The sequence below is a fragment of the Toxorhynchites rutilus genome, chromosome 3 (assembly GCF_029784135.1).
Source record: "Toxorhynchites rutilus septentrionalis strain SRP chromosome 3, ASM2978413v1, whole genome shotgun sequence".
Classification (NCBI taxonomy): Eukaryota; Metazoa; Arthropoda; class Insecta; order Diptera; family Culicidae; genus Toxorhynchites; species Toxorhynchites rutilus.
In genome coordinates this window covers 222,922,731-222,994,819 of record NC_073746.1, presented here as the reverse complement: position 1 = coordinate 222,994,819, position 72,089 = coordinate 222,922,731, and positions in this window count along the sequence as shown.

Here is a 72,089-nt window from a genome sequence, read left to right as displayed (position 1 = left end):
GTCTTCGAATGGTGCGTGAAAAGTCTTTTAGATATTAATGTGAAAAAATGTAATATTATGTCGTTGAAACTGTAGAGAGATGCGTCAAATTGAGAGATTTAGGTATAAGTCTTGATTCGAAACTCACTTTTGGCGAACATTACTATACAATGATCAATAATGCAAATAGTATGCTCGGTTTCATAAAAAGATTTAGTTACAATTTCAGTGATCCATACACAATAAAAACATTGTATATAAGTTTTGTAAGATCTATTTTAGAATATTTCAGTGTTGTATGGGCACCCTATCAAGAACTGCACTCCAATCGAAAAGAATCAGTACAAAAACAATATTTATTATTTGCCCTGAGAAAGCTAGGCTGGACAACATATCCCCTTTCCCCATATGAAGCCCGTTGTATGTTAATAAATATTCAAACACTTGAGAAACTCAGAGAATTTGCCGCAATTCCATGTTTAATTGACTTAGTTTCACACAGGATTAGTTCTGAAAACTTACTTGAAAACTTACTTCAAACATTTTCGAACAAAAATCAATTTCGCTAGCGCAAACATCAAATAGACTAACAGCACATGTCACTATGAATTTAATTTTCCGAATTTTCTCTTTTTCCTTCAGAGTTTTCCGAAAATTTTCAATTGCCATGTTTGGTTGGAATATTTTTGGTTTAAATATGTGTAATATTTTTATGGGACCCCCTCTCCATTCAAGAGGAGGGAGGGGTGTCATACCATTATAGAAACATTTCTCATACCCAAAAACCCTCACATCTCAAATTGTGCATGATTAGTTTTCGATTTATGCAGAAGTTTGTGCTTCGTTTGTATGGCAGCCCTCCCCTTAGAGAGCGGGAGGAGTGTCTAACGACCGTAGAAACATTTATTGCACTCTAAAACCTCCACATGCCAAATTTAGTTTCATTTGGTCTATTAATTATCGAGTAATGCAGAAATTTGTGTTTCATTCGTATGGCAGCCTCCCCTTAGAGAGAGAGAGAGAGAGAGAGAGAGAGAGAGGTGAGGAGTCTAACCACCATAGAAACATGTTTTGCACTCTAAAACCTCCATATACCTAATTTGGTTTCATTTGCATGATTAATCCTCGAGTAATGCAGAAATTTGAGTTTCATTTATATGACAGCCCCCCCTTAGAGAGGAGGGTGGGGAGTCTAACCAGCATAGAAACATTTATTGCACCCTAAAACCTACATATGCCTAATTTGGTTTCATTTGCATGATTAATTCTTGAGTAATGCAGAAATTTGTGTTTCATTTGTTTGTATGTTTCATACATTTATTGCACCCTAAAACCTACATATGCCTAATTTGGTTTCATTTGCATGATTAATTCTCGAGTAATGCAGAAATTTGTGTTTCATTTGTATGGCAGACCCCCCACCCCCCTAAGAAGGGGGGGGGTGTAGTGTCTTACTACCATAGGAACATTTATTACACCCTAAAACTTCCACATGCCAAATTTCGTTCCATTTCGTTCCTTAAAGAGGGGGGTGGAGTGTCTAACCACCATAGAAACATTTATTACACCCTAAAACATTCACCTGCCAAATTTCGTTCCATTAGCTTGATTAACTCCCGAGTTATGCACAAATTTGTGTTTCGTTTGTATGGTAGCCCCCCTTAGAGAGGGGGGTGGAGTGTCTAACCACCATAGAAACATTTATTACATCCTAAAACTTCCACATGCCAAATTTTATTCCATTTGCTTGATTAATTCTCGAGTAATGCAGTAATTTGTGTTTCATTTGTATGGCAGCCCCCCCTTAAAGAGGGGGGTGGAGTGTTGAACCACCGTAATAACATTTATTGCACCTTAAAACCTTCACATGCCAAATTTGGATTCGTTTGCATGTTTTACTCTCGAGTAATGAAGAAATTTGTATTTCATTTGTATGGTACCAATTTTCATGTCGATCGGTTCAGTAGTTTCCGAGTCCATAAGAATCAGACAGACAGACAGACAGAAATCCATTTTTATATATATAGAAGAAGAAGATGATAGATGAATGGTCCACTTAATAGAATGATGAGAACCTACAATAAGTACAGTAATGTAATTGATGTGACAATGACGAAGAAATTATTGAAAAAGTCATTGACTGAAAGATCGTATTCGTGAATTACAGTTTTGTCATATATGTTTGCTGCGTTGCATTTCGTAATTCATTACAAATACATGATACCTCTAATAATTGATTTTCATAAATATAGTTATTAATTATTCATTAAGTATATTGTAATTGTAATGTAATGTATGTAATTGTAGCCTACTGTAGTTTGACGAAATAAAGAAAAATAAAGAAATAAACGTGATGGTGCCGAAATCTACGAAATCCTTGTCGTGGGTGACTGCGATCAACTAACCTTATCTTGGTCATACTCTACCGACGGAAACAACTCCGCGTATCCCACATTGGTGCGAACAGGACCCAGCCAGAACTCTTCTGTTATTGGACGGTGTCTCACAGTGCAATCTGAACCAATGCAAAATGATTCGAAACTATAATCAGCGTTAGTTAGACCTGATATATGTCACCAATGTTCAGTAAGCTCTGCCGTCGAACTAATTATGCCGTTGGATGATCATCATCCAGCCCTTATATTTAAACACGAAATCATTGCGCCCCTTAGAAGTCGTTGTCGACCCCGAGTTGTTGGACTATAAGCGGATCAACTTTAATTTGATATTTCGATCATCTGAATCGGCGTAGTGACTCAAAAGATGTGAAATTTTGAAAAAAGGGTAAAATTTATATTTTTCGGAACATCCTAAAAAGAAGAGTTTCTGTGTTTTCTGACAGAAGATTCAATTTAATTTTATAGTGTGGTGTAATACACACTCTGTCCAACTTCTATAAGACCACCGTGATTCTATTTCGTTACAACACAAACAGTTAAAATTTCAACAAGATACATTCATTAAAAGCTTAGAATAAAGAATATTTAACATCAATTTCGTTCAAAAGAGTAGATTGTTTATTCATTCTGCTTAAATATGATAATTTCAGCTGAGCAGTTTCTATAAGACCACTTCAAAATTCATAAGTATTTTCATGAAAAATTCAAAACAATCGGTTGATTCACATGTCAATAATTGGGAACCTTGCAATTTCTGCTAATAACCAGGAAAATTAATGTTGGAATACAATTTATCAAATTCTGCTGAACGGATTTCTCGATATATTTCGATATGTTTCCGAAATTGCGACCTTGAGCTCTTCAATCGTGGTGTACTGTTTTCCCTCAATGTAGATTCTGCGTACAATGATCCCCCTAAGATTTTCAACAAGATTCAAGGCTGGAGAGCGAGTCAGCCAGTCCAAAAAATTAAGTTTTAGGTCCTCAATCCATTGCTTAGTTTCCTTGTTGGTATTAATAGTAGCATTGTTTTGCTGGAAGGTGAATAAAACACGGTAGGAGAGGATTCCAGAACATGTATGTAATCCTTGAATGATGTGGAAGCTTCCCGGTTGCACAGAATCTCGCCCAAACCATGCACAAGTCCCCACCAAAATTCCTGGCTGGAAAATACTGTTCCTTCTTCCAGTAACCAGTTGAAACCATAAGGACCATCCAAATTGAACTTTTTATCGTCAGTGAAGATACCCTATACATTTTTTCGTTGTGGTATACAGCAAAATGTATTATTCTGGAAACATTCTTCGTCCCAACATACCATGTCCCACGGTAGGCTAATGTGAGCTTTCAAGCCCTCTTTATGTGAGGATTTTTTACCAAAACTTGACGAATTGTCACCCGAGTAACATTTAAATTCAAATATTCCTTTATTTGCATAAGCGATTTCGAGATATTCGAAGCGTTTATAGCTATTTCCCGCTTATCCCGGTCAAAGAGCTTCGATTTACGTGGAGCTCTCTCTTTCTTATCGTATCTTTGAGGATTCGCCAAAAATTGAGCACTACTTGATGAGATCGTCCAATCCGTCCAAAATTTCTCTGATGCTAACATTTTCTTGGTGAAATGCATCGATTTGTCTTTCTTCTCTCTCCGTGAGCACTTTTCCCTTCGGCATTTTCCAGATTTATTGATCAAAACATTTGAAACAACGGAAAATGTAACTGGTCTTATAAAAACTTGACACTTGAAAAATACCAAAAAATAAATCGGTTACGCTCAGCGCTTGCACAGACACATATGAAAATCATGCAGTGTACCTACACACTAGAATATAATTGAAGCATTGTTTGTTTACAATGACACAAAGCAGCAAGATCATCACCTGGATGTTGGACAGAATGTACTCATGTACAGTGCGAGAAATTCCTATAAGCGCACATGTATATTTTGGCTGTAAGATTAACTAGATATATATTTCCAAAATATTTTTATGGAATTTAAATGACCTTCGAACATCAAGTTTATCTTGCCAAGAAAAGTCCCAATCCTGTTCTCAACAGTTATTCAGAATGAGAAAAACGTGTTTTTAAGGTAGAAATTCTTATAAGCGCACATCAGACTTTATTCTCAAAAAACGATTTATACATGAAAATGACAGCGTTCAATATTTGGTTTGTTTACCAATTTTCAGAATAGTTTCATAGACACGGTTTGGCATTGACTCAATCAAATTATCCAACATTTCATGTGGAATTTTATTCCACTCGTCCCTTACACATCTCTCCAACTCACGAACTGTTGCAAAATGCCGTCCATCACTGTAGACTCGCCTTGCCAGAATTCCCCAGAGATTCTCGATGGGATTGAGATCCGGGCTACGAGCACGCCAGTCCATAACCTGAATGTTTTTTTTCGGAAAACCATGACAATGATTTCTTGCTTACGTGAATGGCAGCATTATCCTGCTGGAAGATGAAGTTGTCGTCCATAATGTCTTCTGTAAATGGCACCAAAACACTGTCCAGTAGCTCTACATAGTTGTCGGAGTTCATCCTTGTCGAAATAGTGGCGATAGGAGTCTTACCTTTTCTTGAAAACGCAGCCCACACCATGAGACTTCCACCACCAAAATTACTGCTCAACTTCACTTTTTTCGTAGATCATGCCAATAATACGCGCAGCAGTCGGGACCATCAAGATTGAACTTTTTCTCGTCGGAAAAGATCACTTCATCCCCTTTGCCTTCCAATCCATGTGCTGTTTAGCGAAATCCAATCTTGCTTTAATGTGCCTCGGGGTGAGGTTTGGTTTCTTTGCCTTCTTCGTGTAAACCAGATGTCCAGATCCTCGCAAAATTTGGGAAACACGTCGTTTGAATATGGGAAGGTTCAGTTCTTGCTTTATTTCCGAGGCATTAAATTTTCCAGTCTCCCCAAGCTGAATGATGCGGTTCCGGTCGCGGTTTGAAATTTTGCAGTTACCTTTATTCTTCCTTCTGGTGCCATATTTTGGGCCCTTCTTGAAAAAATTCCGGACCACTGTTTCTCCTCTATCGATCCTCTTCGCTATCTCCCGGTTGCTTAAACCAGTATCCTTCAATTCGGTGATTAATCTCCGCTCAGTTTCGTTCAAGAACTTTCCTTTCGTCATCGTGCTTCAAATTCAATTGCGCTACTTCACTGCTTAGCTGATTGTGGTTAACTCGTTCTCACGTTACAACCTTACCAGGATGTGTTGAAAAATGGCCAAGATGTTTACATATTGGGGGGAAAATATTTAAAATGCCAGTTGCGCTTATGAGAATTGCGCACCATAATTTTAAAAATGTTTTAGTAAAAAAATATGTTTGCACCAATGATGACTTAAACAACAAAGTTACATTTAGTCATTAGGAAATCACTACGTAAAGAAGGAATTGACCATCTTTGTGTAGTTACAGAATAACTACAACAATCATCAACAATGGATATCGATCCAGGGTCGGATGAAGATCGATTCATCCAAACATCTGCTCTGCTCTGCAAGAAACATCGGGCTGTTGTTCTATTAATAACACAACAATGATCATATCAACTGTCGCCGCTGTCCGGTGGTCTAACTGAACAATGGAAGAACAGAAGGAATACTCTTAAACCTAAATGGCTACTGTGTTATATACTATATGAAATGGTATAGCAGGAATTATCTTACGCCTAGAATGGCAACTGTGTAATGTGCCATTTATAGATGCGACAAAACATGTAACATGTACACGATTAAAAATACGGTTACAGCTGAAATGCTGATGAGCCTGAATAAATAATTAAATGGGATAAAAAAGGTTTTATCTGTCCCAGTACGCGTACGCGTATTCTGAAGCTTGCTACTCAAAATACACTCAAGGCGTGTTATTTGGCTTAAGATACCTCAACTATGTATTAATAATTGACGCGAGTTCATACCTACATTGAGACGACAAAAGTTCCTCTGGGAAACGGTATCGCTCCCGTCGTATTCTCCAGACGTGGCCCCGTCAGATTATCACCATATTACTTCAATAGGGTATGCACTTGCGGAACAGCTTTTCGCCGAATAAAAAGATGCCGAAAATAGATCGAAAATACGCGAATGATTTTCGTAGAAACAAAACAAAAGTTTTATTGGAAAGAAATCCACAGTTTACCTGGGAGATGTACTCCTATGGCCCGAGTGGTTAGCGTCACACATTATCATGCCGGGGGATCGGGTTCGATTCCCGTCAAAAAAATTTCCCCCGACTCGCTGTGGTCGCCCGTACTCTAGAGCTTGCTGCTCAGAATGTATTCAAGGCATGTTATTTGGCATAGAAATCTCAACTCAGTACTAATAAAAATGACGCAAGTGATATTACGTTGAGACGGCGAAGTTCCTCTAGAAATGTTAGTGCCATTTCAGAAGAAGAAGATTGGCGAAATGTGTGAGATGAATCGGGGATTTTACGAATAAAAATGTTTTGAGGTTCTTCTGAAAATCATGTGTTTTATTCATCGAAAAAATCGGACAATTTCAATAAATCCTCATGATATTTCCTAGATGATGTTATATTTACATAAAGTATAAACAAAAAAACATCAAAATTCAGTACAATGTTTAGTGTTCCTTCCAATTTGAGTTGAAAGACACTCGAACTATTTTATTCTGTAATCTTATTTGAAGGGAATATATTTTCGGAAAATACGCAATATGACAATTAATTTGGTGCAATATTGTACCAAATAATTCGAGGAGGACATATCAGATACAATCAATGCTGATGACATCGCCTATACACTTTTTTAACATTACGTCCGCCATTCAATTGACGCTCCGTAGAACCATGAAGAATATTGCAAAGTTTCTACCAAAAGAAGAGAAGGGTAAATTTGGAAAATTGCCGATATCATATGAATTTCTCTTAGTTCGTAGAGAGTAAATGTCTTGGATGCAAAATAATCTCGTGTTCCTTTTCCAGCATCAGAGAAAACAAGGGTAGTAACTAAAACATATATACATACCATACAAATTTAACCAAAATGTATTCGTTCTTAAAATGAAGAGCAGAGCAATTTGTTCACTTTCAGAAATACATGGAACGGATATATTGAACGAGATGGCCGTCTGAACTCGAGGGGAGCGAATAATTTTGAAACAAATGAGGCACTGTCAGTCGCAGTTTCCGGGTGCGAACCAGCTCCAACTTAGCTACGCTTAAATATATTCCTCGAACAGTGCTGCCTAAATTATAGCATATGCATATAGCCGTGGTGAAATCCCGCTGAATCCCTGCTCCGATGAGATAACTCCACTCTGTTTTTCGACAACTTTTTGGAACATAGTTCGTCTCTGCCCATTGCCTAATTTAAGTTCTGGCAAAATTGATCCAGAGCTTCATCATACAGCGATGAACGGGAATGAAACTTTAAGATGGTTACATATTATATGTGCAGCTCTCGAACTTCGGGCCTGCCTAAAGTACATGGATTGGCCTCCATGCGATGAACCGTTGCATATTTCACTGCTTCATTATGGTGCGATGTGGCCTTATCGCTACTCAGTTAAATCAGGAGCAGCGTCCATGCATAGCATAATTTCCGAGAGAATGGGAAAGTTCGTTTTTGGTGACACTGTGAATATGTGCACCTAACACCAAGGCTGTCAAAAGTTTTGCTAAAGTTTAATTCAAAAAATCTGACATGGGTCATGGCGATGTTTATTCATGAGTCATTATGCAGAGGCGTTCACAGCAATATATTTCACTGCTGACACGTGTTAACAATTTGTTAGCAATACAGTAACAATAATGCCATTTTGTTTGGGGGAACCGCATTATTTCCGAAATAATAAATTTTGCTCGAATCATGCGTAGGAGTGTACTATTCATTTTTAATTTATTGCCTCACCCTTCGAATCATTTTTCATAAGTAGAGTGCTAGAGTTAACTGTATAAATCGCAAATGCATAAAGCAGACACTGAATGCCGCAATGCAATTTACAAGTTTCGGTGAACCTAACTTCGATCGATGTTTGCTTTAAAAAAAAGTACAGCTTATCTGTAGAGGTTAAAACTTTGTTTTTCTTCAAGCAAAAATTAATTATGGGAAGTTGAGAAAACTTAGGCAGTGTTGGCATTGAAAAAGCATTCATCTTCTTCCAACGTCTGTTAGGTTATATGGATTATTTATTGAGTTATGCAGAGTACTAAATCTAATATTCATGAAAAATATTCGACGGTCCTAAATTCACAAATGTATCTAAGTAAAACTAAAACTGAACATATTTTTTAATACGTAGCAAAACAGATAAAGATCAGTGTACACATAATAGGCGGAAGCTATGACTCCGGGATGAAACAAAAATTCAGTAAATTATCCCACTACCAAATCCGTTGTCGAAAAAATAACGATGGCTGTGGGAAAATCTATAAAAAAAAATAATAAATAATTACTATGACCGCACTCATGACTTCCCGACTTTTGGTTTCTGTATAGAGACAGCCCAAAACAGCTAGCGGTATAAATCAATGCAGCCATTCGCTAATGACAGAAAACAACCACCATTATTTCGGAAATCCTCTCGTAAGCAGGAAAAAAAACATGGCTCCTCGTATCTATATTAAAATTGAACAAAATTATGAAAAAACTACATTGCATTTGCACCAACTGAGCCATCCACATATTATCTTTAGGTGTGTTCTCGAAAATCTGGCTTCTGTATAGATACAGAAGCCAGATATATATTTTTGCTCGTTTGCTAAAAGAGTGGTTAAACCCTGCTACCTGCTATTTAACAAATGGTCAAATAATATTAAACAGTTATTGTTGTTTGTTTTTTTTTCATTATTTAGTATCAACATTGCAGAGGTGCGAAAGAGTGGCTAGGTAAAAGATGAAAGCGACAGCAAGCATTCTTATCCATTGAACGCGAACAACGTTTGGTGCGAACTTTCGTGTTTGAATAAGCTAACCGCGACATAAGTGTCGCACTTTCTTAAATTTGAAACAGGAGCCAAAACGTGACAGTTGACAGTGCAGAACGAAAACTGTTAGTAACGGATTTGTTGCTCTGATGGAGCCGTTTGTAAGCACAATCTAAGATCTTCTGGGAATCTGCACAGAAAGTATGAAAAATTACTTTATTGTCCACGAATCAGATCATATTTACAGTCATGCTTTCGATCCGGACGGCTTTTTAATCCGGTCACTTTATCATTATATTCAATACTAGCTGACCCGGCAAACTTCGTCTCGCCCAAAATTTATAGGTATGGGAGCCCCCCTTTAGAGAGTGAGAGGAGTATCGAACTACCATAGAAACGTTTGTCGATCCCTAAAACCTCTATATGCTACGTTTGATTCCATTTGTTTGATTAGTCATCGAGTTGCTTAGCATTCTAAACATACCCCCCCCCTCCCCTTTAGAGAGGGGAAAGTAGTGTCAAACCACCATAAAAATATTTATTCCTTCTAAAACTTCCGTATACCAAATTTGATTCAATTTGCTTGTTTAGTTCTCGAGTTAAGCAGAAATTTGTGTTTCATTTCTATGGCTGCCCCCCCTTAGTCATTATTATCAATATTTTTTGTTCCCAAATTAGTTGAAATTAAGTAAGCGCTTAAGTGTCCGGATTTTAATGCATTACGATATAGCATTGTCGTATAGAGGACATATTTTTACATCGAGTATGAACTTTTTTAGGAAAAAAAACATTCACTATATGAGGGGCTCAAAATAAAAGGGTTGTAAGTGACATAATCGATATCTCTACATCGACTTTTTCTCTTGATCATAACTTAGCTGCGAACACATTCCCAGCTATATTTGACAATGTGGAAGATAGGTCAGAACCTCATTTATCGGATTCTATAGCAAACTCAAATTGGAACGTTTTTGCAGTTGAACACATTCCCAGCTGTATTTGGCAATTAACTAAAGAAAAAGTTGATGAAAATAAATCGATCAAGTCACTTACACCCCTTTCCTTCTGAGTTCCTCATATATAATCAAATTATGTATGTAACAGAGTCAAAAAAATGTTTTTATGGTTTTTGAATACGTAAGAATTTTATTTTTGGTTTCCTCCTTAAATTCAGAAGACATGTTTCATACATAGAAAAAAGATATATATACAGAGGGTCAGGTAGCTGAGACAGATTCAATCAGGAGGTGATAGCGAATCATGTTTCACCAATTCCTCGAAAAAAGGAATATTACACTGCACCTCAAAGGTACACTTTCGGACGCAATCTGTGAATATATTTATGATTTCTGAGGTGTCGTAACCAAAGATGTTTTCCCCGAATGTTCAAACTTTTTTACATCAAATATCAAAATTTCAGAAACACATGTTCAGTACTGTTTCATTGAACAAAGACTTATACGTCTCCATAATAGCAGCACCAATATGTTGAATCAATGGAGACGCATAGTTAATTTCAAACGATACAACTCTTAAAATTTGAAAATACAGCCATCAGCAATTCCAAATGAAATCGTCCTGAAAATGCAGATTTTAAAAACTTGTATTTTGATTCCAATGAAAGTGTGTATTCCGTTTGGGTTCGAAGAAATATGAGTTTTCCACAGCAATTGGAAATTTTTTGACTCAAGCGTAACTTTTGAAAAGGGCGTTTCGATCTGAGTGAAAGAAATCTTTGATAATTTATATCTCAAAAACTATGAACCGAAATAGTGTCTTGGAAAGAGTTATAGAGTATTAATGGTTGAATATGAAAAAAATATATACTGAGAAAAACAATTAGTACTCTTTTTTTATTTACAAAATAAAAATTTAATTTGCAATATCCAAAATACATATTTTTGTTATTATTTTTTTATTTTTTCATACAAAATAGAAGTCATGCAGAAAATTTTAAAAATGGGCCCAAGATGGTAAAATTATTTTTGACGAACTTTGTGGAGCATAGAATTTTTAGGAATTTTCGAAACTTCGAATTTTTGTATGTTAATAATCATTTTTAGCCACAAATTATGAATCCTGATGTGATTTAAAACAAAAAAGGTTATTATCAATCTTCTTCTAAATGTAGCCATTCTCGAAATATAATATAAAAATAAATATAAAAAAATATTTCTAATTTATTGTCTTTTTTATAGTAAATAATCCCTTTTAATATGTTTGTCGTGTTATACTGTCATGTTCATGAAATTTTATGAAGTTGCTTATAATTTTCAACAACTTTTCCAAATACATCATCATGGTTCATTTTTTGGCTCAAGCGTAACTTTTGAAAAGAGAGTATCGCTTTGAGTAAGAGAAATCTTTGATAATTTATATCTCAAAAAATATGAGTCGTGCCGAAATAGTGTGTTGGAAAGAGTTATAGAGTATTGTTTGCTTAATTTGAAAAAAAAATACTGAGAATAAAAATTAGTACTCTTTTTTTATTTACAAAATAAAATTTTTATTTGCGATATCAAAAAATATGTATTTTTTCATATTTTGAAGAAACCGAAAGTGATGTCTGTTACCGTATTGATTGAAAAGCACATAGAATTGGCCTATTGGAAAATGTTGATAACGGGGTTTGCTCCGATGGAACCGTAAGCACAATCTTCTGAAAATCTGAACAGAAAGTATGAGATATTACATTACTTTGCACGAATAAAATCAGATTAATAACATGTCGTATAAAGGACATATGTTTGCATCGAATTTCTCCAGTCTTACCATTATTCGTTAAATGATCAAATATTACAAATTTTGACAATCTATAATCGAAAAGAATCTATAAAAATATCACACTGCGCCTCAAAATCTCCAATTAAGACGTTGCAAAATTGAGTGTACAGCTCAAGTTTTTCCTGAAAAGGAAAATTGTTCAGAAATGTTAAAAGATAACAAAATCAATCCCCAAGTTTTGGTAAGGCCCCTCTTTGGCGTCCAGCACTTCCTGTGAGCATCGAGATTTCTGGTCTATGTAGACGGAAGTACCTCCCAAATCTCCGTAATCGTCGTTTTGAGTTCCACTTCGTTCCCTGGATTTTGATGGATGGATGCTTCTTAATTTCCCACCATATATACTCAATAGAGTTCAAGTTCGGTGATGTCGGAGGTGTTTTGAGTTGATTGGGACATAATAGAGCAGGCATTCCAGCACCGCGAAGTCAGTTTTCTTCGGGTCATTATTCTGTTGAAAGTAGTAATCACGAGGGAGACCGAATTTCTGAACGGGAGACTATAGGTTACGTTTCAGGAAGATCAATTAAGCCATCTTATCAATCGCCGAATCGATAAACACCATGGTTCCAGTACCAGAAGCCGCCAATGTACCATGCATCATCTGACTACCGCCGCCGTGTTTTACTGTGATAACCAAATGCTGAATCTGAAGCACCGATCCTGGTTTCCTCCACGCCATCTGTCTTCCATTCGATTTAAAGATATCAGTATTCGGCTCATCCGTATAAAAGACCTTGTTCCAGAGCCTCTTAGGTCTATTCACATATGCCATAGCAAGCTGTGCTCCCGTGGCCGAGTGGTTAGCGTCATAACTAACATGCCGGGTGTTCGGGTTCGATTCCCGTTCTGGTTGGGGGAATTTTTCGTCAAAGAAATTTCCTCCGACTTGCACTGTGATCACGCGTATTCTAGAGCTTGCCACTCAGAATGCATTGCAAGGCGTTTCATTTGGCATAGAAATCTCAACTAAGTACTAATAAAAATGACGCAAGTAATACTACGTTGAGACGGCGAAGTTCCTCTAGGAACGTTAGTGCCATTAAAGAAGAAGAAGAAGAAGAAGAAGATAGCAAGCTGTAGTCGTTTTTTCATATTTTTCTTTTGAGATGTAATACTTTTCACGGCCAACACGACCTCTCAGATTGATCCTGTATGCTACTCTCCGGACAGTGTCTTTGCAGACAGGTCTTCCAATGATGCCGGCTACTTCGGTAGTCAATTTAGGAATGTTTGTTTTCGAGTTCTTTCGCAATGTTCGAACAATTATCCGTTCTTCATCAGAAGATAGGATCCGTTTGCGTTCTCTACTGGGAGATTTTCCATGTTTCCTTCGTATTTCAACTTGTTTATGATTTTCTCTACTGTAGAGTGGGTTCTTCCGAGTATAGATGCTATTTGCTGCAATGTCTTTCCACGACAATTCATAATTATTATCATTGCACGTGTGGCAATACCTATTTCTTTCCTCTAACATCAATAAAAAAAAATCAAACATCAATAAAAAAACAAAAACCAACACTGCCCAAGCAATGGTTAAGTGTGGACACCAATCACTGATGAAAAAAGGTACGCTAATTCGCAAAGAAACTGTGAGTGTGTGTGAGTAATAAATATGCATCAAAGGAATCAATTTTTTTCCCAAAACTTTTATTAATCAGACTCAATTACTTATTATATAACGTTTACACAGTCAAATTTCACCTAAAAATATCGCTTATTTTCTATATAATTAAAACTAACAATTTAATAGTAACTAAATCTAACACTAGATTAATTGGACAGGATTAGGATTTAGGACTAGGATGGAGCGAGTGGGGTAGTTTGGTTTGATGAGGAGGGAAGGAATCAAACAGAGATATCATTTCTTCTAATAAATTGGTAAAGAGAAAGCATAAGGTTGAGGTCATGACTAGCTAAGATGTCTCTAACCGGTAAGTCAGATTGCCTTCCTAGTGCCCTGAGTGAATCCGATAGGTGAGCTCTGGCAGAATGAAAGTTTCTACAGGACCAGACCACATGCTCGATGTCATGATAACCATCACCACAAACACAAATATTACTATCAACGATCCCAATGCGATACAGATGTGCATCTAACAAGTAATGATTAGACATGAGGCGGGACATCACGCGAAAGAAGTCCCGACCTACATTCAATCCCTTGAACCATGCTATTGTCGAAACCTGGGGAATTATTGGATGTAACCAGGGACCCATATTATCTTCACTCCAATTGTGTTGCCAATTGGCGAGTACATAACTACGGGGAGTACTAAAAAATTCATGATAGGTTATTTGTCGCTCAAAAATTGTGCCTTCCAAGGCCCCGAGCTTAGCTAACGAGTCCGCTTCCTCGTTACCTGTTATGGAGCAATGGGCTGGGACCCCAAAGGAATCGATGTATTCGAAATATTTTATACCAAATAAATGGAAAGTATCGTCAAGTAGCATTTGTAAACTCAATTTTGCAATAGACTGTATTTTCATTCATAATTTTTATTTTCAAAGCGCGTTATTGCTCTTGAGAATTTATTGGTATTTTCGCTTTATCTTGAATGTTCAAGCTTTAGTACATAACATATCAAAAAATCAGAAATATAATTTTTTTTTTGTTTTTGAGTTATGATTTTCCGAAATTTGCTTTTAGTCTTCGTTCAAAATTTCTACGCGACTAGACTTAGATGCGCCTACGTTGATTTATACCGACTGTAACATGGTTACACTATCAGTCGTTTAAATTTCTAATCCTAGACTCGATGAGCTGATGCATTCCAAGTGTTATCCTTACACAAATATGACCATTTGCGATGAATTTTCTCTTTCAAACGTTATATATTGAACCTATTTCTTCTACGAAGTGTGACAAGTCCAATGAACTCTGAAATTCTGTCCAGAGTACCATCTGGGCGGAAACAACTCTTTTTTTGATTTCTTCGATGTATTCATCATCTTTTGGAAGAGGTGGATGGATGTCCTTGGCATGGCAAAAAATTCATCTCTTCTCAGCCGTCTTTGAATGTCATTCATACATTCGTGTTTTCAACATAGTTGAGTCATCTGATGCATCTTTTGCCCGAAATCACAATAGGAAAAGTAGAATTCGTATTATACGGATGTAAATGGTTCAGTCATATTTATCGGGTATTATATTCCGGATCACAAATTGTAGGAAAAATACGTTGGTGAAATAAATATCTTGCGTTGGAATCAACCTTTTTCCGGCTTCTTACACATCCAATTCGGTGGATCATATGAAACACTACACATAGGCGGAAGAACAAGAACGTGATTATAAATTCCATTCCATCCTCTGCTGGGAAGCTTTCATCGTTTTGTTTTTTTTTCTTACTTGTTGATCCCACATACAAGGCGTCTCAGATGAACACTTCGTACCAAGCACATCTCATTCTGGGAATAAATTTGCTGCAAACGGATGCAAACATCCTTGAAACGTACCGAAAGCAGTCAGGATTGAAATTACCTTATCGAGCGTCATTGAATATTTATTGTTGGAAAGTGTGCTGAAATATTGATTTATGGGACAACAAAGGAGGGAAAAATAACTTTCACCCAGAGAGCCATGTCAGCTTTACGCGAATATTTCTACATGACGTTAATGCTCTCCGAGTGCCGCTTAGGATGCTTCAAAACGTCTTAAAGCTGGAAATGCTCTCAAGTGATTCCTGTTTTTCCATACCCTTGAATGGAACGCTCGTTCCATGGATGGTGTTTTTGAGGGAATATATTCCATTTCTGAGCTGTCGTATGATATTTTCTACCACGTTATATAATAATGGCAAATATTTTTCCATCGCGTATTTCATTCTAAATCAAACACTAATAAGATTTACTCGGAACAAACACTGCGGTCAAAGACCCTCTGAACCTTTGCGTGTTTTCCGTTGTTTCCTAGGCAGAATGAACGCAAAATCACTTCATTTTAATATTCATGAGAATTTATGTATCTTAGAAAAATGCCTGAAAAATGAAAAATACAAGTCGAGGCTGGGCAGCGCTACGATGTGACAAAATGAATAAGCGCGGGGATCAATTGTGAGTGGGAATGATAACGAAGTAGCCATACAGAGGAAAAATGTTCCACATCACAAACCCTTGAGGGCTAGCTCCTGGTGTGGAAACGAGCAAGTGAAATACAAGCGTATCAACACTATTTGTTGACGATGGATGAAGGCACGCACGCTGAGAAGAGCAGCATTACATTAGAAATGCCCATGGGTCCCATCGTCTCCGTAGACTCACATCTCCTAGTGATGAATATGGAAAATATACGATATGTGTTCACGTTCGGCCTTCTCCTTAAGGGTTGATATTTTTCACGGTAAGATTTTGCCTTTGCTTTGTTCCATCTTAGTGTTGTTATATTGACTATTTTTTTTTTCACCAAAATTGTTGACGAAGGAGAAATAAAATATTTTTTATTCACAAATTTTCAAACTTAAGAACAAACACTGAGAGTTTCATCAGATTTGCCGAAAATGCGTTCTATGATAGTTATTCTTAACTCCTATTGGTTGACGGCGACTTAAAAAAATAGAGCTAACTGAATTACCTCTCAACGTATTTGTTTTAACAAAAAGAACTGATTTTAATTGATTTTTACTGAATGTATACCGATTCCCTTCTTGATAAGAATAATATTGCTGAGCACACTTCTTCCATATGGCTTTTTTCTTCATGTTTATATGGTACTAGCTGACCCGACAAACTTTGTCCCGACCAAAATTTGTTTTTTGCTATCAATACCTTTAAACATTCACGTTTTCTTACTAAGCGAACTTATCATGAATCCAATCGCTGAACTGTTCATTGATTGATCTTCTAATCGACCCCGTTGGATTTACCTTTTATAAAAAAATGCCTAGCTCATCAATATAATATCAGATTATTTTCAGACATAATTCTCGTTCAAGATTTTTCAACCACTTGTTTCTCCGTTACATGGAATAAATGTTTGATACAGAAAATATGATAGAATAAAGACAGACCCCTCCCCTCTTCTCCCACTCTCTAAGGGTGTCTGCCATAGAAACGTTTCATGCCCCCTAATATCTTCACATGCCAAATTTGGCTCCATTTGCTTAGTTTAGTTTTCGAGTCATGCAGAAATTTGTTCTTCATTTGTATGACAGCGCACCCTAAGAGAGGGGGAAGGAGTTTCGAGCCACCATAGAAACATTTATTGCGCCCTAAAACCTCCATACATCTAATTTGGTTTTGTTTGCTTGATTAATGCTCTGGTAGTGCACCCATGGCCGAGTGGTTAGCGTCTCACATTATCATGCCGGTTGTTCGGGTTCGATTCCCGTTCTGACCGGGGGATTTTTCGTCAGAGGAATTTCCTTCGACTTGGATTGTGGTTACGCGTATTCTGGAGCTTGCCTCTCGGAATGCATTCAAGGCGTGTTATTTGGCTTAACAAATCTCAAGCATTAATAAATAACGCTAGTCAATGCATACGTTGAGACGGCAAAAGTTCCACAGGGAACGTTAACGCCATTCAAGAAGAAAAAGTCTAACCACCATAGAATCATTTTTTGCACCCTAAAACCTGCACATGTCAAATTTCGTTTCATTTACTTGATTTGTTCTCGAGTAATGCAGGAATTTGTATGTTCATTTGTATGCATTTGTATGTTCATTTGTTAGATACTCCTCCCCCCTAAGAGGAGGGAGAAGAATCTAACCATTGTAAAACATTTATGGCACCCTAAATCCTTAAGATGCCAAATTTGGTTTCGTTTGCTTGATTAATTCTCGAGTAATACAGAAATTCGTGTTTCATTTGTATGGCAGCCCCCCCTTAGAGAGGGAGTAGAGTGTCCAACCACCATAAAATTATTTATTGCACCTTTGAACCTCCATATGCCTAATTTGGTTTCATTTGCTTGATTTATTCTCGAGTAATGCAAAAACTTGTGTTTCATTTGTATGGCAGCCCCCCCTAAGAGAGGGGGGAAGGGTATCTAACCACCATAGAATCATTTATTGCACCCTAAAACTTCCACACGGCAATTTTCGTTTCATTTGCTTAATTTATTCTCGATAAATTTAGAAATTTGTGGTTCATTTGTATGGCAGCCCCCCGTTAGAGAGAGGGGAGGGGTCTCAAACTGTCACGAAATATATATATATATATATATATATATATATATATATATATATATATATATATATATATATATATATATATATATATATATATATGTATATATAAGATACGATCGTGGTATCGAGATGGATAAAAAAAACTTTATTCTCTCATTTAATACTTTGGAATTCAATTAGGGACTGATTCAGGCAATCCAGAGTAACCTATTTTATTGGGACGAACTACAGCGTCAGCATCCGTGTGTGGTGGCTCGCGGGTTTCGGATTGCACCTCTCGCGCGTGCGGTTCATCTTCAATTATGCTGCATGCGCGTCTCGTTGGTTTCGGGTTGCGTTTCCTGATTATGCTGCTATGCTGCGGGGGCGGGATCCCGTCGTAACGCCTCCCCCCTAGGTGTCGAGCGTCCTCGTTTGACTCTTCATACTCTTCAACAACGCAACCATTGCTGATGGTCTGGTGGTTGTTGCGGGGTGGATGGTGATTCGTCCTTTTCCGTGGGCTTTGGGTTAGGATCTGCTGCGGCTTCATGCATCTGGCAGGGAATAGTGGTATTGGGTTTTGTCTTCCTATTCTTCAAGTATCTGTGAATAAAGAATAGGAGAATTGCAAGGACGAGTAAGGAGGTCAACAGTGATCCTCCAACGGTTTGTGTTTTGGACAAATGGACTTTGATTTTGTTCAGCTCTTCGAGGTTGTCTATGGTGATGGTGTGAAGTGTTTCTGCATCGGGGATATGTTCTTTGGCTTCTATAATTTTCCCAAAGATTGGTGTCATGAATTGTAACTGTTCGATAACTTTGTTTACGTTGTGGAATGTACTGTTTCCTATTTTAACTGTACAGTTTTCAGTTTCTATGATGGTTGGTGTTGTTATTTCTCTCGAGTCGCCACATGAGTCCGAAATGTGAATTCTTACTGTGGTATCCACTATTATGGTCCCTGGAATTATTTCTCTGATTTCGGGGTTTTCCTTTTGTTTTGAAAAAATGCATTTTGCTTTGAAGTTATTTAGAATATTGGAGATGCATTCGTCGGTGATTGCCTTTGTTCTTTCGCATATCGTGCATTTGCCGGATTGTTGGAAGAGCTTTTCCTTATATTTTGCTACGTATTTTATGTTCGTGCTGATCTTCGTGCTGTTTCCGCCGACTGGTTCTAACTGCAGTAGTTCGTAGTCCCTATTTTCTACTATCGGGATTTTTTACAATGACAATAAAATGATTTCTTTTTATTGAGACAATACTATTGATGTGAACAAATATTTCGTCTTCATACGTCAATCTTATGTTTTGCTTAGTTAGAAAATTCCAAATATAAAGTTTTTCTGCTGGGCTAAGTATATTTTTATTTATCAAGTTTAGTTTAGATAGTGTTATTTGTTCTTCCAAATCTTCTAGTATTCTTATAATAATATCTATGTTAAAAATAAGGTTGATATATCCTAGCTCATTTTGAGATTCTCTTACTGATTCCTCGATATCTATTAATGTTTTTGATACATTGCTCAAATGGATTTCTAGGAGATTGTTAATTCGTATTTGTTTTGATTCATTAGTTATAAATTTATTCAAGGTTGTTTCGAGTTTATCAAAATTTTGATTGATCAACAAAAGATCTTCGTGATCGGGATTTCCAGCTATGAATTTGATTGTAGAACCTAAAGCGTCTATGAGTCCTCTTCTAATTCTCCTAGGAGATAAGCTGTTGGTTTTGGCGTGCGCAATTTTTAACTTGTAATCAAGGGTATTTTTCAGATGGGTTGTTGTATTTAATGTGTTTGCTAGCTTTTCTATGTATAAGATATTATTTTTAATGTCGTTCATATTAATTTTATGTATTATTCTTTCGTATCCGAGTTTTATTTTAACTTGATTGATTTTAAAGACTATTAAGCCATTGTTATTTGATACATCCTGATACGTCGTTGCGGATGTAAGGGCGAACAGTCTGCAAGGAAATGTAAAGTTGTTTATCAAATTAGTATTATTATTCCTTTAGGATTTCAAGCGATTTTTGTGAATTTTTATGTTGTTTTTATCGGTAAAAGTTAAATCGTTGTCTGTTAGTACGGTTGCTATTTTTTAAGGATCTCGAACTTTGTTAAGCCGTTGCGTTATTTTAATATATTTATTATCGTTTGTATGAAGTTGGGGTGGTTTTTTATTGTTTTCGTGCTGTTTTTCGTACGCTGCTTTCCTTTTGTCAAGTTCTAATTTCACTGCGGATTGAAGTTTGTTCGCGTTTTCAGTGATTTCTTCGATGTCGACCGTGTTTCTTTGGTTGAAAACGAGCTCGCGGGGTTTTCTCTTAGTGACCGAATGATATGTGTTATTATAAATATCTGTTATGATATTCATTTGGTCATTAAGCGAAATGTTGGTGTGTTTATGTTTCAAGGTTCTGTATAATTCGATCAAAGTCGAATGAAAACGTTCTACGATTCCATTCGAGTTTGAATTACTCGCAAAGTGCATTTCGATGCCAAGATCGTTCGAAAATCCGACAAAGTCGATTGATTTAAAGGTTGGTTCTTGATCGCACACTATGGTTTGTGGTCTGCCGAATATTCTGAGGTGTTCTGTGATTGCTTTTTTCATGTCTACTATTGTTCGGGATTCTAAAGCGATTATGTTAGCGAATTTTGAGAATGAGTCGACGATCGTAAGCCATTTTGATCCTTTCATGAAAAATACATCGATATGAATTCGTTCAAAAGGTTTTTCTCCAAATGTGCTTTTGTGGATAAGCTGGGGTGGCCTCCTGTCATATTTACTTTTCTTGCAAATGTCACAGGATGCTACGTGAATTTTTAATTTACGATCGAGTTCCGGGAAAAAGTATCTTTGTAAAATTTGAATTTTATTTTCTTTCATTCCGCGATGCGCAAAGGAGTGTGTCTGTTTTATGATTTCATCTTGGGCGTTTTCCAGTCGTACATCTTCCAGTAGCGTTTCTGAAATAAAAACCTTGAAAATTTTATTAGTCGAGAAATATTTTCTGTATGTTTCTTGAATAAGTTGGATCAGAGAAATAGGTGCTTTGATGCCGCTCACACCTTTAGGATTCAATAGCATTTTAAATACTTTGGTGATTTCCTCCTCATTGTAGAATGGTCTCACTATCGTGTGTCTATGGTATCTTGGGAATATTTCTTCGTATACGTCGGTGTTTATGTTTGCGATTTAGAAAATAATTTGTGTTCTAAACATGTTCAGTGGTTTTTCTGTGGTCCATATGTAATAATCGTCACTCGTATCCGCTGAATGTATTGTGCTTAGATTTGTATCGTTTCCTTCCGAATATTGATGCTGGTTATTGATGTCTTGGATAGAACTGTGGGTGATCTCTTCCGGTTTTATTCTCGATAGAGCATCTGCTACGGTATTTGTCCTTCCTGGTTTGTATAAAAGTTCGTAATCGTATTCTTCGAGTTTGAGTTTACCTCTAAGAATTCTTTTGTTTGTATTTGTTAGAGAATAAGTTAAAGGTTGGTGATCTGTTATTAGCTTGAATTTTCTACCATATAAATATGGTCGGAAATGATTTACCGCCCAGTACATAGCAAGAAACTCTTTTTCGGTCGTTCAATAATTTTCCTCTGTCTTGTTCAGTGTCCTAGATGCAAACGCAATCGGTCTATCTTTACCAACGGGCCCCTGCGAGAGTACCGCTCCGATAGCGTAGTCGCTTGCATCTGTTGTTAAAATGAACTCTTACGAGAAATCAGGGTACTGCAAAATCGGGTCCCTTGTTAGGATTTCTCTACATTTCTCGAAACATGTTATTGTTTCCCTAGAAAATTCGAACTCAGTGTCTTTCCTTAGTAATTTTGTAAGGGGTTTTACCAATTTGGCAAAGTCCCTAATGAATCATCTGTAATACCCAATTGTGCCTAAAAACTGTTTCAATTCAGTTTCGTTCTTCGGGATTGGCCAGTTTCTGATTACTTCGATTTTATCGGAGTTAGGTTTAACTCCTTCTCTCGTAACTGTGTGGCCAAGAAATTGTGTTTCTTTCCTAAAGAAAAAACATTTTTCAAATTGTATTTTTAGATTTGCCTCTTTTAGTTTTCCAAATATGTTCCGAATGTCTTTGATATGTTCTTCGAAGGAACTTGAAAATACGATAATGTCGTCCATGTATACTAGACAACATTTTCCGATGAACTCGCGAAGTACAGCATCCATCACCCTTTGAAATGTTGCGGGTGCGTTCTTTAAGCCGAATGGCATTCTAGTAAACTCGTACTTTCCGCCATTGACTGAGAATGCTGTTTTTTCTCTATCGCTTTCGTCTAATTGGATTTGATGGAATCCAGAGACCAAGTCGATAGTAGAAAAATAAGTCGCTTTCTCAAGTTTATCCAGTATCTCTGTGATATCTGGTATTGGGTAACGATCGGAAATCGTTTTTTCATTTAATTTTCGATAGTCAATGACTAATCGAAATTTTTTTCTTCGCGTGGCGTCGACCTTCTTCGGCACTATCCAAATCGGGGACGTATAGGGTGAGATTGATTCCTGAATTATACCATCTTTCAGCAGTGTTTGAATCTGCTTTTGCACTTCTTCCTCATAAATTTGAGGATATCGGTACGACTTGGTATGCACCGGGATATCATCGACTGTTCTTATTTTGTGTTTAATTTGGTGCGTGAACGATAGCGCTTGATTTTCCGAATAAATTATTTCCGAATTTTTCCTCAAAATTTTATCGAGTTCGATTTTTTCTCTATCGTTTAAAGAGTCATCTGTGATTTTGAACTGGGATTTTTCGAAATTCTTACTTGGGAGTTTCGAAATAACGAATTCTTCAATGTTAATGTTTAATTCCGAAAGGTTAATTTCAATTCGAGATTTTCTGTAATTACGAATGGCTACAAAGGCTTCCCTGTTGGAGCTGTGGTACACCCCAGGGAGTATTGAAAATTCACCCAAACTCTTTTCGTCCGATATAATGAAATCGCCATCCTTTTCCGTCGCAATTTTTATGAACTGAAACTCTTGTTCATTCAGATGTATGTTATTGCTAGTCGGGAACTTCTTCTTCAGGTTAAATGCTTTCCTTCCGATTCTCAACTGATTTTTGCCAATGTCGAGCTGAGCCCTTAGATCTCTCAAAGTCTCGTACCCAACTAGGCCGTCAAAGTATTCGTGAAACTTGAAAACATAAAATTTCACTTTTTTCTTGATACCGAATGGATCGAAAGATACTGATTTAGAAATTTCATGGGTTCCATTCATGTTTGTTACTCGAATTCCGCTTTCCGGTTTGGCGTTTTCGATGTTGACATGGTCTTGTGAAATATAATTTTTGTTGGCCACCAAAAATTTCATTTCACCATTAGTCGTATTTATTGTGAAATAAGGTATGAAGTTGTTATTTACGTTAGTACGTTTGGCGCGTGTTCCTGATGAAAATTTAGTTCGTCATCGAAGAAATCATCATCACCTGAGTCTAGTTGTGAAACGTTCGCCTCTTCGGTTTTGATCTGTTCCGTTTTGGGCTCTGGCTCTTGCCCTTCGTGGTTATTCATTTGCATCTTTGAGGTATGTGTCCTCATTGATACGTCTTCGTTGTTATAATTATTATTTCTAAATTTCCCCGAGTTCTGCTTATGGTTTCCTGATGGAGGGTATACATTGTTGTTCCTTTGAGGAGGATGGATTAGCATTACTGTTACTACTGGTGTTGCTTCTTTTCTCTAGTTTTTGTCTAAATACCGCGTTTGTGTATTGCAGCGTGATCGATAACGCTTCATCATCCATGCCTCTCACGCTAAAGGTCACGAGTTCAATTCTCACTCCCGACATTCTTCCAAAAATGGAAGTAAAAGTGACGAACCAGCCTAATGAGTTGAAAATCACTATAATACAGATAAAATTAAAAAAAAACGCTTCATCAAGCGTATCTGGCTTGTGACTTCTCACATTCATTGAAAGATTTTCCCCCAGGCCATCTACAAACCGTGTTAGCGTCATGAGGCTTACTAATTTATTTAGGGCTGTAATTGACCCTTTATATTCGTCCATTAGCGCGAGACTCGTTTTAATGCTGGAGTCTTTTATTTTGTTATAGTAATCTGTAACATTTTTGTTGCCCTGTTTGGCATAAAATAGAGATTGAATTTGTGTTGGGAGATCTCGTCGATCTCCGTGTGCATTTAAGAGGACTTCTTTGATTTCCTCCCATGTATTCGGGTTGCCGGCCGCAATAAGCGTGTCTTTCGCCCGTTCTGTAATTTTGCTTTTTATGGCCCTAATGTATTGAAAATACACCATTGAGCCTTTCTGATTTTTAAATAGCTCTAACGTATTCTCGACATCGTCGATCCACGCTTGAGTTTCACTTCTTCTAGTTCCTTTGAATTCGTGTAAATTACGAATGGGGTCAGGAGTCCTATATTGGAGAAAAGGATCCTCTGCTTTTTGTTTCAGTTTTGCAATAGTTTCAATTAATTTGTTTTGATTTTCTGTTAAGTGTTGAATGTGTTGTATTAATTCGTCCGCAATTGTACTTTGCTGTGCAACTATTGGCACAGACTCATCAAAATCCGGAATCAAAGGCTCCGGTGAAGCCGAATTTCTATCCATATTTGTGCTTTGTGGTTTCACTTTCACTTTTTATTCGCTAGTTTATTCTGCGTTTCTTGTGGGTTTATCGTTTGTGTTTTTTTTTTATGTTAGTATTTGTTTATTCACTTGTGATATTCCAGGTATTCGCTTACCTCGGGTAGGGGCTAGCACCTCTGAATTAGTATCGTTTATATGTCGTTGCAATCCATTCGCTCAATGTGTCTGATTGCTTTTGTGTTAAAAGTAAAAACTGGGTTACTTACAGGAAAATGTGTATTCTCATCTCCCGGAGTCCTCAAATTGTTCCTTTCGTGCGGGTTCTATGGGAGGGTTCTGTGTGTGGATCCGATTTCGCTCCTCAAACACACAAACTGCTTGGTATTGGTCCTGCAGCGGTTTCCCGGTGGATGAGTTGTTGCACTGTTGGAACGTAGCTAGTTCGGTTTTCGCGATCACTATTATCACTTAATTACTACACACTTCCACTTGACTGCGCCAGATAGGATCGTGGTATCGAGATGGATAAAAAAAAACTTTATTCTCTCATTTAATACACGTCTTCTTATGTGTTAATACTTTGGAATTCAATTAGGGACTGATTCAGGCAATCCAGAGTAACCTATTTTATTGGGACGAACTACAGCGTCAGCATCCGTGTGTGGTGGCTCGCGGGTTTCGGATTGCACCTCTCGCGCGTGCGGTTCATCTTCAATTATGCTGCATGCGCGTCTCGTTGGTTTCGGGTTGCGTTTCCTGATTATGCTGCTGCGGGGGCGGGATCCCGTCGTTACGTATATATATATATATATATATATATATATATATATATATATATATATATATATATATATATATATATATATATATATATATATATATATATATATATATATATATATATATATATATATATATATATATATAACTAGTTGACCTAGCGAACTTTGTCCCGCCCTATTTTTTTTTTCATATTAAAATACTCACGTTTTCTTACTAAGCGAACGTTCGTGGGTCGAATCGCAGAACTCTCCATTGATTGATTAGCCTTTGACCTTTTACAATTTTCTTTTACTATAAATTTTCTAGTACTTCTGCCAAAATTCGTCATTATAATTTAAATTTATTTTCAGATACAATTGACATTCAAGATTCTTCAATCAGTTGCAAATAATATGTTTCTCCGTTGTTGGAATACATGTTCGATACAGAGAATATTATAAAATAAAGACGGCCCAAATTGGATAATTCCTTCCTCGAGTTTTGCGCTAACCAATACATTTGGCCTTCCATTTTTATTTATATAAATAGAAGATATAGGAACCGCTATTTCGCCTGGAAATACATTTCCACTTTCACAAAAAAGATCAATTCCATTAGCGCAAACATCAAATGGACTAACAACGCTTATCATTATGTAACTGTAGAATATATGAGAATTCAATTTTCCGACCATCCCTCAGAGTTTTCCCGAAAATTTTCCGATTTTTCTCTACGCTATATTGATCTACGATAAGAGACTAATACAGCAAAATGAATACGGCACAAATCGAACCTCGGGTTTTCCGCTTACCAACACATTCAGCCTTCCATTTTTATTCATATAGATTTTGTGAAGGGCTTGGTAAAAAGATGTACAATTTGATTAAATTGGTTATCGTAAGTAAAAATTGGCATGCGGCACCGATTTCAAATAATTTAAATTCGAAGAATAGACTTCACTTTGAATAGGCTCTGTTCTGTAATGTGAACAATTTATATATATCAACCATAAGTGAAGCACAATTAAACAAAACGAAAAATACAATTAGCTAATGTGCGAGCATTTTAATCGCCCAAAAACAAATCCCAAATGAGGTTATTTGCGTGGTCAATTACGTGAACACACGATACTCAAATTCCATTCCGTGTTTTAAAAATAATGCTCCGCACAACCAAACTACTATTTACCTATTTGCCCACATACATTTGCTAACAATTAATTCACCAAATCCTCAGCTATTAAATATTGAAATTGTAATTAAGTTGGTTTCCAATTGAAAACGACTAGTATTGATTCTGGTGCGAATCATTACGTTGCTGGTAACAATCCGCGTAATCGGAACGGCTTCTATAATTTGTAGCCAAAATCGGCGCGTTTCGGAAAGTACCAAAAAATCAATATTTTACTTATAAAATTAACATAACAGAGAGGACCCGTATCACAATATCGATAATCAGTTTGCATACCTAATGAGCCAAATCAACACAGGAAAGGCGGGTTTTTCGGGGGAGCATTGTTTATGCTTGAATAAATTAAATGAATGGCATCATCATGCGAGCGGTGGATAAGCGCTTTTATCGTTTACAACTGAACAAAATGGAACTCCAACGAACGCAACGGTGAGACTGCTTACACCGGCTGAAGGCTGGTTTTATGTATCATCGATAACCCACATATTTCCTGGAGCGATTCCACGAAGTGACATGCAATGGAAATTGAATGTTCCAGCGGAATTTTCGTCGCCTCCACTCTAGGGGCCTTTAATTTTGGTTTTCGTGTATCATTTGCGGTGAAACTATTTAATATCATTAATTGACCTGCCGGTGGCGTTCAATCAATCATTCCGCAGTTTATTCTGATAAATTGATGAATTGATTTTACTTATTTTTACGAGAATTTGTTTTAAAATTACGATTTAAACACGTTGAGTCCCGTCTCGCCCAAAGAAACTTATTGTATAAATAGAAAATAGTCAGAAATTCGACTAGAAAGGTCACATCTTGTAACACATCCGAAAAAAACGTATATATTTTTATTTTCTTATTTTGTAACTGTCGATCCCAGTCAGTCTGCGCTTTCCTACCAAAAAGCTCAACGTCGGCCCCTAGAGACCGACGCGGGACTCAACGTGTTAACTGAATAACGATACAATCTGCAAATGGAGTCACAAATACAACTTTTGCTATTAACTTCGGAAAACAACAACAGCTTTGATATTTTCAACGAAGCAATAGTTCCAGAATAATTGTGCTCAAATAATACTATTTGAGCTCTTTGCACACTAGACAAAAAATAAAGGAGCAAAGTGCGACAATTTCGTCAAAAAGAGCGCGGGAAACATGTTCACCCAATGGTCAGTTTGACCTTGAATGGATTTTGAATGGTCAACGTTGAAACGATGAACAACATTATCTAGAATAACAACATTATTAATCCTCCTATATTCACACATACGGTCTGAAAGACCGAGAATCAATGAAGTGGCTGTATCAAATGACTATTAAAACTGAATGAAGTTAAGTTAAAGAAAAAAATATTTTCTGGAGTTTTTTAATCAATTTAATCTTTATCTTTAAATAAATACCAATAACGCCTAAATACTCAAATCAAATTTGACGTAGGACTCCGTCTTTCAGTAAGGGTGCCAAATCAGAACACAGGTAACGAAATAAAGTTATGTAATTTCGCTTGGAACGAACTCCGATGATTCACCTACCAATCGAGTAGGAAATTCTCTAAGATTCGTTAGAAAGGCTTTCCGGTACGGTTATATTGGAAGTGTCACATTACTTTTCTAAGCATTTTCATGCCGACCCCTGTATTTGATTAAAACGAAGTTTCGATTAATAATGTCACCGTGCCTGGGACGTTTAGAGGTGAGACATTCATTTGTTCATTAAAGCATTTCAAACGTTTTATCTGATACTGTATTTGCTTGAAACGATTGTTATATATGCCCACATAACGGCGTAGAATGTGAAAGAATTGGATTATTTTTTCTCAACCACTTGCATTTCAGTTGTCTCGGAGGAATCATGTTTCTTTTTACGATACAAAATGGGTTAAATATTTTACACACGGGAGATTTTCGTGTCAGCGCGGAAATGGCACTTTTGGAATATAGACATACACTGGATTTATTTAGATACAAAGTATCTTTTGAGGGAGTACGCTTTAGAATCTCAGTGGGAAGCATTACTGTTGCATGTGCTGAGGATCGATCCCACTTCAAGCGGAATATAGGAGCAAAAGTGTTCAAAAAAAAGTGTGTGATATCTAAATGGGAAGGCAGTGTAGCAGCGTGACTCAATCTCAAAGTGCAGACAACCGATTCGGTTCATGTCTTCTGTTGCCGTTATGTGAAAGATACATAGCATAATACAATTGGTGAATTATTTCTATTGGGCATGTTTTTGGGAGGAGATGTAATGTTGCTAAGAGAAACTGAAAAAATGCTTGGTTTTAGTGTCACTCTAGACAGCGAACAATCAACAATACCTACTTGTAAATGCTTAAAGTTAATGTGACCATTTGCTCATATTGGCTCAGTTCAAAAATACATTCATCGGTTGGTGCTACCAAATATTTGTACTAAAACGTCCATACTCAAATTTTTATAAATGTTTTTTTCGCTAGCAATAATCTCGTAGTCCTACGTCGACAATGCGGATTGTATAATATCAAGCAATATCTAATACCACGTTTTGATTGGCCGAATTTGTGCTTCTCAATTGTACAGTCCAAAAATTATAGGAGGTTGTGTCTAAGACACCACCGCATTGTTGACGTAGAACTACGCTGTAATTTAATTCAAGTCGTTTGTTTTATAATTTTGGATATTATTTTATAATACTACGAAATTTTAGATTTTAGGTTTGGACGCCCTGAAAAAGTTTTTTTCTTATTGTAGAATCAACTGACGATAATTGATTGACGACTCATTCTTGTCCTCTCAGAACAATACACTAACTGATCGTATATTGCATTTTTTTTTTAATTTCAATGCATTGATAATTTGCTTCGAACTCTATTCCGGTGACCTTTTCGCAATTGACAGACACTCGGCTACAGTCGATTGTATACTTGTTGCATCAGCACCACTATTCCACATCTCATGAATACATCAATCTATCTTTGGCACCGCATAGAAACAAAAACAATGGCAATAATTGCAAGTTACAAATATCATGCTACATGTTATTTAATATTATCTCTGTTGAATCGCCCCTCTAGACATCGTTCGTACAACGTAAACCAACCAGCACCACACAAATGTACAACACAGCATTCATACACACCCAATACAATGGTGGCTTGAAGCGTCTAGGATTTAAACACTTCTTATCATTTTGTACTATTCTCAAAAGTGGCCTCGAAAAAAGTTGAATCATTTTTTTCATTCTCGAGATAAGCGCAGCTGTCACATCCTTAGTGGAGAAGGTTTTGCTACTGGCAAGGGCAAACCAAATCACATACAAAATTCCAGAACGACATTTACTTTCCAAGCAATTAAATAATTAAAATAAACTCTTTCTGAGAATCTCAATAAACTCGAAAAGAGTAGCGTTGTTTCATTATGCTCACTGCAAATGCAATCCTAGTTGAAGGTAGCTTTGCAACTGGCACGCAAACACAAATAACTCATAAAATTCCAGTACGACATTCACGATGATCTAGCTTGGTATTCCCAAAATAATTCTTTGGTGCACAACCTTAATGCCTGCTTCGACATAGCGTCAGTTCAATGCATTTCAGGCACCAATAGAACCCTTGTTGCACCACCCAACAATCGTTCTTCATTGCATAAAAATAGACGATTGTTGCATCGCGAAAAGGCCAATGAACACGGGAGCAGATAAAAATGAATACAAATACAATTTCAGCGTAGCGAAGATGTGCTATTTTTACATACAAGTTATGAAGCACGCACGTACGCACACAAATATTCATATGTCGATTGCTTGAAGCAACTGAATATACGCACTTATCTCCGTTTTGCGCTCTTCTCAACAGAAACCCTTTCTGTTGATATTGCCGGTCTAGATTAGCTTAGCTGTCATCCTTGATGTTTTCATCAATTTAAACCATGCATAAATCGACCGATACTGCTGCAATTTTACGTTCGATATTCGTACGTCGTCGTCGTACGTCGCTGGCTTGTTGGCATAGACCATAGACTTGACGTAGCCCCACAGAGAACAGTCTAACGACGTCAAATCACACGACCGAGGCGGTCAATTGAATGGGCCATTTCGTGATATAACACGCTCACCAAACTTGGTTTTCAAAAAATCGATTGTTAAATTCGCTGTGTGGCTTGTGGCGCCGTCTTGTTGAAACCACATGTTGTCCAAGTCCATACCATCCAATTCGGGCCAAAAATATTCGGTTATCATTGAGCGGTAGCGATTCCCATTCACAGTAAAGTGCCGGTCTTGATCATCACGGAAGAAGTACGACCCAATGACGCCGCCGGGCCATGATCCGCACCAAAACGTAATTTTTTCGGGATACAATGGTGACTCATGGAGTACGTGTGGATTACTGCCTGACCAATAACGCATATTTTGCTTATTGACGAAGCCATTCAGTCAGAAATGAGCCTAATCGCTGAAGATGATTTTTCGATGAAAATCTGAATCATTTCAAGTTGTTGCTCAGCCCAATTCACGAACATACGACGCTTCTGGTCAAACGCCTTCAGTTCTTGCTTCAATTCGATCTTGTAAGGATGTAAGCCAAGATTTTTTCACAAAATTCGCCACAGAAGAGTTGCCCAACGCTTGAGAACGACGTGTTAGAGACTGATTTGGGTCTTCCTCAATTGATGCGCTAACGGCGGCAATATTCTCGACACACCGGGCTTCTTTGTCTCACTGGCACGGGAACATTTTGTAATGTGCCTGTGGATTCAAATTTTTCCACTAGACGGCAAATTGTTGATCTGGTAGGACGATTATTACGAACATAAATAGGACATAGCGCTTTTAAAGTTGAGGCCATTGACTCCGAATTCCGGTAGTAAATTTTAATAATCTCGACTCGTTGTTGGATCTTATATCTTTCCATTATGAAATGACAAACCTTACTGAAGAGAAATGTCAAGAGAGCGGAAAAAATATAGCGTCGTTTGCTGTTCCTATCGGTATACTTTTGTAGCGTCCCTACTGAAGTACCCTTTACATCAATACTACTGCGAAAACAAACATAGCTGCTGTTCACCGTGCATACCATTCTATTCATGAAGAATATGAAAAATAGATCAAAGAAGACAACAAACGCACAAACTTATGAGCTGCTGTTTGCTTTTCTGTTCTATCCTAAGGTTGCTGACACATACATTTGTTTTGGTCGATACAATGGAAACATGCAATTGAAGGCGATATTTATTAGCGTCAAAACGCCTTCAATGAATTTTATTCTTAGGCCGCAAAAATACCATAGTTAACTGGCAACACAAATGGAACGAAGATGAATTGGGCCGGTGGCTCCACTCGATTATTCCTAAGGTAAGCCTCAAACCATGGTTCAAAAGTCTGGACTTGAGTCGGGACTTTATTCTCACCTTCTCCCGACTCATGTCCGATCACTGTTCGTTAGACGCGCTACTCTTTCGTATTAATCTTGCCGACAACAACCTTTGTGTTTGTGGCCAAGGTTACCACGACATCGAGCACGTTGTTTGGTCGTGCGAGCTGTATCTTGTCGCCAGATCGAATTTAGAAGACACCCTTCGGGCCCGAGGAAGGCAGCCCATGGTGCCGGTGAGAGACGTGTTGGCTCGGTTAGACCTTGATTACATGTCCCAAATATATGTATTCCTTAAAGCTATCGATCTTCGTGTGTGATTGTCCTTATACCCTTAGTTTTTCCTTTTCCTTTTCCTTTGTGAGAGATCGGATCCCTTCTTAAGAATAAGATGAAATGTAAATACATATTAGATATAAGATAGGTTTAAGAATTGAGTGTGATGAGTGTGATTGAGAGTGTGAGTGAGATCATTGTCAACATATCCCCTCCTTTTCCTGAAGAAAATATGTCACCCTTCTAAACTCGAGTCGACAGCGAGTAATCGGTTTCCTATATTATTAACATTAGAATTAAGGAAAAATGAATATATACTAGTAACAATACAGTAAGGAGCTCGGTACCTTTAAACTTATGTAACTGAGCCTGTAAAAATAAACGATTTGAATAAAAAAAAATGGAAACATGTGGAGAAGCGAAATATTGAACCGCAGTAGAGACGAACCAGCCTAAGGCTGAAAGTCTCTCAAATGAAGATAAAAAAATGTATCGCAAGCCTCACCCCTGGGTGTTTCTGGCAGGCAATTCACAAGGAGGGACAGCAACATACCAGAAGCCCCAATATTTACAGCAGTGAGAGCAGTTGCAGCAACAGCAAAAGTTCAATTTCCTGCACAACCTTAATCGTCTGCTCCGCTCCTGTAAGAACACATCATCACGATTTTGTAGTTTGTAGTTTTTCTAAATTGGCTCGTGTTTGTCGATCCAAAACACACACACAGTGATGGTGATGATGGTACCGATGTGCAATCGCTTGCTTCTGCATTCAGTTTGTCGAGAAGAGGAGATGCTTTGACAATAAGGACACAAATTTTGACATTCGACCAGCTTGTTCACGCACGAACCTAGATGAATGCATTCCATAAAAACATGGCGCTTTTAAGAGCTAACAAATATTTCACTAAATAATTAATTTAATACAATTCAATGCAACAGGTCGGTGCACTCTAAAGTAATCCCCCTATTCTACGCGGCGAATGACGTGAGATGGCTCAAGTGACGGTGTTCCCGAGAGCGAATGGGGTGACTATAGTTTGTCAATAGGTGAGATTTGAAGTCGTGTCCTCACATGTTATCGACTCTGGTATCAAATAGGAGCTAAAAAGTAAGGTGGCTTCCAAAATAAAGTAAGATAGTTTGCCATCTCACCTCATTCGCCGCGCGGAATAACGGGAAATATCAGAAATAATAACGTACGTCTCTCCAGCTATGTCCCCGGTATTATCCACCCGTTTTTTGGCACATAGTACTTCACAATGTGTCATATAATGAAAATTTCATTTGTACAACACCTCATTAATATATTTGCCCTAAACCCAGCTGTTTTTGTAAAACAATAAAATAAGTAAAAAAAAATTAGTTAAACGGTTTCATAGTGATTAAAAATATAATAATAATACAGATAATGTGCTAAAAGCATAAAAAACTAATTAGCCAAGTAACAGTAAGCAGTTATCGCATCCCTTCCTTCATTAATCTAGGACATTGATGAGAATAAAATAAAATCATGAAGCAATGATTGAACCACTAAATGTGGATAATGGAAATCCAACGGGCCACACGATTTTATTTTAGTCTCATCAATGGGTTAGATTATTTAAAGAAAGAGCTCTAATGGCGCCCTTTTTTTAATTTATGTTGTTCATAGTGTAGTGTGTTCTAAAAGTCAAATTTATACATTTGATGTTGTATCAATCAACTTTTTTTTTTGAGATAATATAAAATCAGCTATTTTATAGCTGCGTCCAAAATGGATTTTTCAAAATCATGGAATACGCCGTTTTATAATGACATAAAAGATAGGAGTGTTCCAAATTTCAGATCAATCGGTCAACAGGAAGAGGGTTAAATCTCCATAAATGTAGGACAGCGCTACAGACAAACATGTTACAAACAGGTCAAACTAAATAAAACCGTTCAAAAAGGCCAATGTGAATCAAACAATTCTATTCCGTACGCAACTCAAAGTTGAACCGGATGAAGGATTGTGTGTTTAAAACACCATATCTACAACCTACACTATGTCCTTTGTCAGGTGTATTTTAACCGTTTTTTTTGTATCGAACTGTTATTGACATCGAGAGGAAAATACATTCTGTCAAATATAAGCCGGGAATTTGTGTTTTTAGAGAAAATGCTTTGTTTATCATTTAAATTTATATTATCGCCTTCAAATAAGTCCCCTTCTGAAACATTACACTTTTTCCAAAGACCAATCCAGTCATCAGAATTTTAGTTTCGAAAACAGGAAGACATCACTCCTATGTCTCGTCGCAAGTAATTATGCGTTGGATAAACGAGGGATCAGAATTTGATCGTTCAAACATATCTTCAGCCACTTGATTTTGATGAAATTTTTGACAAAATTAAGCTGTTGATATCTTCGACCAATAGAATTGTCCATATCAAAAATCGACGAGCAAAACAAAGTTTTCTAAACTACACTGTAAACAAACTTAATGACAGATTGCGCTAAAAATTGACATTAAGACCACTGACAGTAGTACCAACTTAAAAAAATAGAAATGTTCAGCGGGAAGACTTAAAATTCCCCGGTATTTATTCGACAGAATATAAACGATTGCATGAATATTTTTCAGATTTAAAAAATAACAAATTCAAACAATGTATTGCCAAGATGAAAAATATTGATAGTGTCCCTTGTATAGTAAAAAAACAATTATTCTCTTTTGTAACGAATTAATATATTCATAAAAATAATGTTCCTCACTATATGACAATATGGGTGCAATATGAAGAGCCTGTTATTTGCCATGGATAGTAAACAGGGTATATAAATCTCGAACAAAAACTTTTCATCAATCGATAAAATTTGCATACGGCATTTGCATTTCAAAGAGAAATGTCAAACAGAAAACGTTTGTCAATTTGCTAGAAAAAACATATTTCACCATTAATACACACCCTGATATCTGCTGGTGACATATTTATCGATTTTCATCGGACATAAAGTGATAAGCACTCACAAAACCAAACGAAGCGCTTGCAAAATAAAACTTCAGAATGTAGTCTAGATTCAATTTCATCATTTGAGAAGTCACAACAGCAAACTGTTTGGTTTCGAACACAAATGTTGTCCGTCTCAGATCCTTATCAATGCAATAGAAACACAATTTGCAGCAAACAACTTTGTGTCACTAAGGGTTGAAGTTGTAGAGTAGTGCAATTGCTATCGATAATCCATTCTCTACACTCGATCACTTGTGCGAATTCATTTCATGTGTAATTCGCATTGTCCAACCAATATCGTGAAAGAAACATAAATTGCTTTCCAATCTAGGGGAAATGAGGGGAATTTGGACCCCCTAAACAAATCGCCTAATATTTCCAAACCAATGCGGTCTAAATAAAAAATGTCACATTGTATACTGAGCTACACTTGTTTTCTCTCAATTAATAATGTTTAATCTTTATATCAAGCTTCAAATTACCAAATATATCATATATTAAAAGAGATGATTTTTTAACATTAAAATTTGATGCGGGGTGATTTAGTCCAGTGTGTGTTTCATCGAAAAAAACATCTTTATGTTTATGTAAAGTATTTTGGGATAATGTTGCAATCAGTAACAGTGTTTTGAAATCGATACCAGGTGTCTCGGTCAGATTCCAGACAAAAAAAATTGCATTGAGATCATTTCGAATTCCGCATAAATCGTTTCACTGTTGTTCGAGCATTTTCAAACACTTTCGATGCTTGGTCAAAGAAAATCTATCCATGATGACCTGTGTTGCTCTTTCAAGCTCCTCCTTCTGTTGTCTGTCCATCCTTTTTTTTTGTAATTCAGCGACATCTGGAATCAATTAGATCAAAGAAAAGCCTCAAACCTGTTGGACCAATTCACCCCACAGAAACGTATCCATGTCGCCCCACACAACATGTAAAAATTAAAATGCATTTAATTTCATTCATTGTTATCAAACTTACAGTTCCGCTGCATCAAATTGTTCCTCTTCTGTAGACGAACAGAACTTTACTGCACAATACCGTTCTGAATCATAGTTTGGACAAAATAATATTTCGGACACTTTGTTCTAATATCTTGAAATGCTTAATGCACTGATGATATAACTATAAAATTAATAAAATTAATATCAATTGCTTCTTTAGAGTAATTCCTTGGTTTCACTATCACTTCATTTGAGAATTACATTTAAATTATTACATAGTAGGAAAAAATCCAACAGCACTACTCATTATCGTTTGTGTTTGACGTTTGCTTAATGTGAGCATGTAGAATTTACCCCTTCATCAATTTTTTTTCGTGTTTAATCAGTTCTCATCATCGTTATGAGGTTACTGTGATTGCTTGGTAAGTGTTTCGCAGTTGACTATAAAATATAATCAAGTGTAATGTAATTTTCGTTCAAAAAATTACAAAATAAAGTGTCCGAAATTTGATTTTTTTTTATAAATAGTGTTCGAAGTTTGATTCTTTTTCGCTTGATTTGGAAAGCATTTTATTCGAAGATTTTTTAATGTTTTCAATCAAATAGGTACAAAAGTAGAAAGCTTAAAAGCATATTGAACTAATTTATTGAAAATATCAACCAAATAATACCTGTGCACAAAGTTGAGGTCGATTTTCTGCATCAAATGCCTTAAACGTCCGAAGTATGATTCAGAACGGTACACGGAAAGCTTGTTAATCAGCGAAAAAAACCTTAAAACCACGATCGAAAAATTTACATTTTTTGACAATCGGAGTGCTTGCTGTGTTCATGCTACAGTTTCTCTTTACTTGTGAAATTTTACTAAAGTTTTTTTACGTTAGGTACATACGGTTCAACAATAGAAGGAAATGACATTATAAAAAATCCAAGTTGAACCGTACTTTTTGAGATATAGGGGTGATCCAAATAATCCCGTATGACCAAATCACCCCGTGTTACCCTACTGGTACGATTGTCTGCTGGTTCGAGTTTGAAACGTATTTGTCTACTCACAGATATCAATTTGGTTACTTAATGTCCCGGCGTCTGCTTCCCGCATAGGTACTGTTACATTGTGGTAAATCGTCTCATTGATACATGAAACACGTTGTAGTGATGTCAGTACCCACAGTCCACGGGTATTTCTGGCAAATAACACACATTTCAACTCTAGATTCTATCCCTTGCAGTAACGTTTCGTTTGAAAGTGCTGGCGGTGAACAACACACACACACAGAGTATCCAGTTCCTCCGAATACGTCCAGATACCAGAATACTCATGGTTTATGAATTGGCAGCTCGAAATGTATTCTCTGTACATTTGCTCTTTGGCTGGCAATGCAATATTGCATCCTCCCGGTCCGTTCCAAACATATCGTGGCGCGAATTGTAGTTATATACAGAGGACTGCACTTTTACTGTATGTTTCGATCAATGCAATTAGTTTCTGGTTCGCCGTACCGAAGTCCGACCAAGTCAGCATGAATTTTCAATCCAATTTGTTTTACGGCCATGGTGTGGTAATAAAACACTGAGCAAACTATAAAACGATGGGTGAAGGGTGATTCTATTAGTGGGGACTTGTGGAACATCGAAGTGCCATCGAAGGGCATCCTTATACATATCAATGAGAAGCATAACAAAGTTTAGAATTATATTATCGATCTGCTAGAAGTGGAGAATCGGTTCTGATCTGTTTAGCTTCTGCTACTGTTGCCGTGCTCTGTGTTCATCGAGACCAGGCGTTCCAAATTCCTGGTAGTAGCTTTTGGATGAGTGAAGCGAAATATATTCCGCACCATTTTTTTGTTGCTGTGTTTTTGAAACTAGATTAAATTTATTTGTTCCTGTGATGATGTATTATTGTGAACTAACTCACTATCCGTTTAATTTATTCCTGGATGGAATTGAATAAAATAAAATGAAACTTTAAATTACGTTGCACAAATTAAGTCATGTACGAGACTTACAGAATACACCGATACATAACTGACGAATAAACAGTAAATAAGTTGAAAAAAATATAAAATGTGCAGATATTAAATTGATCGAATTTAAAACTGTTTAAATTTTATTTGACGTGGTTGTACGTAGAGATCACTTGATGTTCACCGCAACCATTAAGGGGATATTCTAATGTAGAGACACGAATTTCGGACGTTTTTTCCAGTTCTATAAAATTAAAACAAAGAATATTTTTACTATCCATTAAATCATTATTTGATCATCTATCTTTTAACAATAAAACAAAAATTGAACGAAAAAAATATTCATAACTAAAACAGTTAAGAACTGATGAAGTGAGAGGGTTAAAAAATGTAATGGGTTGTATCTAGGACACGACTGCAGTTTTCGACGTAGAACTACGGAATTATATTATTCAATCCACTTGTTTATCACTTCGGATATTATTTTAGAATGAAAAAATTGTTTGTAATATTTTTTTAGCTATTTAATTTTTTATTACTTCAGTAGACTCGAAAGAGTCGAGTAGAGTCGAAAGGTATCAGCACTTCTCGTTTATTTGGTTCAACTCGCATCAGACTTCTTCGTTCCCACTCAGATATCGATCACAAATTATGAACCCTTTTGCTCACATATTCCGCTTGAAATGTGATCGAACCTCACAACATGCAACAATAAGAATACCCTGTTACCCTGCTAATTTGAACGCATACTTTCATGAAATATACGTTTATCTATATTCCAAAATTCTCGTTGTGTTATGCTAGCTCACTCGCATCTATGCTTTCATTCTATCCTATTTTTGGTTTCCGCCTCTAGCCCTGAGAAGGGCCCTTGTGGAAAGAAACTCCGTTCCATACTCATTCTTCACCCGACAGAAAACAATCCTCTCCCGCTCGACGCTCTGCGGCAACCATGTTGCTTCGATTACCACCAAACGAGAAGTGGTGTGGCTTCAGGTTCAGTTCGGTTTTTGATTATAGAGACTTTAAACTTTTTCAGTTCATTCGTACCTAGCGTTGAAAAAGGCCCTTGGAAAACTTTACTCTACTCCAGCATAACCCCCCACCCTCTTGCCTTGAGAAAGGCACTCGATCCCTCGCCATCCGGCTCGTCCAGCAACGATGTTGTCCAGTCAGTGTCCACGCAACGTGTGGCTTCAAATCGCGGATGGCTCATTTATACCAAATAGGGTGAAAACGGGCAGAAACGAATGTATCAGTTGCTCGTTATTGACAGCTCTGTTCGGGAATGCACACAAATCGGCAGAACAAATGTATGGGAAAATGAGAATGCTTCCAGTTTTCATTAAATTAAACTGTGTAGGCATTAGTGGATTGTACTGTATAGTATATCAAACAAATCTTAGAGAACGATTCCTTTACGATTCCATTGGTGTGCAAAGCATCAGAATTTGTTCGCTGTGAAAATAGTTATTAACGTTAGCTTTATTTCACAAAAACGTGACCTGTTTTCTGATTTGGCACCCTTCCTGAAAGACGTAGTTCTACGTTAAAAAAGTTGTGCCATGGCGTATTCAAGCTTTTCTGGTTATCTGAAACAAAAAAAAATCGAACAGGTTCTGAATCAGTAAAGATGCCGCTATCGCATGAACCTTGGACAAGTCAAAAACATCTTTTTTGACAAAAGGGCTGCCGTTTGAAAAACAAAATGCAGTTCACAACGTTTTTTTTACGTTTGCCGATTTTTTTAAAATAGTAAAATTTAAAAAATATAATGTTTTAGAGATTCATGCGATAGAGAGATGCCTGCAGATTGTATCCATATAAATTCAACACGATGGCGTTCAGTAGAACTTGAGATATCGTGTACGCCAGTTTTAAAAACTAATTTCGAGAAAAATGAGTTTGAAGTTCATTGTAGGAGATTAGATACTGTATCACTAAAATGGCTCTTACTCGGTAAATAATAGGATTTTCGATAAGTCCTTTCCAGGGTATATTCCTGAATGACTAAACTACAGAAATATGAATGATTTTTTTACAAATTTCTAGACTAGAATACTGTCTTAAGCGATATAGCACAAAGGTACTAATACTCCCATAAGGAAAAGAAGGATATATCTTCACCGTGCTCTTCAAAACGAAGACAATACTTATGTAAGCGCTTAGATTAGTTGACCATGAGTCAATGCACTTCAGCTACTGTGTAACAAAAGCGCTAGAAAATGCCACATTTTTCAAGACGCCCAAATTATAGATGTTCCAACCAGTATTGCCAATTGTATAGATTTATCTGGAAAGGTACAAATTTTTTCGTTATTTTTGGTACAGACGGTACGGTGCAGGGTACAGATTATCGTCAAAAAGTACAGATTGGTACAGATGTTTTCCGCAAGTGAAATTTCTTACATTTGAACCTCAATGTTACATGACGGCTTTTACGCCGCAATATCGCTTGGTGCTGCTGATCATAAAAGCATTTACAATGCTTGATCAGTTTCGTAAGAACGAAATTCGTTGTGTTAGAGGCGTTTTCAGGGTTCTACAATGGGAATATACAAGATCTGGAGAATGAATTCCGTACCCTAAAGGTAAAATTACTCCGTAAGGGAATCACAGTGAAAAAAAATCACAGTTCAGAAAAAAGAGCATGTGCAAGATTGGTGGACAAAATTGGATTTCTAAAAAATTCGAGGGGTTGTATCTGAGACACAACCGCTTAGGACGTAGGACTACGCAATCTTTTTTTTTTTTTTTTGAAATTTGTTGGTTTATCATTTCGGATATTATTTGCGAATACGTCGAAATTTCATAAATAACTCTTCAGTAAAAAGTTCCGGGGACCCTGAAAAGGTGCAATGGCTTGCGTGGTTTTGTTGAATCACTTCGAGAAGCAACGGTTTTTTCTTGTCTTTGCGAGAACAATATACTAATTGGTCATGTGTCGCAATTTGTTTCTTTATATCAATGCACGCATTTTTTTTTATCAAAAATATATATTTTTATTAAGGCTCATATGGCGTCAACCTGACGGGGCCGGGAGTTCAATATTTCGACAATGATTGCCTTATAACTATGTTAGTAATATGTAACCGATTACTCGCGGTTGGCTCGAGGTTAGTATTACAAGTGTTTTCGTAATTGTGATGTTGCTGTCTCCAATGCTCTGTACCTGTGCCCGACACGGGATACTTCCTTTTGGGATGCGGCTGACCATTAATCAGCAACGCCCCCTAGTCTGTACCCCATATCTAGCGTGGTGCGTCTTCTCGACTCGAGGAATCCAGGATAGAATGGTCACTAACCGCATTGCACTGAGTATTTAACAAGACGGATCTTCCGTGCATCGCCATTCAACGAGCATCAAACACGCGTCTAACAGAACCTAACAGCGATAAAAATTAAATATCGCGAGAATGACCGTTTGTGAAAAATCGTTTCTCGACTCTCGGTCAAAACCATCTGTTCGGGAAAGCATACAAATGGACAGAACAAATGTATCGGGAAATGAGAATGCTTCCAATTTTCATCATTTTATATGGTTTAAAGACTATGGGATTGTAATGTATAGCATACCCAACAAATCTATTCCCGATTCGATCGGTATGCAAATCGTTAAAATCCGTTCACAGCAAAAATAGTTAACGTTAACTCTATTTCATTAAAACGTGATCTGTTTTTTGATTTGGCACACTTAATGTAAGACGTAGTCCTACGTCAATAAAATGATGGTTCGCTCGCATTTTCTGCGCTTCGATGCCTTGTTTGTAACATTGTCACTATGCCTCACTCATCGACAATTTTTTTCTAAACATAATCTGAACGAAAATAAGCTTCGAAATCGGCTCAGTAACGATACGATGAACGCTATTATAAGATCAGAGGATTCGATTAAACATAGTGGATATGTATAAGCATCATCAAACACACGAATGATTTTGATTTTGGTACATATTTTTGAAAGAAAAAGTACAGATGAGAAAGATTTTTAACCCCTCTGGAACAGATGAAAATCTGGCAACACTGGTTCCAACCATATGGGATTAAACGACCCAACAGCAGTATAATATGCCTTCTTCGTAAATATGAAGCTGAGGGGAACAGATCGTTTGTTCGAAGCAGAATATAGTGGCGGATTTTCGGAAGTTACGTACGCTATCAGAATTAAATCGCTCGACTCGACGACGAAGCCAAGGTGTGGTTGCTGCTGAAAAAATGTATCCGTCTGATCACGAGAGGTACAACAGTTACATCCTACCGAAGAGCCCCAACGGCGTTAGGTTCGACATTTTTTGCATCCCAGAGTTCGTGTTCAGCAAACAGTGCGTTGCTTCCAAACCACCGAGGACAACCTGCCGGATGACCAAGCTGTATGTCGTGTTCGAACTGAGGAAACTTTCGGAGGAACAGTTCACACAGCTTCGTCTGTGAACTGAGAGCAGATAAACGTTGTACCGAAGATCGTTAACCCTCCCATCGTCCTCCAGCTGCGGCCGATAGAAAATTTTTGGGCGAACCTCAAACGGAGATTCCAATAACTTTATGGCCAAAACGGAGGAGCAGTTGATCGACAAGGCCACGAAAGAGCTAAATATCATACCGACATCCATCTGGGTGTCGAAACATTTTCATAAAGCTTAATAAGCATAATATTTGACGAAGATTTATTCCATAGATTTATCTTTAATAGTTTTGTTTGTCATCGTCATCCGAAATTAATCCTTTTTTTTTCAATGCATACGTTATGATCAATGCGCCTGAGATCAGTACACATGCTAGCATGAGGAGCAAACCTACGCCTCCAGGTAGTAAAGATGTAATCTACCTTGACTTGCTGATACCAATCGACAACAACAACAGCGGTAAAATTCGAAGTCACATAGTCAATGGAAGTCGTGCCTTCTATAGGCTCCATAATTCTCCTAGGTTCCACAAACATAAATGTCGAACACGAAAATACCCGAATTCATTCAAAACGATGCCGTTGAGATGCTACGTAGGATAGCGTCTTAGATTTCTATACAGGAAGATCACATTTCGAAAGTGAAAATATGACTTCTTTGCTTTGCTTCTTTATTTTCAAGAGGCTTTAAACTTTGGAGTTCATTTGCCTCTAAGGAAAATATGACATGCAATGAAAAGTTTAAGGACTTTCAAACGCATATTACATAAAATCGTTCTTACGATACATGTTATAATATGTGACGGAAAATTTATCAATATTTTTTTTCGCTTCAAACACAAAGAATGGAGATAGTAAAACAAGTTAACAATGAGAAGTATGTTTTACAAGCGAATGCGAGATTAAATTCTATATTATACATGCTTTCTTTCGACTTTCCCGTGAATGTGGTATGCAACACGAAATTCTGTGCAATAATTCGTTATATCAAATTAATTAGACATCCAGTCAGTATTTCTACACACGGGTGATGTGGATGAAGGAGTGGGTTAGTCACGCTGCTATTCCACAACTGCTTTGGCAACCAATTGAAGTATTACCTTAATTCATAAGCAATTGTTCCCAACAATCACAAACCTACGTCAAGCTTCCGTTCGTTTTTTTCGAAATTTCACTGAATCAAGCTTAGAGTTTATAGAATCTCAGTAGACATTAGTTGTCGGGAAAAGTTCAATTGTTTACATCATGGCTTCGGTGGAGCAAACACATCGCTCGCAACGAAAATCTCAGTCTAATTGCTCGAGAGTTAGCTAAACATTAAAAACTAAATAAGTGGCAGACCAGCCAGTGGATTCTAAAAGACATGCAAAAGTAGTGGGTCTTTTCAAGCGGCACTCAAAGTTGTCAGCTCGGGAAGCGGCGAAGAAGAACAAATGTCTCCCATTCCTAACGGGTGTCCAATAAAAAATGAGAATGATTTCAATACCTTTCTGAAAAAAAGTAAAGAGCGTAAATTTTTTCTCGCTCTCTGGGCTCCCTAGAAACAGATTGCTTGTTTGGTTTCTCTCGGGTACTGTCAGTTCGATCAAAGATGGCGTCGAAACAACAAGCAACAACAAGCTGCACCCAACTCTACATCCACAGAACCTCCAGATGGAGGGCATCATCTGTCGCAAGAAGGCTAGATCCCCAGAACACACGGACGAGTGGATAACGACCGTGAAATCTCAGTGCCGGTGGGTGACAAAGAATTATCGCGGGACGTTGTTCGTGCTGGACAAGAGTTATTTTATTTCACATTTCCGGCAATGATCGATACTATACCAACGACAAGGCGTCCACACCCCCAGGGGTGAAGTACAAATACAAGCATAAGTTTGAGAAGAAAGTTATGCTTATGAAAGTTATTGAAATCTCCGACAAAGGGGTTTAAAAGCCTTGGTTTAACAACCCAAGCGGACTTGCCAGAAGGTACCAGGAAAAGATTCTGGTTCCGTACTTAGAGGTACATCATTCTGACGGGAAGTACGTCTTCTGGCCGGACAATTCGTCATCCCATCACGCCAAGAAGACGTTGGCATACCTCGAGGAAAAACAGATGCCGTACGTCCCCAAGGAACGGAACCCGACCAACTTGGAATTGCATCCGGAAGATGAATGTCAGTGCCCTCCAGCGCTCTTGTGAGAACATCTCTACCAAGTTGCGCCGTAGGGCTATGCACGGCCCATATGTCAAAATTCACTGGCTTTATTTTTGAAGAACAACCGTAATGGTTTCAATAAAAATATTGAATTGTTTGAAATAATGTTTTTTTTTACTATATCACTAAAGAAATTCTCATTTTTTATTGAACACCCGTTACGTTCAGAAAGCGAATAAGAGGGCTGGATTTAGAAGTTTTCGGGACCTATACTGTACCGGCCTAAATGCCAATCAGAATTTGAAGGCTAAAATCAAAAATAAGTCGAGATCCCTCAATAAGTTTCTTGTCTGGCAAGCAATCTGCAGTTGAGTACTGAAAAGTTGAACATTCATTCCACCTTGAACCATGGACCAAAATAGTCGGAAGAAGTGCCTAGAGAAGAAACTACTACCTCTTCTGGAGCAGCATGAGGTGGATTGCATATTCTGGGCGGAGTTACCAAGCTGTCACAACTCAAACTCCACCAAACTGTTACTGTTACCTAGACGGCGAAATCGTTCAGATTTCCTCAGACAAGTTCGTTTTTTGAGAGTAAGCTTTTAGCTGAAATATTTAATTTTAATTTCATTTTATGTTATAATATGTGTATAGTCTATGTACAATTTATTTCCTTTTCGTTTACTTATCCGTCTTGTAACAATTTCCGTTCCAACAGAAACGAGTATTTGTCAAATACAAATATTGAATATTGGTGAATTCCAATAATTCATGTATTTACACGAAGATTTTCGGTCCATTGCTCCTAAGAATAAGATGTGTTTTTCTTCATTGGCATATTCACATCGTACGTCAGTGTAGCGTTGGCGCTGATGAGTATGCCAGATGAGATGCCAAACCAGTTGCGGATCTCGAAGCCTCGCTTCGAGTGTACTTTACAAACTTGTCCAGCAATCTTGCTAGCTTCGTTCACATTATCGAAGGTGTCGAGCTAACTTAATGACTCCTCTAGATAGTATTCGCCGCCCTAAGAAATGTATTCTCAAAATCTCTCGTGTTGATATTTTTCATGAATTAAGCTGAGGAATTTTCATGAATTTTCATGAATTAAGCTGAGGAATTCATGACGCCAAATGAAACGCTGTGAGTGACTATCAGGTGCGGTCACCGGAATTGAAGAAATTGACTTTTTCGTTCGAAAAATCTTCTCGCCTTGTGAATTTCATCTGACTCTAGGGAAGATGGGGGTAAGACGGACATGTTAAGGAAAACTTCAACTGTATCTTTGGAAACTCATGTTTTCAAAAATTTAAAAGTAGTTTCTTACAGTTCAATATACTGGTTTTCGAAGGAACTGGCCAAATGTTTTATAAAAATGTGTTTTCCCATGTTTTTTACTGAAATTAAAACAAGCCGAAAAGTAGAGCTTTTTTATCGGTGTGGGTATAATGGACATGTAGTGGGGGGAATATGAACAGGTTCATAAAATACAAAGCGTATTTATCGCTCGCGAGAGGAATAATTTCACTCTTCCTCATTGTTCGTGCGTCCAGTAACTGAAATAGAACAGAAACAGAAAGCAATATAAAAAAGAGTTCAATATTCTCTTTTGTCGAAAGTATTATTGCTGTATATTTTTAACACTCAACAAAATGATGACCGTTTTTTCCCGACAAAGCTATTCCATGGTGACTGATGGTGCACCATGATGCATCTATGCACTGTTGGTGCATCTATGGTTCGTCGTCAACAACTGGTCATTCACGGCACGGATTCACAGACAGCATTTAGTAGCAAAAAATCTGAGTCCTAGTTCGCATCATTTTTTACTATCTATATATATATATATATATATATATATATATATATATATATATATATATATATATATATATATATATATATATATATATATATATATATATATATATATATATATATATATATATATATATATATATAAGTTAACACCCACATCCCCATGTACTACACGAACAGATCAACTAACCACCGAACAACAGCGGTGACCCACTTCCAATAGAGCTAACGCATCAGTTCTCCGGGCGACACATGAACAAACAGCGCATCATCATTGACGGCGCATCGACCTGAATATTTGCACCGTCAACATCATCGATACCAACGACCCATCGAAACATCGACCTATCGTTCGATACACAATCCTAAGGCTCAGCGCTTTGGCCAGGTCGAAGTCCACCACGATCGAGCTCACCGGAACCAAACTGGAGAATCAGCATAACCGTACGCCGCGTTAGGGAACTCAGCTCAGGCTAATTAGTAAGGAATAAAGTCAGTCATAATTCGATGTTCAAGTGAGGTAGTTCGTTTATAATTTTTTAAAAACCTTCCCAAAGGCCTAACTTCTTTAACTGGCGCAGTCGGTAGGATGCGATTACCGCTCAAGTGTTTCGAAATAGATATGAAATAGTGATCGAATTGATTAAGTGCAGAACAATATCGGATTAACAGAAAATAGAAATAATCTAGTGCAAAGTGAAGTTTAACTGAATAACGAGAAAAAGAGGCCCAAATACAAAAGACAATACGTGTGCTTCGAAAAAGACTTGAACATTACTAATGTTTGTTTCAAAGAAGAAATTTATCAGATCAATCAATGAAGGTGCTATCGGGAAGAACCACTCTGCGAATATTAGTTTTATTCTCCATGTAAGTAATTCTCCACAATTATTATCTTATACCTTCTATATAACTAAAGTTAAAACACCCAATGTGGCAGAATTGATATCTGCATAAATATTAATAATATCATTATCAAAAGAAATTAAACGTATGTGCAAGTAGACCACCTCGCGTAGCGAGTAACTAGTGTGTAACAAACAGAGAGCATATCTGTAGTTCCACTAGTGCGGAAAGTTCTTATCAGACCATCCAACGGTGAAGTGCTAATCTCACACCGCGTAGGAGACTGATCGCATAGCAGAGTGAATATCTGTGGTAGATGCGATCGGTACAATAAGATTTCCCCCGGTCGAAAGCACAGTGTCTACACAGCAGAGAGAATATCTGCGCCGTGTGTAGCCAGCCGCGTTTAGATTGTAAGAAACAATCGCCATATAAAATATCGCGTTTAGATTTAAGATCTGCGCCGTGTGTAGCCAGCCGCGTTTAGATTGTAAGAAACAATCGCCATATAAAATATCGCGTTTAGATTTAAGAAAATTCTAAAGAAAAACTAATCAAATTTCTTCACCCCCGAGATATAGGATTTGATGGACCGTTTCCATCCCTATAATTTAAGAAATCGAGAAATGAACACGGAAATGAACAATTCTCCTAACCCAATACCTCCTCCTCCACCTCAACCGAATCCTTTACTACCCCCTAGACAGAACATGAATCGAATTGAAGAAACAAACAGAATATTCGAACAGGCTGAAAAGATTACGAAATCTCTCCAAACACCCCAAGCGGTGAGAGAACTGCAACCATTCGACGGCAATCCCGTTAAGTTGCATAGTTTCATTAGGTCCGTCGAACATTTTATGCCATTCATGGAACCTATTAAAAATACACCTTTCGAGCAAATTTGGCTTCAAGCTATAAGAAGCAAAATAATTAATGAAGCGGACCAAGTCCTAGAAACTTATGGAACTTCTCTCAACTGGGATGAGATTAAAGCAAATCTCATCGCTTATTATAATGATAAACGTGACTCAGTCACACTTACCCGCGAGCTGTTTCAACTTCAGCAAAACGGATCAGTTGAACAATTTTTTGGACAAGTACAAAATCTTCTATCCTTACTAATTAATAATACTAATATTTCTCCAAGAGAAGAGAATATTAAAAATGATAGAAACTCGACGCATAAGGAAAATGCTCTACAGGTTTTCCTAGCAGGGCTGAAAGAGCCGATTGGAGGGAACGTGCGTGCACGTCAACCCAGAAATATAAAACAAGCATTTGATGCTGCGGTAGAAGAACGTAACTATCAAAGTCGTACGGGCTTAAGTAAACCGACTTTAACACCACGTTTACCCAAACCAATACATTTTTATCCTCAATTACAAACTCGTCAACCGATGTTTAATCATCGACCATTTATTCCCCGTCAACCATATCAATCATATCAGCATGAAAGTATTCCAACCAGACCAAACTTTACGCCTCGTTTTCCAGCTCCACCTCAGGGCAATAATACCAACAATGGACAACTTCGGAAAGCATTACCGAGTCCAATGAATGCTGATAAATCCATTCGCTCTAAATATGTAAATTACGTTAATAGACCACCGCATAATTATAATGCAAGAAGCCAATTCTTTCCTGCTGTCCCACCGAGACCAGCACGGATAACGGAATTAAGAAATATTGAACAAACTCAACAAAACGCTCAAGAGTATCAATACGAGTATCAATGTTATCCCTTGGCAAGTTATCACCACGATTACTACCCAACGCCAATGGATAATTATTCATACGAAGAAGACCATTCAGAAATACATTTAGAAAATGAGCAAGAAACTTCCAATGAGACCTACGAACAAGAAACTTCTAGCGAAGCAGTCGATAACCTAAATTTTCAACTGGAAAGCACATCCCATTTCCCCAGGTAAACTCAAAAAATTTTCATCCCTTACATGGAAATTCCCACACGTCAAGGGTTTGGATTGAAATTATTGATAGATACGGGAGCTAACAAAAATTATTTATGCCCCCGATTTGTGAAAAAATCCTTTGCGCTGCCTACACCAACTGTTGTCTCCAACATCTCAGGCACTCACAAAATTGAACGATATGTCGACTTCAATCCATTTCCCGACTTAACTGATAAATCGTTCAAATTTCATATTTTTGATTTTCATAATTTTTTCCACGGCCTTATTGGGTATGAAACGCTTCAGGAACTTAAAGCGAAGTGAATGGAATCGTTGAACGATTTCACTCAACAATTGCAGAAATGTTTCGCTGTTGTAGATCGAAACATGAGGGATTAAGTAAGAAAGAGTTGTTTAGAGTCACTGTAGCACTTTATAACGACACTATTCACTCTTCAACCAAGATGCGACCCAAAGAAGTATTCTTTGGAATAAAAGAGGGAGAGGTGAGACCGAGTAACATTGAAGAAATTGTTAGGAAAAGGAATGAAATATACAATGAAGCAACATTAGCTCTCATTAAAAAACAAAAACAAGATTTACAGCACCACAACAAAAACAAGGAAGCTGACCCATCACTGGAAGTGGACGAAACTGTATACGTCGCGCGCCAAGGGGTCAAAAGTAAAACAAAGGATAAGTATAAACGATATCAAATCGCAAGAGATAACACAAAAACCTTCCAAGATCAGAATGGAAGAACGATACATAAAACAAAAATAAGACGTCAAAGAAAATGACGTCTCGAAACCCAAAGTAGTACTCACATATTTCTCTATTCCAGATTAGCCCTTGATGTTACAGCAGAAGTGACGATAACAGACCTCTCACGACATGATGGAATAATAGCATTTAGCGAGAGAGAAGCGAAGATTATCACATCTCAACATTTCCATCTCCACATCGTGGATTTGGAAAAGTTCGAAAGTAGTTTCACCAACCTCCAGTATACGTTACACCAGTTCGAACGACAAAATTTCACGAAACCATACCTTAAAACATTGGACATTAGGATGAAACAAATTTCCGACAATTACAAACAGTTGAAACCCATACACCGACAGAAACGAGGACTCTTAAACCCATTAGGAACGTTTATCAAATCATTGACCGGCAATTTAGACGACGACGATTTACAATTAATCCGACAAACGATAGAAAATTCAAAAACCAAAACCAACACACTTATTGACAACAACAACCGACAAATCAGAATCAATCAGGAATTCGAAGCTAAAATTAACAATTTAATTAGCCACGTAAATGAAAACCAAATTGAGGTTTTAAGAAGAATATCGAGAATTGCCAATAACGTAAACACAGAATATGAAAATCATTTAAAAGGAATAGTTCACGATCTATTTTTCAATCTAGATCTACTAAACAACCAACTAAGAGACATTTTTGAAATTGTACAACTATCGAAAATAGGGATTTTATCTAGGGCAATATTAAACAATAATGAAACAGAGTTTGTACTAGAAAAGTTAGAAGAACAAAATATTCACATTAACAATATTGACCAAATTTATGAATTTCTTAGTATAGAAACACATCATGAAAGTACAAAAATAATATTTGTGATCAAGATCCCAATATTTATGTCAGAAAAGTTCCAATATATTAGATTTGAAACATTACCAAGAAAAAACAGAATTATATCGACACCCTACAACTCAGCTGTTCTGAGTAAAACACTGACACTAGGAATAAATAACGAATGTACAATTGTTGAAAATTATAGAATTTGCCAAAGACAGGAGCTCACGAATTTAACAGGCGACGGTTGTATCGACAACGCATTAAGAGGAATCAACGCATCTTGCCCCTACGAGGAACATCGCATCGGAATGGACATTAAGCCTATCGACGACCACACGCTGATCGTGAGAAACGCTGATAAATCCGTTCTTCTGGATTCAAATTGCAACATCAAATCGAGACAGATAACGGGAACTCTACTGATCAAATATCCAAACTGCTCTGTTTCAATCAATGGAAGCAAATACGACGACAAGAGGACAATTAATCATCACGAGATCAGAACTATTTCAACAATTGGAGTGAACTTTCAGCCAACAGTAATCTTCAACCAACCTGATCTGCAACAAGTAAACCTGCTTAGAATTGAAAACCGAGACCACATCCATAAACTGCAAAGAGACCACATAACACTGCAACATACTACGATTGGATTCCTGATTCCACTCGCAGCCATGATCATAGGATTGGCAATCATGAGCCTGAAGAAACATATTGGAGTATACACCACACCACGAAATGTATCAACAGAGGTAAAACCCTATGCTAACACAAAAAGCATGACATCTTCCCTCTCCTCAGATCAAACCCAACAAGACAAATCACTAGAAAACCCAGCACAAACAACTTCAACGATACTCGCAGAAGTTCATCTATGCAACAATCAACAACAGCGGTTTCAATTCTAGCAGCCTCATCGAATTGTACCTCCGAAGAAAACAACTTAAGATTCGAGACGAATCTTCATTAGGGAGAGAGTAGTTAACACCCACATCCCCATGTACTACACGAACAGATCAACTAACCACCGAACAACAGCGGTGACCCACTTCCAATAGAGCTAACGCATCAGTTCTCCGGGCGACACATGAACAAACAGCGCATCATCATTGACGGCGCATCGACCTGAATATTTGCACCGTCAACATCATCGATACCAACGACCCATCGAAACATCGACCTATCGTTCGATACACAATCCTAAGGCTCAGCGCTTTGGCCAGGTCGAAGTCCACCACGATCGAGCTCACCGGAACCAAACTGGAGAATCAGCATAACCGTACGCCGCGTTAGGGAACTCAGCTCAGGCTAATTAGTAAGGAATAAAGTCAGTCATAATTCGATGTTCAAGTGAGGTAGTTCGTTTATAATTTTTTAAAAACCTTCCCAAAGGCCTAACTTCTTTAACTTATATATATATATATATATATATATATATATATATATATATATATATATATATATATATATATATATATATATATATATATATATATATATATATATATATATATATATATCTATATATCTATCTATCTATCTATATATATAAAAATGGAGTGATGTCTGTCTGTCTGTCTGATTCTTATAGACTCGGAAACTACTGAACCGATCGACATGAAAATTTGTATGTAGGGGTTTTTGGGGCCGGGGAAGGTTTTCGTGATATTTTGAGACCCCTCCCCCCTCTCTAAGGAGGGGCTGCCATACAAATGAAACACAAATTTCTGCATTACTCGGAAATTAACCAAGCAAACGAAACCAAAGTTGGCATGTGAAAGTTTTAGGGTGCAATAAATGTTTCTATGATGGTTAGACAGTCCTTCCCCCACTCAAAGGGGGGGCTGCCATACAAATGAAACACAAATTTCTGCATTACTCGAGAATTAATCAAGCAAATGAAACCAAATTTGGCATGTGGAGGTTTTAGGATGCAATAAATGTTTCTATGGTGATAAGATACTCCTTCCCCCTCTCTTAGAGGGGGCTGCCATACAAATGAAACACAATTTTTTGCATTACTCGGAAATTAATCAATCAAACGAAACCAAAGTTGGCATGTGAAAGTTTTAGGGTGCAATAAATGTTTCTATGATGGTTAGACAGTCCTTCCCCCACTCAAAGGGGGGGCTGCCATACAAATGAAACACAAATTTCTGCATTACTCGAGAATTAATCAAGCAAATGAAACCAAATTTGGCATGTGGAGGTTTTAGGATGCAATAAATGTTTCTATGGTGTTAAGATACTCCTTCCCTCTCTCTTAGAGGGGGCTGCCGTACAAATGAAACACAAATTTTTGCATTACCCGAGAATTAATCAAGCAAATTAAACCAAATTAGGCATATGGAAACTTTAGGGTGCAATGAATGTTTCTATGGTGGTTAGATACCCCTCCCCCCTCTCTTAGGGGTGGCTGCCATACAAATAAAACACAAATTTCTACATTACTCGAGAATTAATCAAGTAAATGGGCGGGACGAAGTTTGCCGGGTTAGCTAGTCTATATATATAAAAATGGAGTGATGTCTGTCTGTCTGTCTGATTCTTATAGACTCGAAAACTACTGAACCGATCGACATGAAAATTGGTATGTAGGGGTTTTTGGGACCGGGGAAGGTTTTCGTGATAGTTTGAAACCCCTCCCCCCTCTCTGAGGGGGGGGGTCTGCCATACAAATGAAACACAAATTTCTGCATTGCTCGAGAATTAATCAAGCAAATAAAACCAAATTAGGCATATTGAGGTTTTAGGGTGCAATAAATGTTTCTATGGTGATTAGACAATCCTCCCCCCTCTCTAAGCGGGTGGGGGGCTCGGCAAAACAATTGCAACACAAATTTCTGCATTACTCGAGAATAATTCAATAAAATTAAACCAAACTTGCAATGTGGAGGTTTTAGGGTGCAATAAATATTTCTATGGTGGTTAGACACACCTCTCCCCTCTCTAAGGGGGGGCTACGATACAAATGAAACACAAATTTCTGCATTACTCGACAATTAATCGAGCAAATTAAACCAAATTAGGCATATAAAGGTTTCAGGGTGCAATAAATGTTTCTATGGTGGTTAGACACTCCTCCCCCCTCTCGAAGGGGGGGCTGCCTGCCATCCGCATTACTCGAGAATTAATCAAGCAAATGAAACCACATCAGACATATGGAGATTAGGTTGCAATAAATGTTTCTATGGTAATTAGACACTCCACCCCCCTCTCTAAGGGGGGGCTCCCATTCAAATGAAAAACAAATTTTTGCATTATTCCAGAATTAATCAAGCAAATGAAACCAAATTAGGCATATGAAGGTTTTAGGGTGCAATACATGTTTCTATAGTGGTTAGACACTCCTCCTCCTCTTTCTAAGGGGGGGCTGCCATACAAATGGAACACAAATTTCTGCATTACTCGAGAATTAATCAAGCAAATGAACCTAATCAGGCATATGGAGATTCTAGGTTGCAATAAATGTTTCTATGGTAGTTAGATGGGTCATGGGTCAAAAATGGGAATCAGAACAGGTGCTGGAGTGTATGGTCCCAGAACAAAAATCTCTGTAGCTATGGGAAACTGGCCAACAGTTTTTCAAGCAGAAATAGCTGCGATAATAGAATGCTCAAATGTCTGCCTTAAAAGAAAATATAGACATGCTAACATCTGCATATTCTCAGACAGTCAAGCGGCACTTAAACCTCTAAATGCTTTTAAATGCTCCTCAAAAATTGTCTGGGAATACATTCTCCTCTTACGGCAACTAAGTCGGATAAGTTCGGAACAACTGTACTGGATTCTAGGCCATTGTGGAATAGAGGGAAACGAGCGAGCAGATGAACTTGCCAGGAACGGCTCAAGCTCACCTTTCACTGGTCCAGAACCATTCTGTGGAATTTCTTACTGTGTGTTGAAAGGTGAGCTGAAGAACTGGGAAGACCGGGAAGTGTTAGCCAACTGATTGGCGGTACAACTTAACCAGTCAAAAAAATTTATCACGCCGAATATTAAAATTACTCAACAATTGCTGAGTCTTAATAAGAAAGACTTAGGCACAATCACAGGCCTTATAACAGGACACTGTTCGAGTAAATACCATCTCAAAAACATAGGTTTAGTGCAAGATGGTATTTGTCGTTTCTGTAATACCGAAAGCGAAACCTCGGAACATTTGCTCTGTAATTGTGGAACTCTAACTAGACGCAGACTTCAATACCTTGATAAGGCTATTCTGGAGCCCAAGGAAATTTGGTCTGCGTCGCCGATCAGGATTATAAAATTTATCAAACAGAGTATTCCTGATTGGCACCTATCTCGCTATAGCTTTCAGTCTACTTCTTCATCAATAAGCAGTAGGTAAGCGGAGTACAAAAAAATGGGATATACCACAATAGATCAGAATAATGGACGCAGTGGTTCACATCCAACAGGGAAAAAAATAAAATGGTAGTTAGACACTCCACCCCCCTCTCTAAGGGGGGTCTGCCATACAAATGAAACTCAAATTTCTGCATAACTCGAGAATTAATCAAGAAAATGGAGCCAAATTTGGCATGCGAACGTTTTAGGGTGCACGAAACGTTTCTACGATGAATACACTGCTCCCCCTCTCTAAGGGGGGCTGCCATACCAATGAAATACAAACTCCTACATAACTCGAGAACTAATCAAGCACAATTTGGGATGTGAGGGTTTTTTGGTATGAGAAATGTTTCTATGATGGTATGCAACCCCTCCCTCCTCTGGAGTGGAGAGGAGGTCCCATAAAAATGGTACACATATTTCAACCCAAAATATTCCAATCAAACATGACAATTGAAAATTTTCGGAAAAGTCTGAAGGAAAAAGGGAAAATTCGAAAAATTAGATTCCAATATGTTCTACAATTACATAGTGACAAGCGTTGTTAGTCCATTTGATGTTTGCCCTAACGAAACATCTTTATCTTCTTCTATCTATACCAATAAAAATGGATTGCCGAATATGTTGATAAGAGCAAAACTCGAGGAAAGAATTGCCCGATTTAGGGCTGTCTTTATTCTATCATATTTTCTGTATCAAACATTTATTCCATGTAACGGAGAAACATTAACACTTAACATAACAAGTGGTTGTTAAGTGGTTGAAGAACCTTGAACGAGAATTGTATCAGAAAATAATATGATGCTATAATGATGAGTTTTGGTAGAAGTACTAGGAATTTTATAGTAAACGGTAAATTCAACAGGGTCGATTAGAAGATCCATCAATGAACAGTTCTGTGATTTGATCCATGAACTTGCGCTTAGTAAAAACGTGAATATTTGAAGGTATTGATAACAAAAACAAATTTTTGGCGGGATGAAGTTTGCCGGGTCAGTTAGTATATTATAAATGCTATCAATAACCTTCGAAGCAATTCTTCACTTGATTATTTGCTCAGCTGCGAAATTTTAACTCAGTTACTTCTACACTGGAGTTCGCTAGACTACCACCAAGAGGTTCTTGCTTAGTAAGATTTTCAGTTTTTTTGAATTTGTGTTTCAGCTGCATGGTCACGACTACAACTTTATCGATACAATATCAAGAACAAAGCAAAGTTTTCGCAGAAAAGAATATTCACAGTTTTTGCATTTGTCAAAATTATCACAAAAGCTTCAACACCATATTATATTATCATATGTTACTCACTTGGATGCATTACACAAGAACGTTACTATGATGTTTTAGGATCTTCCAAACTCCCCAATGGATAATAATTCCGTACTAAACCACAACCATGGAATGAGCCAAGGTGACAATGCAAGAAAAGTTGATTATCATCAGCACAGATGAGGAGATCAAGCAGGAGTACAACCAAGGTTGTCAAAGTTCTGGTTACAACGCAATATTAAAACACAGTATCCTGTGTTGTGGGACATTGCTGAAAAATATCTTCTCGTTTTTCCGTCATGATACCTTGCCGAAAAAGGCAAAATAAAGATTTATTTTCATTTTGAATTTATTTTTCTTATTTATGGATTGTGAAAGTCGTATCAATACAACAAATTAAATCATTAAACGGTTTTCACATAATCTTCTGAATTGCGCCATGATGTTTATACGTGGTTTTGTGGAACTGTGCCTTCAAATTCACTGTCAATTTCATCCATGACGGACCTCCTCTAGCCGATACACAGTTCTTCGCTTTCAAAATAGAGTCTATAATTGTGGGGGTCAACCGATTCCCGGACTTCGTTTAGTTGGCATTGTGAAACGAAAATATTCGCTCGACACACGCTGATGAATGTAATCAAAAAATGTCTTTCAAACCGCCTTAGCAATAGATACAAAAATTTCTCATCACGCCTTTTGACATTCAACAGCTGGGACTAAATTATATCTGAGTTACTCAATTTCTGCTCCGTAATTTTCGTCTTAAGGCTTCCGTTATCCAAGCCCTGTTTTTTACCTGGTTCAACGAATTGAGGAAATTGGCGCAACATATCATTAAGGTTTGGTAGATTGACGAAATTTTGAAGGTTTATTAATGTCGCAGTTTTATTAACCGGATCGCTGAAATCAAATCGCTTTGAAATCTGTTTCACGAGTTCAATATAGAAGTCACGACAAATCGATTTGAAGGTCAGTTCCCTAGCTGCATCCTATTCTTTTTCAGCTTCTTCTGTATCGATAACAAGCTTAAAATCCTCAGGCTTCTTCAAAAAGTCTTCGAAATCTTTCACATCAAGGTCAGCATCATCGAATCGCTCTCCAAACATAAGTTACCCAACATGATCAGCAATAACATTCTTGTCTCATTATAACATTCGCATAATTCAGAACTTTCTGATTGAAAAGTGCAATTGACGTTATTGATGAGCGGTAGAACAATATTTAGGAATAGCATAATCGGTTTAGTTATAGGAACGTTTCAATGAGTCAATATACGATTGGTGGATTGTTTATGGTCATACTTTATTTTGAACGAAAAGAATAGTATAAGCTCTTCAAATCGCTCAAGATTTTGCTAAACCATCTCGTTGCGTTCCGATCAAAATTTTTAAAATCAAGGTACAGTAGAAACCCGGTTATCCTCGAAATAGTCTGGCAAGGTCTTCGTGAATAACGAAAATCGCGGATTACGCGATAATGGGCTAAAAATGAGGTGCAAACACGAAATTATTAAATTACAACAATTACAACAATTATTAACATTAAACTATCCATCTGTAAGGTCGTGCACACTTGTGGTCAGATAATATGAGCAAGTGCCTTCTTCTCACTGACAACTTTCGGGTAGCTCTGTAGATTTACTATGGAACTCGCCTTCGCGGTTAATCCGCACCACGTATAATCGGGGTTCTACTGTATCTATGTATGCAATGTAATAAATTTAATATTTTAAATTGAATTAAAAAAAACTGTAACGTATGTATCTTTGCGAAAAATCTGTAGACTATTCTGTATATGTAGTAACCCTGCTTTCAACACTTTTGACTGGTTTGTCACATTACTTCCATTTTTTGGAAGAATGTTGGAGTGAGAATTAAATTCGTGACCTTTGGTGTGAGAGGTACGGATGTTACCATTACACCAGATCGCCTCCAAGGGAAAATAATTACTCTATTACTCAATTACTCAATAATTACGTTAAGTTTACTCATTTAACTAACTGCAGTGTTTTTAAATTGATAATTGGTCAGTAAGAAAAAAACTAAATATATGACTCTCAAAGAAATTAGGCTATGGGGGTCTGAGGTATGACTTAATTCTGGAAAAGGGGTCTCTTGCCCAAAATAGTTTGAGAACCCCTGGTTTAAATACTATAGAATAACATGTAAAAGGGTTTCCCATCAACAGAAATTTGAAATTCATAAAGCAACTATACAAATCAACCACCTGTCCATTATACCCCCACTGTCCGTCTTACCCGCGGCTCCCCTAATAGTTTATCCAGCCGGGCGCAGTATCGTCTGCATCAAAATAATCACGGATCAGCTCATCTAGTTCCATACCTGGGTCTCATTCGTAAATATGAAAATTGAATTGTTGCATACGTGAGTCATCTGACAAATTTCTATACAAACACCAACCTACATGAAATCGGTGTCCATTTCCTTGCATGATTTTTTGAGGAACCGCAAGGGACAGATCACGTAATCCGTGAGGCAGTTGAGGTACGACTTTCTCACAACTGCGAATCAGCAATCCAGCTAAGTGATGGTACTTGTTTTTCATTATTTTATTTTGCGGAACTTCTACTACTTCAGCATGCGAATTTGTGTATCTCTTTTCGACTCATGCAAATTCCTGAACTCTGTAGCGTCGCTACGAAAACTGAACCTGAGCCCATTGCATCTTCACACTGGATAGCAACTTTTCCACCAGCTCTTACAAAAGAATTTCGATTATTTGAATAGTTCACATTTCTTTATTTACAAATGAATTGATAAGTTTCAAATAGTGGTACATAGAAGAACGTGTAGAAGAGATACTTATCAACTTCTATATCTTATTAAATAGATAACTAAGATAACTATGCAAATCAAACACATTTCCATTTTATCCACAGTTCTCAAGGTTACAATGCATAAATGAATAGTTGACAAGTCGTTCACGGTTCATCATGATTGGTAGGCTTGAAGAACTTGGTGGTTGATCACCTTCACCAGAAGACACAATAACGGTAGAGCAATACAGTAGTGCTACAACAATTATCTCGACACTTGCCACCCGAAACAGAGTTGAGAAATCGTGTGAGAAACTACAATTGCGTTACAGGGGTTACATTATGAATAAACAGACACTAGACACTCTTCATCTATGTTAACTAATATCTCTAATTTTTCGCACGGCATAATATTTATCATTCACCATAGCCTCCATTATGAGCAAATACCCGTGTGTTCGTTCAGTATCCAAAATTCGCAGGAGCGAATTTGCTCCCCCCATTTACATCCTATACATATTCCCTCCAGTGTCGTGACTCAGACAAAGCAGACACTAGTAGGAACATTATTCAAACGTAAAGGAAACATTAAACTGTCACGGACATAATTTCAATATATTTCACCCGCTTTTTTGATATTGCGAATCGATTAATCGCCAGCAGCAAGCGGCAGCTCTCAGTTTCAGATTGGTCCGGATTATCCCACTTTTGCGAAAGCACAGCAAGCTTTCTCAACCCGATTGTCAGTTGGTTTCTATCTTGGGGTTTACTTCTCCTTTTTGCCCGACCTGAGCTCGGATCGCGATGGTCCCTTTGTGCGTATATAATGCGGCAGCAAAAAAGTTGTCGGACAGAACAGACATGAAAATGAAAAATTACTTCTCCTTACATAATGCAGACTGACGACGTTGGAGTAGTGAATTACGTAATGTGCTAGATCACCTCAAGAAGTGAGACGTTAAATCGTTAGCAGTCGTTGTACTAGCATTTTATGTTTTTTTTTCTACTCCTGTCTCCTATCAACTTCCGTGATAAATTTTTAAAACAGGAATAAGATGGATCAATGTGAGGAAACAAAGCAAAACCAATTCTACGACTATTATTCATTCTCAGGATTTTGTTGTTTTTTTTTGCACTGTGATCAATCTTAACTTTCTGATTCTCGATACTTTTTACATGGCTTTTCGATTTACTTTCCTAATGTAGCATATATTTTCATTTCAATACGTTTTTCGTACCTCGTGAACAATGAAGTAATCCAATACCTTCCTAACAATTGTTACCTTTCCAAAAATGTTGGAAAACTAGGTTTCCTTTCAGCGAATAATCGCCATAGACTCAAAATAACATCATTTCACGAAGTAAACAACAATATTTAATCATTCAATTTACAATTCAATTCAAAAAAAAATTGTTATGTATACATTGTGTTACTCTGCTCAAAATCAGGAAAACTGCAAAATGTAACGTTCGTTTAGCACTCGAGGCCCACAATGGCCCAGACTGAAGTTGATGCGGTTGACAAAAGCCCAAAATAATATTGGTTGTAAGTTTACCCGAGCCGAACCGGACACAATGTTTGATGTCCAGCCGGTTATTACTTGTATGCATTGAACGAGAAGAAGAAAAAATCAAATTGGCTCGTTTTGGTATGCGGCTTACAACACAGTTCGCTCGCGTTCAATTATGACGAGTTTACTGGGGTTCTATTAATAGATTATGGCAGCTGGATAATATATATGTTTATCATATTAAAATTCATCCAAATGGTAAACGAAAACCGAATATCGTGGTCGATTCGATAGTGAAATATGGCTCTAGCAAACATTATTATTACAGGTAATAAGTCACATTGTTTCATTTATTATGAATCGATGAAAGTTTCGAATGTTGATTTGAAGCATGATAAGTTTGATGATAAGTGCCTCTCTCATCATCAGAGTTGTTATTAGCTGCTATTTGAGTTGTTTTGCTCACAGTTGCTCCGAGTTTCGGGAATTTTTACTCCATGTTTAAATCCCCCAGCCAAAGGTTTCACCTTCCAGAAAAATCAAATGGTTAGTCTCGAATAACGCGAAAAGCTGGGGTGACTGGTACGTGCCATAGCGAGTGTGAAACAAGAGTCTCCTGATTGAGAAGGCGCTTTACATTGAGCGACCGAGGAAATTAATCGCTTCCTTGAAAGGACGCACGCAATTACACATGATTGATGTTTCGTTCCGAAAATGATTGAACAGAACACGGAATTAAAGTGTAAAAAAACATAAAATTTGCGAGCCGACTATCAGGCGATGTTATTAACGGTATTATTCCGGATTCAGGTGAAACGAATTTAAAAACAGAACTGTATTTTTCGCTTAAAAGTGAGGTGATGGACCCATTAACGTATTGTAAATAGTATACAGGGTATTATATATTCATAATCTTTTAAGAGGTGATGGAGAAAAATATTTGACTTTATAACGCATGTACTCAATTCTCAACCGACACTGTTATAGACCAAAATGTTTTCTATCAAAAGCGGGACGAGTAGTTAATAGTATAGAACTACAAAACCGAACAGTAAAGGTGCACAAGTAAGGGCGTTGAAAAAAAGGAGCTTTAGCAATACTTTTCATTACTTTACTTGATAAATTGAAAACGCCACACTTTTACTGTACAGAAGCATCGTAACGGAGCCCACTTATGATAGATCACCCAATGGTCCAGATAGGTTCATTAGCGCAGCTTATCTACTTGATGAGATTACGCCGCCCACTCACAAGAAAATGGTATGCTCTTTTTTATTGATGTGGCATGATAAAACGCCCAGAAGAACATTTAATAGCAGCTGCGTGGATAACACCATTCTACAGCAGAACATAAAAAAAATTGGCGCCTTCGGACGGAATGCCGATAGTGTGCTGGAAAAACTGAAGACTCTTGAGCAAAAATAGGTACCTGATGACGATAAGCTGGCTGAAGTTTTAACAAGGTAACTAAGAAATGTAAGGGTGGGTTTAGACTAGTGATATATTGGGGGTGGGTTTAGACTAGTGATATATTCATGTGAAGAAATATGATGAGATTTATAGAAATCGCATCAACCGTTTACACTAGCGTGAACTTCTATAATGAATATATTCATATCTTAGATGAATTTATTCACCTGAAGTAGAACTGCATCCAACTTTAGTGATTTCTCACCAGTGAGAAATTCACAAGCGTTTACATATGCTGAATTTATTCAAGTTATATATACCTCGAATAAGTGTATCATATTTATTCTCACCCGTTTACACCTATTTTCATGTGAATAAATCCATCTATAGCTATAGATCTCCCTAATGTAAACCCGCCATAAGAATTGAAGTGCGAGTGGTTCGATGATCGGAATGAGCCAAAGCGAACAAGTCGTATGTCCAGAGATGCCAACCATTTTTTTGAAAAAGCTTGAAAAATTGATTTTTTCTCAATTTTCTCAATCTCAAAAATTATGATATATAGTGACAGTGCCAGTATGTAGCATTAATACTCACGTATTACCGACACCGGAACGTAATTTTCATTATGAATTTATTTTTTCGTAATGAAATTTATTCTGAGGCCAATGCTGGGCTCACCTCGGTTCCCTGTCCTCATTAGTTTGGGACTTCGCCCCCCATTACACTAACATCAGAATACATTTTTTAGCGAAAAATAAATTCATAAAAAAATGTGCTCCGGATATACTGAAGTACCGTAGCATTTTTAATTTTCCTCATACTGTTTATGATCATACATTTTAACATTATACTTTTGTTTTACACTTTGTGTCATTCTAAATAATTCGGGCTGCTCTTTATGCATAATTTGTGAAAGCTAGATTTTCAAAATTAGTGAAAGCTTGATTTCCTCGCACAGTTTTTGTTCTTGTTCTATTTCTTTGTTTTGTGTAGTTCGAATTGTGTTCTGAAAACAATCGTTCAACTTAGGTTCAGCTTACGAATGCGACAAAATCAGAAATGTTGGAATATTTTTTCTCAATTTGGGAAGAGCAAAAATATTGTCATTCCTTTTTGGTAACAAAATTTTACCCCAAAAGAAAGAAGCATTCACAGCAGGGATTCTCAAACTGTTTTGGGCGAGAGACCTCTTTTCCAGAATGAAGTGATACCACAGCCAAATGTCATTGAAAATTCTATCTCTAATTTGTTTCGTATTCATACGAAATACTTACCAATTTAAAAAAAAAATGGGGTCGATATCGAACACATTGAGAATTCCTGATTCACAGTGTAAAGGGTGTGTCACATCAAATTGCATCACGGAAAAAACGCTGTAGAAATTTAATTTTTAGGAATTATATCTTCAGCCTTCGCTTATAACCAGATAAGAGTGTATAGATCACGTTGGCCATGCTTCACTGTCAATTTTTTGTAAATTTGGAAAAATGTCGTCGAACGAAAAAGTGCGTCGTGAATTAATCCTGCGCACTTATTCCGAGAATCCGGAGTTGTCACATCGGGACATCGGTAAGATGCTGGGAATCGTCCAATCCACGGTCAGCAGAGTACTAAAACGATACATTGAGAACCTAACCATCGACCGGAAGGTGAAGAACGGCAAAAATGGATGCTCCGTCAGTGAAAAAGATCACAAGCGCGTAGTTAAGCAGTTTAGACGTGATCCGAGAAGTTCGGTCCGGGATGTCGCCAATAAGCTGAATTTGTCAAGTTCATTCGTCCAGCGGACCAAGCAGCGGGAGGGTCTGCGTACATACAAGGTTCAGAAGGCTCCTCCGCGACGAAAGGCAAAACATGGTGGGAAAGACGCGAGCCCGGAAGCTGTACACCGAAATGCTGACGAAGCCGCATTGCCTGGTAATGGACGACGAAACCTACGTCAAAGCGGACTTTCGTCAGCTGCCGGACCTCTTGTTCTTCTCCACAGAGGACAAATTCAGCGTTCCGGAGGAGATTCACAAGCAGAAACTATACAAATTTGCCAAAAAGTACATGGTGTGGCAAGCGATCTGCTCTTGCGGAAAGCGGAGCGCCCCCTTCGTGATGACCGGCACGGTAAACGGGCAGGTTTACCTTAAGGAGTGCCTACAGAAGCGCTTACTACCACTATTGAAGCAGCACGAGGGCCCGACCATCTTCTGGCCGGATCTCGCTTCGTGCCACTATTCAAAGGACGTGTTGGAGTGGTACGAAGCCAACGGGGTCACCTTCGTGCCAAAGGAAATGAACCCGCCCAACGCGCCGGAGCTTCGCCCAATAGAGAAATATTGGGCGATTATGAAGCAGGCCCTCCGGAAGAACCCAAAAGTTGTCAAATCGGAGGCGGACTTCAAGAGAAAATGGATTTCTGTTCAAAAAAAAACTACAACCTGACGTTGTACAGAACCTTATGGACGGGGTAAAGAGGAAGGTGCGAGCATACGGGCTTGGGCTCGAAGTATGAATAAAAAGAAAATGCCAAAAGTTGTTTAATAGCTTTTATTTTACTGTCTAAAATTTTCAAAAGGATCGGTCTACTGGGCGAATTTCTACAGCGTTTTTTCCGTGATGCAATTCGATGTGACACACCCTTTAGTCTGTAAAATCCGAGTTTCGTATTTCCCTTAATTCATTATCGATATCCTGAATGTAATTTCGATGGCAAATACCTGGAAGACTTTGTAGAAGGGAAACAATTAACATATGCTTCCTTTCTATCAATCAATTATCACCATGTTGGTGATTGAAGGATCATTTAAATTAAAACGTTTTAGAACTTGATTGCCGAGTATAATGTAAAATTTTATCGAATCGAATTGGTGTCGAAGCTACGACGTTGTATGCCATTTTATTAGGTGTACCGGTGAGTTTCTTCGGTTTTACAACAGATGGCGTAAATTGATTATTATTCCAGTGAATCAAATTTATAGAGTATGAATTGAAGCTACGTCGAACCAGGTTTCGAAAATTCATAAAAATTCGATGTTCCACAAATCTTGTCAAAAATATTTTTACCATCTTATACCCATTTTTGAAATTTTCTACATGACTTCTATTTTATATGAAAGAATAAAAAAATTAATTTAAAAATGTGTATTTTAGATATTGCAAATTATAGTTTTTTTTGTTGTAAATAAAAAAAAGTACTAATTTTTTTCTCAGTGTATATATTTTTCACGTTCGGACACCAATTCTCTATAACTCTTTCTAAGACACTATTTCTGTAGGACTCATAGTTTTTGAGATACAAAATATCGAAGAGATCTGTCTTACTAAAATCGATACGCCCTTTTCAAAAGTTACACTTGAGTCAAAAAATTCCCAAATACTGTGGAAAACTCATATTTCATATTTACCTAAACGGAATACAAATTTTCATTCGAATCAAAAATACTCATGTTCTGTCATTTGTCAATTTCATTTGGAATTGCTCCATAAAGATATAGATAGAGGATGACCATAATCGTCATAAAGGTCTTCGATGTAAGTGGAAGATGTCTCACAAGTGGAAGAAAAGAATAATATGTTGAGGAGTAAAAATTATGAAACTGCCGAAAAAATGAAAAAGCTGAATAAAACTGTGAAAATTTTGAAAAGCTGGTATTTTTTTGCCTTTGGCTGTTTCGCTGGCATGCTCAGAAAAAACTGGAAAGTTGGCCACTCTGCGTATATCCCAATCACTCAGCCGTTGCATTGACCGGTAGTACTCGATTGAACGGGGCGTTGGCATAAAGAAAAATCACTTTGTATTGCCTCTTCTAATGTTTCAGTCGTTTTCGAAGCAGATCACGGTTCAATTTTATCAATTGTTTTCGATATTTTTCACTATTAACAGTTTCACCGATTTTCAAAAGGTCGTACCAGAGAAACAGCCGCTTTCGACGGTGGGTCGGCGGTGGACTCAGATCGCGTCATCTTGGCGGCTTGGGTCGCATCGATTCCTTATCCTCGTTAAATTGGGATTTTTCCCCATTACATTGACCTTAGAATAAATATCGAAAAACGAACACAAAATATTAATTTATAATAGAAATTACGCTCTTTTTCTGTAAGTATAAATATACTCATCATGTTTTTCCCGCTTTCTAGCCTACTACACTTTTTCTGAGCGGTTGTTTATGTTGCAGTTGTTTTCTGCTGCGATTTATTTCGGTCACGGTCAAATATATACCGAGAATTTGTAATTTCAAATCTTCCCATTGAACATTTTTGAGACTGGTACTTTCAGTGGACTTAATGTCCAGTTTGAGCGCGATCTGTCATTCAGTTTGTTTACAGCGTCGTTAAGAACATGTTACCTTTTTTTTTGTTCGGCGATTTTTGATATGAATAGCTTTATTGGTCAAAGATATTGTGTGGAATTTTGTGTAGCAAACAAAATTTGTTGTGTCAAAACGTTGAAAATGGGGCAGAATAATCACCGCTTAGTGGGACCCGCTTTGACAGTTCAAAATGAATTCGTTGCGTGAACTGGAAATGTCGTATATACAACCTCATATACCCCATATTTTGGGTTTTTATTGGAGACGATATACATATATGGCAAGAGATTGGAAATTAGTTCGAATGGATATACGACTTATGAACGCATCTAATACGACTATTGTCACAGGTTTATTTTTGACTGGAAAAAAAAACAAATGGCGGAAAATATTTACGTTAAATGTTTAGAATCACGAATCGCCATTTTTATATATGAAAACATTTATGTTTGTAGAAATAAGAATTATTCAATTGACTTTCAGTGGGAGGAGGATAAGGGTACTCATGAACTGTTAGAACGAAGCCATTTTTTGACACTTTTTGACAGATACAATTTTATCAACGTGTACTGATCAAATATATTCGACACAAAACACGATAAGCAAATATTCGGTTATTGGATGCCTAAAATATTTTTTCGCTCTGTTCGTCGGTATATGGTTAGGTCATCTTAAATATATCAGTCGGTTTTTTTCCATGTTCGATGTTTGACATTGTTTGCCACTGTTGATAATCGAAGAGTAGCAAACAAAATAGTCTTGCACAAATTTCAAACCAAACATTGTCTGTCAAAAAGTGTCTGTTGGCGCTTACCCAATTAGTCCTACGTTGTAATTCTTTTTTTACAGCCTATGCCGTGGCACCAGACGATACAGGTAAGTTCCAGGTTTTTCCTTTTCAGGTTCTTCAAAGCAGCAATGGTGACGGCGAATAGCGAGCGAGGTAAGCAACAGCACACTAACGGCTATCCCAGCGAACTTTAAGTAAGTCACTTTGTATTTCTCTTTATAAATCTCTTACCAGGAAATACAATTTTTATTTCTATTTTCAACTACAACTATACACTAGAATTTCACTACTGGTCTGCACTACATACGAAACGGAACTGAGACGACTTAGCTGACTAGGTACTGAAGCTCATGATCATTATCGGCTGCCGGGTTGCCAGAAAACATAATTCAAATCTCGTCTAAAAACGCGCTCGCTAGCGCAAGCTATGGCGTGTTCTCAAAATTTTACAATGGTAAGTATCAGAATCAACAGTGTCAAATATTTGACCTCCGGACATATAAAAATATACGACCTTACTTTAAGAATGCTTAAAATGAGTAGTGGCGATGATTATGAAAATTGCTCCCGATGGGATTCGAACTCCGGTTGTCTGGATTATCGAGCAACAGCTATCTCGCACGGCTATCTGGAGTATAATTTTTGAGCAGTTGAAACTCGTATAATGATACAGAAAAAATCCCGAATGGAGGAAAAAAATCTATTTTTTCTATAATATATTTCTGTAGTCATAGATTTATTTGACTTATGCTTATATCTACGTAGATCTTAACAATTAAGACTCGTGTTTAGAAATGATAAATGATGACTCCGTGTCTTCTTCTGCAGAATTAAATAAATAGAAGAAAAGGGTAGTAATGGCCTTAATGGTATTTTGTGTACATTTTTGAACAGATTGTTGTTCCGGATTTTACCACGTTTTCTCATCTAACCAGTCCAAAGGGTACAAGTTCAGGGCTTCCATTTGATGTATCAAAATAGAAAAAATATACGGATTACAGATTGAACAATGAAACCCCTCAATTCAAATGCAATTACTACACAAAAACACGATCCTATGTCAAGATCCCGTCCCTGCCCTTAAGCTCAGACCCATCAACTTTTTATACCGTATTACGATTTTGTGTATCGTGATGGATAACATCAAATAGGACATCACATATAAGCGGTACCTATCAAATGATCACCAGTATTGCCACAAATGGCCTAACGTTGTCATGTTGCAAAATCACTTCATTTGCAAGACACATAGTATCGTCTCGTTGGAATCATATCTCCTACCGTTGCTATTCTAACGCTCTGACCACATAAATTTGAGCAACATGGATCCATAGTGGTTTGCCATTGATGATTACAGCTCGTTCCCTCTTATTTCGTAACACTTGTGGTTTGTTCCGGTACCAATAATGGCAACTTTGACTGTTAACAAAGTCATTAACCTTTATGTCTTTCTGGCCGTTGTGCGCCCATAATCGAGGTTGATCTTTGCTAATAGTTTTTAATTATTCTCAAACGAGAGATCTCGTTGAAATAATTTCAAAGAGTATACTGATTACAACTTGAACGCACAAAATATATGGTGTTTCGTACATATTTACACAATGTGTGAGTGTTCCAAACAATAAAAACAAACACCAAGAACGCTGTTCGGATGCTTGTCAAAAAAAAAAGTAATACTTCATCCAGTTAATTGAAATATATCGCCTCGTCGGAAATGCAGGAACGAGAATCAAATGGCGCCAAACAATTGGAAGCCGCATCTATAATCCGCGGCCTGTGCCCAGATTCTCTGCCAGGAAGCAACAAGAGCGACAACCAGAAACTTTTCAAAGTGCTAACAATGGCGAAAATGTGCAGTCAATTGTGAGTGAACAGACTCGTAAATTCTCGTTCCCGGGAGGCAAAATTAAAATGATTTATTCTTGATGGAATCCGTTGAACGTGTTTCACTATTTTTTGCCTCTTCATTATTTTGGGCGCTGGCTTCGGTGCCACAAAATGATGCTTTGTTGGGCTTTATTGTTAAATTTAATTACGTTTTCGGGGCACATAATGAGTCTGGTGGGACCCCGTATCTAGCTGAGGTGGGGCGGGATTTTGGTTCGGTGGATACAACATTCTATTTTACCTTCATCGAACTTTTACTGGAATTTCATTCCACTCCAGTGATCAAAATATCAAAAATCGAATCACAAACACAAATGGGTTTATAATGATATATCGCGCTTACGATTACAAAAAATCGGACATATAGTTAGGCTGACCAAACGTACCGTTTTGAACGGGACAGCACAGTTATTTCGACCTATTTTGATTGTTCCGTTTTTTCATCAATCTGTACCGTATTTCGAGTATAAAGTATAAAATAAAAAATAGTTATTCCAATGTCATTATTTTCAATAAATTTATTCGAATGAACATCTGATTAGAATTTAGGTTTGAAATTATGCTCAGTGTATTCGTGTTCATGTAGAACTATTGTAAAAAAAATTGTGATTTCATCGATTATAAAAAAGATGCCTGAGCATGGCAACACACGATTTTTTCCTCTTTGACCTTCTATTGAGATTATTTATTTTATTATTATTATTTTTTCCTTTCACAAGATAAATGTATTTTTGTATTACGCGATCTGGTTTTTTTTTACAAGGAACCGGTTAGTGACCTTTCGAACATTGATTGGCCTTGTTGAGAAACACAATGCTCGGGAGTTGCTGTTAATTTTAATTGATTTATTAGAATTCTAAACATAGAGAGGAAGATGTATTCTTGACCAGTGAGGTGCAAACAATTTTTAAAACATTAGTTGATTCAAGTGAATACAGAAGACTAAATTTTTACGATACTGCGTTGAAGTACACTGAAAAATTATTTTTAAGCAATTCTGAGAAAAAAAAGTAGAATCAATGAATTTTACTAAAGTTCATTCCTGAATTGTCTAAGAATCAAAGTAACATTAGTAAAAAAAAATCCTCCTGTACATATAGACGAAAACATTTCGTTCGGCGAGTGAACAATGATTGAAGGAATCAAACTTAATTAGATAAATAGGTCGAGCAAAGGTTCTATGGCAGTTACGAGTCATGAGGCGCAAATATTTTCAAAAATGGGAAACAAATTTTCAAAGTGTAAGGAATTCGTGAAGCTGTCTGATTATGTTTTGTGTCTGCCTGGTGATAACGCACAAGTTGAAAGAATATTTTGTATGATGAACAATATGTGGATAACGAAAAAGTAACGATTCAATATTGAAACCGTTAAAGCTATGATAATTGTCAGAACAGAATATGGATCTTAAATGTTACAAATTTTATGATAATATTTCCAAAAATCATAATCTCCTTTGCAAAGTCGCTTTATCATCGAATGAATCTTCGTTATAGAGAACAAAACAAGTACATCTAAGTGTGTTTGATTGTTTGGTATCATTCATGGTATTATTCACTCAATTAAGTTCTTCAAAAAATATTAAAATCAATATACATGAAAATGAACCGTCAAATGTGTTGCTTTGCGCAAAACTCATTAACAGAGATGCAATGTAATTGTTACTATGAGAAAAATAGGAACTTTTTTTTGGAAAATTTTGAAGGATATGGGAAATTTGGGCAAATGGGCAATTGAATTCCTCTATGTTCTGCAGTAATATCATTGAAGGTGTTGTTAGTCCAATTGCAATTCGCGTTGACGGAATTGAGCTTCGTGTTCCTTTGGTGTGAAAATGGCATTAGTTTTTCTAGTGGAATAACGCTTTTCTATATCTATATACAGCCTGTTCGCCGCAAAATCCCCTCGTTTAGAATCATTAACGGTAGCTAACGTGATCTGCTACCTGTGACGGGTGATCCAAGAACTAAATAGGTAAACAAATGAATAGGGAAAATCGTAAACAAATATAACAAAAGAAAACTATTGGATTGAAGTGCGAGATAAATAAGCGAATTTATTAAAATTAAATTAAAATTCTGTTTGTGATAAGAGAACTGAAAGGAGACTGAAATGTGAGTTCTAAAATGAATTTATACTAAATTTTTATGTCACAATAAATATAATTTACAGCTTTAAGCTGATCACACCAAAAATACGATTGGTTGATTTTCGCTGGAAGAACTCCATCAAATCTATCACAACACAGCCATTTCATGTCGAACCGATATAATGGTTCTCAGATATACGTGAAAAGTGGTACATTTGTTCTTTATAACTAAATGTTAGACCCATTTTTTTTTATTTTTCCATTAGGCTGCCCACTTCCATTTTAGGAAGGTTGAAAAATCCATTTATTCGCTTTTTTCCAAAAAAATACTTTTTTTTAAATTCATAACTTTTGAACATTCAGCTCGCGCAGGCCGAAGACATCGGTCGCAAATTTGTTCGCGTCTATTATAGAGTGGAGATTATACCGTTATCAGTTCGTGGCTGGTGAAGTTATTTCGCCCTAACAGGGTTCTCTTTATTGCACGAGTGAGGAGAGCAGCAATCACTACCAGCGTGAGGAAGAAGTCCTCCACGGCGGACGCGGTGCGTGCGCCGTATCATGGCTGTGTGTGCTTTAGCATCGTCATCGATTCCATCATCGTGTTGTGGTGCGATATACCGTTGCATCTGTGCCGAGCGATTGCCACGCGGCTCGATTAGGACACCGTTTCATTTCATTCGCATTGGTGTGCGATTTAGGTATAATATATATTAGGTTTAGAAATACAAAAAAAAATAAAA